The 72,089-nt window shown below is 44.0% G+C and overlaps 2 protein-coding genes and 1 pseudogene across 2 annotated transcripts; 1 reads left to right on the forward strand and 2 right to left on the reverse strand.

The window, feature by feature from the left end:
- Positions 1-21,817: 21,817 nt before the first annotated feature.
- On the forward strand, positions 21,818-23,711 carry LOC147978278 (uncharacterized). Its single transcript, XM_087516556.1, has 3 exons — positions 21,818-22,232; positions 22,513-22,662; positions 22,924-23,711. Exons 1-3 carry the CDS (start codon positions 22,158-22,160, stop codon positions 23,506-23,508), a joined length of 810 nt encoding a protein of 269 aa, XP_087372682.1. The 5' UTR covers positions 21,818-22,157; the 3' UTR covers positions 23,509-23,711.
- Positions 23,712-25,345: 1,634 nt separating this feature from the next.
- On the reverse strand, positions 25,346-28,208 carry LOC147978279 (uncharacterized; annotated as a pseudogene).
- A 12,301-nt stretch (positions 28,209-40,509) lies between these two features.
- LOC125547819 (germin-like protein 11-1) lies at positions 40,510-41,254 on the reverse strand. The gene has a single exon (XM_048711583.2). The coding sequence runs from the start codon at positions 41,249-41,251 to the stop codon at positions 40,583-40,585; it is 669 nt and encodes a 222-aa protein (XP_048567540.1). The 5' UTR covers positions 41,252-41,254; the 3' UTR covers positions 40,510-40,582.
- Positions 41,255-72,089: the final 30,835 nt, after the last annotated feature.

Below are 72,089 nucleotides of genomic sequence, written 5' to 3' on the forward strand. Positions count from 1 at the left end.
GCCGTTACTGCTATATGTTGCTGCTAATGCTCGGGCGCTCAGCGTGGCTATTATGGTGGAGCGAAAGGAGGCAGGTAAGGAGCATCCGGTTCAACGTCCGATCTATTATATCAGCGAGGTACTAATCGAGTCCAAGCAAAGGTATCCGCATTGGCAGAAGCTGGTGTATGGAGTTTTTATGGCGAGCCGGAAGCATAAACAATACTTCCAAGGGCACCCAATTACGGTGGTCAGTTCTTCTCCTTTGGGAGATATCATCCAGAACCGGGAAGCAATGGGCCGGATTGCCAAGTGGGCTATAGAGCTGGGGTCGCACGGTTTGAAGTATGTGCCTCGGACGGCGGTTAAGTCTCAAGCACCTGTTGATTTCATCAATGATTGGACGGAAATGCAAGCACCTGACGAAAAGCCGGATCACACGTATTGGACCATCCATTTTGACGGATCCAGGCAATTGGAAGGCTCGGCGGCTGGAGTCGTGTTAACTTCCCCACGAGGTGATAAGTTTTGTTATGTTCTCCGCTTAATGTTCCCTTGTACTAACAATGCAGCTGAGTATGAAGCCTTGCTCCATGGTCTCCGGACGGCTAAGGAGATGAATCTAAGTCGAGTTAAGTGCTTCGGTGACTCGGACCTTGTGGCTCAGCAAGTGTCTGGCACTTGGGACTCCATGGACCCACTCATGGCAGCATATCGTCGTGAAGTGGATATTGTTACAGGTCATTTCAAAGGCTACCAGGTGGACCACATGGACCGGCGGAAAAATGAAGCGGCGGACGCCTTAAGCCGGCCGGGCTCTCAGCGCAAACCGGTCCCACCCAATGTTTTTTTTGATGTGCTGTACAACCCGTCGGTCAAGATCCTTGGTGAAGCGGATTTGGCTGTTCCTGATCCCGAGGCTCAATTGGTGGCAGCTCTTCATGTTATCCCGGATTGGACGCTTCCTTACCTGGCGTACAGGAACCGGGGCGACTTACCAGAGGATGAGATTCTGGCCCGGCAGATAATCCGGCGATCCAAGTCCATGGCTATTATCAATGGCGAGTTGCATCATTGTAGTGTGTCAGGAGCATTTCAACGCTGCGTGTCTCCTGAAGAAGGCCGTGAAATTTTGCGTGAAATCCACGAAGGAGATTGTGGTCACCACGCCGGTTCAAAGTCTCTGGTGGCTAAAGCGTTTCGCCATGGCTTCTATTGGTTAACTGCTCATGCTGATGCGGAGGATCTGGTCAGACGATGTGATGGTTGCCAAAGGTTTTCAAGACGTGCTCATGTACCAGCTCAAGAATTGAGAATGATTCCAATTACTTGGCCGTTTGCGACTTGGGGGCTGGATATGGTTGGGCCTTTCAAAAGGTCCAAAGATAAGAAGACCCACCTCCTGATGGCGGTTGACAAGTTTACAAAGTGGGTGGAGGCAGAACCTGTTAGCAAGTGTGATGCGGCCACGGCGGTTCAGTTCATCAAAAAGGTGATTTTCCTGTTTGGCTTTCGCACAGTATCATCATAGATAATGGTACCAATTTGTCCAAAGGTGCCATGAAGGAGTTCTGCGAACGGGAGCACATACGGCTCGACGTTTCATCAGTGGCACACCCACAGTCCAATGGTCAAGAAGAAAGAGCTAATCAAGAGATCTTGAGAGGCATCAAGCCCCGGCTCATGGTTCCTTTGCAGAGAATGCCGGGTTGTTGGGTAGAAGAATTACCATCTGTGTTATGGAGCATCAATACAACACCCAACAGATCAACAGGATACACACCGTTCTTCATGGTTTATGGAGCGGAGGCGGTTCTCCCCAGTGATATCCGTCATGATTCACCTCGTGTGACAGCTTATATTGAAGCGGACAATGAGACACCACGGCAAGATGCTTTGGACCGGTTGGATGAAGAGCGTGACATCGCAGCCACCCGATCAGCGATTTACCAACAGGATCTTCGTCGTTATCACAGTCGCCGAGTCAGAACCAGAACCTTTCAGGAAGGAGATTTGGTGCTTCGGCTCATCCAAGATCAGACTGATATGCATAAGCTATCCCCACCTTGGGAGGGGCCTTTCATGGTCAGCAAGAATCTGCACAACGGGTCATATTATCTGATCAATATTCGAGAGCATAAGGACTCACGCACATCAGAGGAGGAGACCAACATGCCGTGGAACATAGCTCATCTCCGGCCTTACTATACCTGAGCCATTGGCTATAATTTTGTACATATTACGACGATGTATATATTATGATTAAATATAATAAACCGGAACCTCAGCTAAAGTGGGGTATCTGTTCTTTTACATCATGTGAGGTTACACGGAGTTGCTCTAAAGCGGCCTCCGGTTTACCCCTTGAGTTCGCTTTTTAAAAGCATCATGTTATATCACTTGGGGGTTTGGTCGTGTCCGAACCAATACCATACCTCTTGATAGGCGAGAGCCACCAGATCACTTGGGGACTTGGTCATGTCTGAACTAGTCATGCCTCTTGATCGGCCTAAGGCCACAGAATCACTTGGGGGCTTGGTCGAACCCGAACCATGACCATGCCACTTGGTCGGCATAAATGCCACGGTTTCATTTGGGGACCTGGCTGACTAGAACCATAGTTACACCTAATGGGAGCTTGGTCGTTTTCGGCCATTTTAACGCCATCTGATCAGCTCAAATAAACCTTTTTTTTGCAACGGTTTTGTCATTGCATTTGCTTTACACTTTTCTTTCAAGGGTTTTGCTTGCTTTTTATTGCGTTTTTCAAACCTACAAAGTTTTTCAACCAATCAATTGACGGAACACAGTTCACGTCAATCCGGAGACTATTTGCCCGGTTTGATCCTTGTTGTTAACATCCTCTTATGGAGTAACACGGTGTTTATTATAACCCGGCACGGTTTACATGGTAAACCAGCGTCATATATATATAGGAGTTGTTCTCCTCAAACAGTGTGGGTTTGTAAAACTCCGCTTCAAGATTGGCCAAGCCAACTTCACGCTCAACGATGGCAGGTATTATGTATCTCAAAAATTTGGTCATATACTTAAAAAAAATCGGATGTTTTGCTTTCATGTATGCAGACATCATATTACGCCTGACGGTACAACCGCGGTGGCACTTGGAGATTTTTTATTGCAGAAAGTACTTTAGAAAGTTCATCACCCAAAGGAAGAGCAAATTATGCACGAAGGCATATCAACATCAAAGGTATCAGCTAACTTATTACAAGGCAACACGGTGCCCACAATAAGATCATTGTCTTTTGCAAAGGATAAGCAGTTTTAAACCGGCTTCCAGTTCAAGCTTAGTCACCAGCCTGGCCTGATGGTTGTGGGTCATCCTGCGCCGCTTTAGCTTTAGTTTCTTTACCCAGCGGCTGGAAATCAACAGTTGTCCAGTCGATTCCCATTAATGCTTGAAAAACAGCTTCATCATGGATCAGCAATGACGGGTCAATATCAGGAGCGTAAGTGTGCTTATAGATTGGAGGGATAAGATTTTCCGACTCATGAATTGGTGCAGCTATTCGCTTGTTTTGATTGTCATATTGGGCTTGATAATGAGACAAGTCTGCTTCTTCAGCCAATTGACAAGCTAGCGGACGCACCTCCCGGTTTATGGCTCGCTGATCCGCTTCACTAAACTCTGACCCGTCTTCTTTCAAGCTGGGATAGCCCTGAGCCGCTTCAATAGGATCAAAATCCGGCACCCAGGCTTTTGCCCGGATTAAGGCATTGATTGCACCAGTTCGAGTAGTAGATTTCTTCAGCTCTTCAACCCGGGCAGGAAGCACCGACAGTTTCATCAGAGTATCTTGAATCAAAGTGGGCGCCGGTTTGTTGTGGGATGCGGTACAGATGATCCGCTGTGCACCAGTGTACAGCTGTTCGACCAATGTGTAGACGGCTTTCAATTTCTTCCGCACATCTGACCCCAAGTGACCAATGCGTGTCCCTGAAATATCATAAAGGGTTAAACCAGCAGCTCTGTAAGAAGGCCGAGTCAATTCAGAAGTCAAACTGGCTTACCAAAGATAGCAGTGGTCATAGTATGCACATGCCGCTTTATACTGGTCAGTTCATCCGCCACCGGTTTTAGTTCAGCCTCGGCATCCTCTGCTCGTTTGATTAAAGCATACTTTTCAGTGGCCCAATCCGTCCGCTTCTTCTTGAAGCTCTCTTTAAGCTGTTCCATGGCGCTTAAAGCGTTGGCTACTTCCTCTTTTGCTTTGGAGGTTTCAGCTTTTTGGGTTTTCAAGTTTTCTTTGAGATCGGCGACTTGGCTTTCTTTCGTCTTCAGCTCCGCCTGCATGCAGACAGTTATATGCTTCAACAAAATGGTACAAGGATTGAAGTACCAACCACATAACAAGTTATGCACTTAGCACTTGGGGGCTAATGCATATTCGATCTTCATCTTTCAATTGCTTACAAAGTCCCAAGATCAATACAGGTATTCAACTTGGCACTTGGGGGCTAATGGCTATTTGCTCGTATATATATTCTGATATGGTAATCTCAATTACTTAAAGTACCGGTTTAACTACACTAAGTTGAACCGGCCCTTTGGGGCTACACCGGCGAATTTCAAAGTATTAAGAGTTATATTAGTAAGTCCCGGTTTGAAAGAAGATTACAAACCGGCCCTTGGGGGCTAGGAGAGTCAGCAAGTATTGAAGCATACAAGCAGGAAAGAGCATATGGAAGTAACCTCGTATTTATCCTTCATCATATTAACCAGACTGGCTTCATAGTCACGGCTGGTATACAGCCGGTTCAGGTAGCCGGAATGGATATCTTGGGCGTTCAGAGCAGCGTAAGTTGCCAGATCAGCATTCCACTTGCCTTTACCAAAGGCAGCAAATTCTTCCTTGGCAAAATGTTTGGACAAAGTAATAGGATTGCTTGGCTCGGTATGGCCAGTGCCAGTAATCACAACCTCATCCTCCTGAGTATCGCCGGTTGGCACTGGGGCTATTGGCTTGTCAGTAGGTTTTGCTAGACCGGTGGATCTTTCAATTCGGATGGAGCTTGTGGGCTGATTGACAGGACCTAAGGCATCAGTAGGTCTCTCTTCAGCAATAACATCGTCGTCTTGCTGCGGTGGATCGTTGGGTATATCCTCAGGAATAGCCGCTTCAAGATCGGGTGTCTTGCCTGGCTGAAGAACGGCATCTTCTTCGGCCGCTTTGTCCAGGCGGGCCTTCTTTCTTGGCCTAGGTTTGGCCCTAAGAAGAATAACAAAATCAAATACAGCATATGTTCTAAGGCGATGTGCTGCAAATATCACAATAAGTATAGCTTACCCAAGCACCGTTTTGAGCGGTGGCAGCTGAGTAGCCGATGACTTGCCAGAAGATGAGTGGGAAGTAACCTGGTAATTGGAGTCAGATGGATTAAGAGGTTGACGAAAGCAGCCCGCTTTAGGACAATCACTGACAAGCAAATCAGAGACCTCTGAACGGCGTTTCCGAACCGGACTGTTCGGTAAACCGGCGGAGGTAACTACCTGGCCGCTGTGCCGGGTTGTGCGACGAGCTTCGTGTTGTTGGGTCTTCACAAGAAATTTGGGATCCAAATAAGCAAGAGGATGAGAAAATTTAACTTTCCGGTTTGCCTAATGGATTTTTAGCGAAGGCAAAGGTTCTGAATCGGAAGAGAGAATAATTACCTCTGCAGCATCCGCGTGGCTAGCTTCGGCATCATCCTGACAAATATCATCATCAATAGGACGCATGAAAAATAAACCAAGTGAGTCAAGCTCTACCTCAAGGTCCGGATTATCCACATCATCATCAGGGGCCAGATTAGAGGATGCAGTGGTTCTTTTCCTGTGGGCAGTCTTCTTCACAGCTTTAGTCTTTTGCCGAGTTGCTCTTTCCAGTTTGTCTGGTTTTTCTGGTTTATCCTGCGGCAGTTTCTTTCCCCAAAATGGATCATTGCCCTGATTACACAGACACTGATATTAATCAATGACCAGATATATCAATAACAGATTCAGCAAAAAGAAAAATCAAAGTCTTACAGCTGGCGGTTTGTTGGTGGCACAGAAGGGAAGCAGGCCGTTTCTAGCACAGACGTGTTCCGGTTCATTCAGCATCTTATTCACAGCCTCTATGATTTCTTCATCGGTGAGCTGGATTTTGGAATGTCGCAGTGGGTCATCAACACTGCCAGTATACTCACACATCAAACCGGAGCGCTGACTAAGGGGCAGTATGCTCCATGATATCCAACAACGAGCGAGATCACCCCTGTTAAACCGTTGGCCATAAAGGCTCTGAGCTTTGAGAGTTGAGGAGCATATTTGCTTCTCTCCTGGGCAGTCAATCTTTGCGGAAAAGGGTGTGTATTGCTGAGCCGCTCCGGACGAAAGCCAGGCAAGGGATTCTCACCAGCAGGGGAGGTGTCTTTGCAGTAGAACCATGTCTGATTCCACTCTTTGGGGTGGCTGTGTAGTTTGGCGTGAGGGTATGTGACCTCTTTCCTTTTTTGAATTGCCACGCCACCCAACTCTGTATTGGAGCTGTCAGTAAACTCAGTACGGCGGTTTAGATGGAAAAGATCTCTGAACAATTCCACTGTGGGCTCCTCTTGAAAGAACGCCTCACAGAGCACTTGGAAGTGACACATATTTGTAACAGAGTTGGGGCCAGTGTCTTGTGGATGGAGCTGGAAATCGGCTAAAACATCCCGGTAAAATTTAGAACCGGGCGGCTTAAAGCCCCGGGCTAAGTGATCTACGAAAACAACGACCTCTCCTTCTCGAGGTGTGGGAGGGCATTCTTTGCCAGGAGCCCTCCAATGGATGGTATCTTTGCTGCTTAAAGTGCCAATCAGGACTAAATCGTCCAGTTGAGCTTCTGTGACGCGAGAAGGAACCCGGTTGCACTCATATACTTGCTTGGCCATGATAGAATCTACAAGGTAGGAGATTCCGGTTCAAAAATGCATTGATCAAGGTACATTGGTATGTACAATGTTAAACCGGAGACAGATCTATCTGAACCGGAGTTTTATGAAGCAACAACATTTGGCGGTTCAACAAGGGGACTAATGGTATATACTGGTTGGCAAATTTTTCTACAAGGTTAAACCGCCTGATCTAAACATTGAAACAGCTGAGATTGCTGATGGATAAGTATGCAGAAACATGTTTCACAAGATTTCTCTACAGCATTGGATCTGAAGCAAGTTCAGAAAAAATATAAATACTTAGAGGTTTAAAAGGAGCAGTACCGAATCAATGAGCAAAACATTCATACAGATCTATGGTTTTGAGATGCGTAAGTAAAGGCGAAGATTAAAAAACTACCATTGCATAGAATAAAGATTTGCAGATTCATCTAAAGATCTATCGTATGAGCAAGAGGCAGAAGATGAATACTGAAGAACTGTGAAACCCTAAAACAGATCTGCGGGGGAAAGGATAGAAGGTTTACCAGAGCTGAGGAAGACGCGGAAGGTTGCTGCGATACTCTGGTGCGCCCAGGTTGATGCAGTGGCCAAGGTTGAGGCAGAGGTCGATGGTGGTGGCGGAGCTCTGAAGCTGGGCGACGCGAGGAAGACGAAGCAGAAGGGGACGAAGGGAAAGAGAAAGGAAATGACCCTTCGGTCCTATTTATAAGGCAAAAAGACATGTGTCAGGCGCGACAATCAAGGGGCCACAAAACGGAGCTGTCGCCTCGATTTCCGCAGATCTATTAAACAAAGATGCATAATGGATAGCTTCGTTATGTCATGTGACGTCACTCCGGTTTACAGCAATCAGAGAAGATGACATCCTGGCAGTTTACCAATTTATGAGAGGATGTTGAAGATGAAGCTTTTGTTAAAGGATTGACATGAACCCGTTCAAATCAATCTGGGGCCTAATGTTGGGGATATTACTACTGGGCGTAAACCGGCCTATCTGGGCCGGGTTGACTTCATCAGTAGTTAAGTATGTTAAAGCCCAAGAAGGCAGATGAGGGCTCAAGACCCATGGTCGGTTAAGGCCTATAGCCGTAAACCGGCGTTAGTAGTTAACTTGTATTGTAAGTTAGGAACAAGTAGAGACCAAACCGGACACATCTATGAGCCGGTATCGGGACTCTGTAAACCGATGGGAGTCACCCGTGTATATAAGGGGACGACCCGGCGGTGGTTCAAGGACAACAGACAACAAATCGAGACTTAGGCGAAGCTTGTTTGCTCCCTAGTCATCGAAACCCCATCAATTCCATCGCAACTAGACGTAGGCTTTTACCTTCATCGAAGGGGCCGAACTAGTATAACTCTCTTGCGTCCCTGTGTCCGCTTTAACCCCTTGAAGCTAACCCGTCGCGATGGCTCCACGACTAAGTCCTTTCTCTGGGACATCTGCCATGACAAAACCACGACACCCCTATTTGTCAATACAAGGGGCTCAACGCATGCAGACAAGTGGCAATTTTTTCTCATCTTGAATTATACATGGTTTCTTTAAAAACTATCTTTTTGCACGACAACTTTTTCACCTAAATTCCTCTCTTTTACAAACTACCATCGTGCTACACCCGTCCAGGATACGGCACAACGGAGACACAGGCGCAGACGTGCAGTAGGGACCCACTCCAAGGATTCTTTTTAGATTAAGACCCTGCGTAAACCTTTTTTACTGTCTCTTGTTGATACATATCCACCGTTGAGAAGGATGTTGACGTCTTGGCATGTGGCCACGCCAGAACAATGCACGTACCTGGACACAAGGGGCTTCTTACAAAGGCCATTATTTAGGCCTGGTTTATACCACAAAGACCGAATACCTTAGGGAGTGTTCGGCGTCGCGAGTTTGGCCCTATATGCATCAGCTACGAATCATTGTCTTTGGTCAAATGTTGGGTTTGCCCGGCTCCTGTGTTTTGGTGCCTTATGTTCCGCTTTACCGGCTAAGGTAGCACCAGGAGAACTACTGCGATTGTGCCCTGGTTCATCCGGACGAGCACCTTAGTAGAGAAAGCCGAAAACTGACTGTCATGATATAGCGTGAGACTGGTCAACCACTCGATGACCTGTTGGAATGTTAGAATTCCTCCGCCTTAACAAAGGGCCATTTTCCGGCCAAGCATGTACGCACCCCGGGATCGGGAGAGTGCGGAGCCACCAGGGGCTATCTAGTAGCCCCACTGTGAAACTCCTATGGCTAAGTGAAAGTGCTAAAGCATTATAGTCCGGTTGCCTCGCTCGCTCCGCTATCACCTCCTTAATAGGACCAAGACGTTGGGTTAAGTGTGAATGCGTGTTTTTTGCGAGCACCTCCGCATTATATGCGTGGGGGTTGAAGCCGACGGCTGCAATCTTTCAGGTTATACACATGTATACATAAACTGCCGCCCAGGAGGCATCATATTACTTTTAGGCAAAAGCATAAAAATAGCCTTATAAAAATTTATAAAAGCATTTCGCTTACAATGAGATTACATATCACTCAAACCTAATATTTTTTGAGCACTGGGTCTCTATCAAACGAGCACCCTCAAGAACTTCTTCAAACTAGTGTTCAACAGCCATTCGGCCTATGGCCGAATCCCGCGCTGCAATAGTGGTAGCATCCGTCTCTGCCCAGTATGCTTTAACACAGGCAAAGGCCATCCGTGAGCCCTTTATGCACACCGACCTCTTCATCGCATTAATGCGTGGAACCACGTCAAGGAACTGTTGCACCAAGCTGAAATAGCTATTCGGTTTTGGCCTTTCCGGCCATAGCTGATCCACAACAGACCTCATGGCGAGTCCGGACAACCTATTCAGTTCGGCCCATTCGGCTAATTGGTCAGTCAATGAAAGAGGACGCTCGGGAGAATGGAATTATGTCCAAAACAGCTGGAACACTTCACGGTCCGTCTGACCCTGGAAGTACTTGGCCGCATCGGCAGCTCTCGCCGCCAAATCCATATACACATCCTCCGAACTCCATAGCCGATCCAGAGGGGCATACCGTGGATCTCCGAACTTCCTCCGCAACATAAAGGATTTCCCAGCTACAATATCCCCAGCTTCCTGCAGCTCCTTCTTCTTCGCCCTCATAGCAGAGCGGATGTCTTTCCTCGTTGCAGCAGCCTTCTCAAGGTCCGATGCCTTCGCTAGGTTTTCCTTTTCAAGAACCCGGCAACGGTCGGCGGCGGCTTTTAATTCTATGGCCATCTTGGCCATCTTATCTCGGCTCTCACCATGCACGGCCTTCTCGGCTTTCAACTCTTCGTCCTCCTTCAAAGCAGCCGCATTACCAAACCTCGCTTGTTCCTTGGCTCGGGCAAGTTCTGCCCGCAAGGCTTCAACAGTGGCAGCTTCATCTGCAGTCACAACATATTAAAGATACTGGCATCGTGCTACTCTTACTATGTGGCGTTTACCAGATAATGACACTTACCCTGTGCCTCGTCAAGCCTTTTGTTAACAAGATCGATGTCGGCGTCTGCCGCATCCAACTGCCGTTTTAAATGGGCAAACTCGCTAGTCCGGCTAGCCACCAGAGCTTCCATCACCTGCACATAGAGGCAGTATGGTTATTACCTGGGAATATGATCCTCTATTCGTCGTCGTTTCCGACGACAATCAGAGTCTCATGGGCTACTATCTACACAGGGCACACCTAGCATGTGCAGGACTATCATACATTATTTTACGTACCTCAAAGCCTGTCAGTAGACTCATAAAAGCTTCATGCAATCCGCTTTCGGTGGACGAGATTCTCTCCATCACCGTATTCATCAGCATACGGTGTTCATCTGAGATGGCCGCTCGCCCCACCAACTCCCTCAGAACATCCGATCGCACACTAGACGGCGTCAGACTCTTTTGTCTGCTCTCTTCGGGAGCCGGACACTGGGAGCTTCGGAGGTCAATGGGATTATCTTCTGGCCTCACCGAACTCGTAGAGGCCCTCCGCGACGACACTTCGGGGTCGCCCGCTTCCGGAGCGGACGAGTCCGGAGGAGGCGTTTCGCTCTCCATCATCTCTGGAAGAAGATCCCCCGAAGACGAGCTCATTTGAGAGGGGCTAAGGCCCGAACTGCAAAGATATATGCGGTGGTTATTTTCTCAGAAGAAAAAGATGGCATACCTGTACTATTAAAGTATTTTGGGTCACTTACGACTCGCTGGAGAATTGATCCCCCCACGGACTTTGTGCGGCAAAGGCACCCCCCAAGGTAGGACCCTCTGTGGGAGACTTCTTCTCCCGTTTGGAAGCTTCGGCTTCCGAATCCCCGGGCGCAGTCCTTTTCCTCCTCCGGTCGTCTTCCTTCATGGAGACGCTCGCTCCCTCGGTTAGAATGGGCAGCGTTGGGGGCCCACGTCCGCCCGTATTATCCTCCCCAGTATCTTCCTTCAAGGGCTCCGGGCAAGGTGCGGCCTGGAGCATCTTTTCCAATACCGGATTGTCCAAACCCTCAGGGAGGGGGGCCGAACACCGAATCAACTTCGCCGTTGTTAGCCAGTCCTGGTCAAAAAGCGAACTCTCAGAAATAACTTCGTAACAAATGAGAGATAGTATGTTCGGCCGGAAGATTCCTTACCTTTTCGGCGGCGCGTTTACTGCTCAGGGCCACGTCCTCGGTGATTTCCAGACACTCTACCTGAGGTCCGAAGAATGACTTGTACATCTCCTCGTGCGTCAGGCTGAGTAAATTTTGAATGACACGCGGTCCCTTGGGATTGAACTCCCACAAGCGAAGGGGCCGGCGTTTGCAAGGCTGGACTTGACGAACCAGCATAACTTGTATTACCGCAACCAAACTAAAATCTCCATTGAAGAGATCTCGAATACGGCTTTGCAGTATAGGCACGTCCTTGGCTGGACCCCAGCTCAGACCTCTGCTGATCCATGACATCAGTTGTGGTGGAGGGCCCGAGCGGAAAACAGGGGCGGCCGCCCACTTGGCACTTCTAGGAGCCGTGATGTAGAACCACTCCTGTTTCCACAATTCAGACACCTCTGGAATGGAACCTTTGGGCCACGGAGCTCCCGTCATCTTGCATATTGAGGCACCTCCGCACGCTGCACGTTTCCCCTCGATCATCTTCGGCTTTACTTCAAAGGTCTTGAGCCACAGGCCAAAGTGAGGGGTAACCCAGAGGAAGGCCTCACACACGACAATAAATGTCATGATATGAAGAAAGGAATCCGGAGCTAGATCATGGAAATCTAGCCCATAATAAAACATCAGGCCCCTGACGAAAGGATCCAGAGCAAGGCCTAGACCTCGGAGGAAGTGGGAGATGAACATGACGTTCTCGTTGGGTTCGGGGGAGGGGACGGCCTGCCCTCAGGCAGGAAGCTGATGTGAAACCTCGGCGGTCAGATATCTGGCATCCCTCAACTTTTTGATGTCTTCTTCCGTGACGGAGGAAGACATCCATCGGCCTTGAAGGCTAGATCCGGACATGATTGAAGGTTCGGAGCACCTGACCTGAACTTTGGGTGTTTGAGCTTGAGGTGGGGGAAGGATTTGATTGAGCACGGGAGGGAAAAATAAAAGCCTTGTCCCTTTATAAAGAGGGTGAATATCAAGCGTCCTCTCCGTGGCCGTTTGGACTTGCCTATAGTCTAGGAGTCCTAGAAGCGGTTGGGTTACCCACGCCCGTATCGATGAGAATCCTGGAATAAGGGGACACGATCTCTGCTTCGACGAGATGTGCCAAGGAAACCGCCTCACATGACACACTGAGGTGGGGCAATAAAACGATTCAAATAAAGGCTTGGCCGTGGTGCGATGTCACACTACGAAATACGTCAGCAGATTAGATTTGTGTAAATATTATTCTCTCTATGGCAATATGTGGAAATTTATTTTGCAGAGCCAGACACTATTCTTTGTTTTCAAAATCTTCTATGAAGTACTTGGAGGAGGAACCCGCCTTGCAATGCCGAAGACAAACTGCGCGCCGGACTCGTCGTCATTGAAGCCTGGTTCAGGGGCTACTGAGGGAGTCCTGGATTAGGGGGTGTCCGGATGGCCGGACTACACCTTCAGCCAGACTCCTGGACTATGAAGATACAAGATTGAAGACTTCGTCCCGTGTCCGGGAGGGACTTTCCTTGGCGTGGAAGGCAAGCTTGGCGATACGGATATGTGGATCTCCTACCATTGTAACCGACTTTGTGTAACCCTAACCCTCTCCCGTGTCTATATAAACCGGAGGGTTTTAGTCCGTAGGACAACATACAGAACAACAATCATACCATAGGCTAGCTTCTAGGGTTTAGCCTCTCCGATCTCGTGCTAGATCTACTCTTGTACTACCCATATCATCAATATTAATCAAGCAGGACGTAGGGTTTTACCTCCATCAAGAGGGCCCGAACCTGGGTAAAACTTCGTGTCCCTTGCCTCCTGTTACCATCTGACCTAGACGCACAGTTCGGGACCCCCTACCCGAGATCCGCCAGTTTTGACACCGACAGGGGGCGCCCCCCAGATTTGTGGGCCCCTTGATGCCTCCTTAAACCCAATATTTGCTCTATAAATACCAAATATTCCCCGGATACTAGAGGGCACACCACAAATACTTTTCTGCCACTGCAAGTTTCTATCCTCGTGAGATCCCATCTGGAGACCTGTTCTGGTACTACGCCGGAGGAGGATTCGATCACGGAGGGCCTCTACATCAACCTTGCCGCCCTTCGGATGATGTGTGAGTAGTTTACCATAGACCTACAGGTCCATAGCTAGTAGCTAGATGGCTTCTTCCCTCTCTTTGGTCTTCAATACAATGTTCTCATCGTTGTTCTTGGAGATCTATTTGATGCAATCTTCTTTTGCGGTGCGTTTGTTGAGATCTGATGAATTGTGGATTTATGATCAGATTATCTATGAATATTATTTGAGTCTTTTCTGAACTCTTTTATACATGATTAAGATAGCTTTATATTTCTCTTCAATCTATTGATTTGGCTTGGCCAACTAGATTGATTTTTCTTGCCATGGGAGAGGTGCTTTGTAATGGGTTCAATCTTGCGGTGTCCTCACCCAGTGATAGAAGGGGTAGCGAGGAACGTATTTTTATTGTTGCCATTAAGGATAAAAGGTGGATTTATTCATATTGATTGGATCTATCCCTATACATCATGTCATCTTGCTTAAGGCATTACTCCGTTCTTTTTAACTTAATACACTAGATGCATGCTGTATAGCGGTCGATGTGTGGAGTAATAGTAGTAGATGCAGGCAGGAGTCAGTCTACTTGTCACGGAAGTGATGCCTATATTCATGATCATTGCCTCAGATATCGTCATAACTTTTTGCTTTTCTGTTAATTGCTCAACAGTAATTTGTTTACCCACCATATGCATTCTTACAAGAGAGAAGCCTCTAGTGAAAACTATGGCCCTGGGGTCAATGAAACAATGTGACTAGTACACACAATAAGATGCAAACAAGGCAAAGCTATGAACGGGTCGATGACCGGCTTGGCTTATATTGACACATCCATGCTCGGTGTTTTACCTTTGAGGCATCACTGAGAGCTTATTCCCACATTGAACTTAGGTGAAAACCCCAAGCCCTACTCATTGGAGACACCAACTTTGTGAAAGATGGCCTACTACTATTTTTTAGTGTGATCGTTAAACTGACAATGCCTTGTGTTCTTTTCAGTGACGGAATTTTCCACACAACCAAAACAATTATCACTAGATCTCTGAGGAAATATGTTTTCACAATGTATTTATTGGGTGCTGTAAATAATTTTTTATAAAGTTGGTAACACTTAAAACATTTTGTCTTAATACAAGACTAAGTGACTTTGTGCAAATGAGAGTAAAGTTTGTAAGATTTTATTTGGGATGGTGCAAGGAACCTTTTCTACATGAGATATCTCTTATCGTCAATTCACATCTTGTATCCTCCTTCATGTCTCTATAAGGGATATCAAATATTCGAGACTTCAGTGTAGGTTCTTGAAAAGATTCACATTTTTAGCAAGTTTGTCCTTTCCGGAAAAAATAATATTTCTAGAAATTTAGATTATTGAGGGACTATCAAGAAAAACTTGCATATGGTCTATTTAAGCCTGCCTAACCCTAAATCCCCACCCATGCCTCCCACTTCCCTCCTCCGCCTCCCCCGCCGGCCCTCTCACACAACCCTCAATTCTCTCTAGAGACTCTAATCACCATATGGTCTCTACTTCTTCGCTGATACCATACCTTGCCACCATTAGGTGCCATATCGATGGTCCGGCGACAACCTCGCAAGCTGACCGCCTCCTGCCGCCCATTGTCAATTTGTTGCAAGCTGTAAGCCTTGACCCATTCCTCCTAGTTTGATCTTTGAGCTTCACAAGAATCCATGGCACAAGCCACCAGATCTAGATAGATGGAAACACTCTCAAAACACATTGCTTCCCATCATGGTTGCTCTCTAGATCTAATATGGGCCTCGATGGATGCCCATGGTGTAGATCTCACGACAAAGATGGATCATGATACTCAACCGGATTCCCGCAGATCTGGGAGACCAGACACGACATATAAGGTACCTTCTTAACAAATCCAATAAGTGTTAGCAAAATCATCCATTGAGAAGATATCTCACAAGTTTAACAGGAGGTGATTGCTGTATAATCATTGCTCACTAGAGCTATGGTGGGCCTGAAGTGAATCCCATTGCATAAATATAACGATGGAAATGGATCATGACACCCAGCTGGATCAACTCAAGACCACAAGATCAAGCATGATAGATGAGGTATGTAATTGACGAGTCCTACAACATTCCCAAATCATGCATAGAAAAAAAATCGTCCTGGTCTTATGATGAGGCAATCACATGCCACTATATCTTTATATGGCAATGTCCTCAGTTTTCATTGTTGTGTAAATCTAACGATGACAATGGATCGTGATGCCGGACTAGATGTTCTAAAAAATACGAAATAGGTAATGATAGATCATGTGTGTAGCTACTTATTACTCCCTCCATCCTATAATATAAGATGTTACTACATGCAATGTACTCATATATTGGTTGTAATAACATCTTATATTATGGGACTAAGAGAGTAGATCATAGATGCATTCGAAAAATCATGCCTTTTGAAACATAAAAGAAATGATATTGCTCAGCAGTTTGATTATCGGGGATAAATTATGTCATTTACAGGTCAGATCTGCGGGAGTAGCCAAGGGTAGAGCACCTTCAGCCAAGATTAGGAAAGTCAGGTATTGGCTTTTTTTCCGATGAACACACATCTAAAATATTTATATTAACGTGTCTGATTACTTTATGCTGAGTAAGTATAGATCACTCTCCTTTTTCTTAGAGATTACTCACTCATCATTACAACTTTTCAAAGCATTTTATATGGATATGATGTGAGTTGTTAGGAGATGGTTAAGGTAGGTCATGCCTCTTTTATATCTTACTAGCTAATTGCTCGTCGTGTTACAATTGAAGACATACATATTCTAATGGTTCAACACTAGTCGTGTCTGATATATACCATTCTAGATTTTAGTAAGATTTAATTTGAGTATGTGTCTGGGAATGCAAGAAAAGTTTTGATTTAATTAGTTGAGATTTTAGTAAGGTTTGACTTGATTTGGGTATGACTAGGGGAAGGCAAGGGAAGTTTTATTTAGTTAAGATTTTGGTAAGATTTGATTTGATTTCATTTCATTGAGTTAATGCATGACATAGTTTTGATAAGATTTGATTGAGTTAATGTAAGACATGGTTTCCAGTAAAAACAAGGAAACAAAAGTATTGATTGCATTTAGATTATTTCAAACCAAGGAAGGAGGGTGTGGAGAGATAAAAGCCAACATAGGAGGGAGGGGTGTGAGGAGAACGTATCAACTCTCCTTTAATAGTAGAGGATACTACTACTACTACTAATAATAATAATAATAATAATAATAATAATGATAATAATAATAATAATGTTATTATTATTAATATTGATAATGATGATGATAATAGTAGCGACTAGTGTTTTGTGATTTGTGAAGTTTGTACTATGATCCTTATGATATAAATGAGACACGTATTAGCATGCAAAAACAAGTTACTTTGGGCCATCTCCTCAGTCCTCACCAAAACCTTTTTAAATCCCTACAGAAAGACATTACAAGAAATCAATATTATTAATAACATATATACTCCTTTGTTAGCATACCCTGCGACGGTAGCTAGTTCAATCAAATGAACTGAAGAATTTGATGACTATTCATAGACACATATCGTACCATGTGAACCTGTCTCTACATATACTCCTAGGTAGCAATGGAATAGTCAGCTTGCGTAGGATTAGATAGGTTTTTTTCATAGTTTGTTAAACAAAACAATCTTCTGGGCACTCTTGCTTGTTTTTGACAGCCAAAACACTTCAAGTGGGACCAAGTTGTTTCAGGTAACCAATTATTTTGGGCAAATCTTCATACTTTTCTGATAGAACTGTAGAGATTATAGGTTATTTTCATAAATTTACCTTTCAACCATATAGAGTAAAAATTCTTACCATGATTCACTAGTTACAGGGTCCTCCCAAAAGGACAATACTGTACGAAGCATCCTCACTAGTTACGGGGTCCTCACAAGGGGAAAATTCACGGTAAGCTTTTTTCATTCCATGGATTTGAATGATAAAATCAAGCAGAAATATATAAGATCAGTATTTCTTCGAGACAAAAAGATTACGGCAGATTTACCCAGAACAACAAATCATCTCAAGGAACTTAGCCAACCCGAATCCACAAATCCATAATTGCATCACAGAAAAATAACCAAGATCCATTAATACATAATCACATCACATTAAAAATTAGCCCTAGAATCCATTAACACAGAATTGTATCATAGAAGATAAAGCCCATACATCTTTTCTACCAACAGAATTGTACAAGCGAGAATTCAATAGAGGATTATTATACTCCGATCCGGGATGGTCTCCAGAGCGGGCCGCTGGGGCCTCTTGCAGGACCGTACTGAATAGTCAGAGGGTGAGTCCATGCACTGCACCTTCTCCTTCCCATTGCTCCCCATGTGTGGCCATCTTCCTTTACAACCCCAACCGAAATTGGAGTACTACTATCAACTATGTACTACCCAAACCACCCATTAAAGACAAAACAGATTGGCAATCTGAGAAGAACGCTTCCACGAGAACCAGAAACAGAACAACTCGAGCAGAGGAGAGGAGGGCTGACGAGAATCTGGGAATGTATGGTTAGGAACTTACTACCTGGCACCTCCATTTAAATGTCCCAAAAGACTCATGTTTCTATCCTTGCCTCTGAGAATTCATGCATCACTGGCTAGATACATTTTCTTCTAAATTCGTTCTCATCCAAGTTTCTTTTTTCCATATAGATTAGCACAAATCTTGTAAACCACACATGTGTTAGGATTACATTTATGGTAAATTTTAATTTCTTGGCAGGAATTACCAATGGCTAGCTACCTCTACAAAATATCCTGATCCATGATGTGGACTGTAATAACAAGTTGTCTATCTATGGTATAAGTACCCATTATGCATAAGTATCCATTGCTTAGAGAATTGGATACATGTACCTAGCAAAGATAATTTGTCCACGTGACGAATCAAGGTGTTTTGTAGAAGTAGCCGTTGATAATTCCAGCCAAGAAATAAAAGCTTACTGGAAGTTACAATACTGCTAATCTATACGAAAAAGAATCACACAATCGCAAGTAAATTTAGAACAAAATACATCTTGCTCTAGCGGTGATGAATTCATAGTCAAGAACAGAAATACAAGAATTCCGGGACTTTAAAAGGAGTTTCTAGGTGGCAAGTTTCTCACCGGGCATTGCCTAAGTTGTTGTCTTCCGGGGGGGGCAGAATCGACGCTTTTTTTCCAGGTTGCCATTTTGTCTCCTCTTTTTGTTTGGTTGGGCAGTGGATACTAGTAGCAGTAGTAACAAGTTTGGTTGGAGTTGATGCAGAATCCTCGTTTCTTGGTCGAAACTCTGGTAGATGGCTGCCTAGCAGAACAAGGGGAAGGAGAAGATGCACTGCTGGGATTCACTGTTCGTGGATTCAGTATGATCCTACAAGAGGCCCCGGCAGCATGCTCCAGAGCAGGTATAAGTATAATACTATATTAGGTTGTGGTTGTAGGACTCTGGTGGTAGATAAGCTGTATGGGATTTATCTTCTTCGATGCAGTTCCGTGTTAATGGATTTTAGAGATAGTTTTCCTATGATATGATTGCATATTAATGGATTATCATAGGACCTGTCTCTGTGATGCGATTCTACACCAATGCATTAGAGTTGGGCTAAATTTCTTGTGAGGATGATCTGTTGTTCATAGTAAATCTGGCTAAATTTCTTTCTTTGGACTACAAATCTTACATATTTATGCTAGTTATGATTCAGCTTCGTGGAATGCAAAAAAGGATTACCATGAATCGTCATCTATTTCCTAAACATGTTAACATTTTTAAGGGAAATAATTAGCAGAAAAATAGATAAAAATCTTGTGTTGTATGCATTTCATACTTTGGCTCCAACTCTACCCTTTTCTTTCAAGTTATCATGGCCTTGCTATTTCGAATATGTAATGCAAAAATATGACAGACCTCACCTATACAACTATCTAACACTCTTCAGTTTTGCAGAATGCACATGGTTCCTTGAAAATTAGGGATAGGATAGGATGGGAACATGGTTCATGATTGACGGAAGCAGATGATGGAGGTGTAGGTACTGCTACATGATTGGGTGTAGCGGTGGTGTCACCAGCCTCAAGCACCATGTTGTCGGTGGCAGTAGCAGTCTAAGGGCATGCCCGTCTCCTTCCAAAGATGTTTCCAATGAGATGAAACATTTGTTAGACAGTACGAGGAACCACGTATGCAGACCAGACAAAAAGGGGCTGTTGTGCAGCCGGCTATGGCCACAACCTCTAAGTCCAAGAACTCTGTACCCTTGACCACAGGTGTACTATGTTCAAGGGTACAGAGTTCTTGGACTCAGAGGTTGTGTTCATAGCCGGTTGCACAACAGCCCCTTTTCGTGTGGTCCGCTTTCATGGTTTCTGCCTCGTACTATCCGACAAACATTTCATCTCATTGTAGACATCTTTGGGAGAAGATGGGCACGCCCTTAACCTGCCACTGCCACTAGCAACATGGTGCTTGAGGCTGGTGACACCACCGCTGCGCCCAATCATTTAGTAGTACCTACATTTTCCACCATCTGCTTCCGTCAATCATGATACCATGTTCCCATCCCGTTCTATCCCTAATTTTCAAGGAACCATGTGCATTCTGCAAAACTGAAGAGTCTTAGATAGTTGTACAGGTGAGGTCTATCATTTTTCTTGCATGACATATTCGAAATAGCAAGGCCATCATAACTTGAAAGAAAAGGGCAGAGTTGGAGCCAAAGTATGAAATGCATGTATACAACACAAGATTTTTATCTATTTTTTCTGCTAATTATTTTCCTTCAAAATGTTAACAAGTTCAGGAAATAGATGACAATTCATGGTAAGCCTTTTTTGCATTCCACGTAGCTGAATCATAAAATTAAATATGTAAGATTTGTAGTGCAGAGAAAGAAATTAAGGAAGATTTACCAAGAATAACAGATAATCCTCACTAGAAATTTAGCCCAACTGGAAGGCATTGATGTAGAATCGCATCACAGAGACAACCTAGTCCTATATTAATCCATTAATTCACAATCATATCAAAGAAAAACTAACCCTAGAATCCATTAACACGGAACTGCATCGAAGAAGATAAATCCCATATAGCTTATCTTTAAGCAGAATCTTACAACCACAATCTGATACAGCATTATACTTATACCTGCTCTGGAGCTGGCTGCAGGGGCCTCATGTAGGACCGTACTAAATCATCGAACAGCGAATCCGTGCAGCGCATCTTCTACTTTCCTTGTTCTACTGGGCAGCCATCTACTAGAGTTTCGACCAAGAAACGAGGATCCTGCATCAACTCCAACCGAACTTGTTACTACTACTACTACTATGCACTGCCAAAGCAAACAAAAAGAGGAGACAAAATGGCAACCTGAACAGAAAGCGTAGGTTCTGCCCCACAGAAGACAACAACTTGGGCAAAGGAGAGGAAGGCTAACCAGGATAATCCGGCAATGCCCAGTGAGAAACTTGCCGCCTAGCATCTCCTTTTAAAGTCCCATAATTCCCATCTTTCTATTCTTGACTATGAATTCATCACCGCTAGAGTGAGATGTATTTCCTTCCAAATTTACTTTCATGTGTGTGTCTCATTTTCGTATAGATTAGTAGTGTTGTAACTTCTAGTAAGCTTTTATTTCTTGCCTGGATTTATCAATAGCTACTTCTACACAACACCCTGATTTGTGACGTGGACAAAATATCTTTACTAGGTACATGTATCCAATTATCTAAAGAACGTATACTTCTAAGTAATGAATACTTCTACCATATATAGCCAACTTGTTATTACAGTCCAAGTCATGGATCGGGCTATTTTGTGGAGGTAGCTAGCCATTGATAATTCCAGCCAAGAAATTAAAATCTACCATAAATGTAATCCTAACGCATGTGTGTTTTACAAGATTTGTGCTAATCTATATGCAAAAAAGAAACACGGATGAGAACAAATTTAGAAGAAAATGTATCTAGCTGGCGGTGAAGCATGAATTCCAAGAGGCAAGGATAGAAACACGAGTCTTTTGGGACTTTTAAAAGGAGGTGCTAGGCAGTAAGTTCCCTACCAGACATTCCCAGATTCTCGTCAGCCCTCCTCTCCTCTGCTCGAGTTGTTCTCTTTCTTGTTCTCGTGAGTAAATAGCATAAAACTACTAGTTTACAGGCTAGGGTTCCAAAAAACTACCACTTTTTAATTTTTCTCAGAAAGCTATCAGTCGTGCGGTTCGCTGTTTCAAAAAGCATAAAACGCCCGTGTCTAGCGATTGAACCATTTTTCTGACCGCCGGACCCACATGTCAGGCCACCTGGCCAAGTGCGCTCACGGCGCGGCCGTTAACGGCCGTTAGCCGACTGGCCCGGTCGGAACTGGGGTAAATAAACCCCCTCGGTCGATCGGGCACACCTGCTCGCTCACTCTCTCCCTGCTCGCTCACTCCCCTGCTCTCACTCCCCTGCTCCAGTACGAGCTCGCCGCCGCTCGCCGTCTTTGAGGTGGGTCGCCGTTGACCTCCTTGCCGCCATGCCTTCCTGGAACGACGAGGAAACTAGCTCAGAGGAGGAGTGCGAGGTCGTCAGCATGGACATGGGACTTATGGTAAGTTCTTTGCCACCTAGGGTTAGGGTTAGGTGCTAGTAGGCCTAGGCTACCGCCATGGATCTTGCTAAGTGTGGTGTTGTTGTTGTAGGATTCTTGTTCAATAGTGAGGCTAGGGTTTGATTGTAGGATTGATGTAAGCTAGGGTTCATCTCAGTACAGTGTTAGGGTTCATGCTGAGGTGGGGATTTTTTTAGTGTTCATGTTTAATGAAGCGTGCAAGTATATTCTGGGGTTGAGTGCAGATTGAAACTAGTGTTTGCTGTTATTTTGGTTGCAGGATGAACCAGACACCACTGTGGAGCCCCTTTTCTGTGGCCAACTTGAGCTTGCTCATCCCAAGTGCATTCTGCATCAAATGAGGCCTATTAAGCGTGTTGCTTTTGAAGGGCCTTTAACAGGAAGGCATTTCTATGGATACCCAGTCCAGGTTAGATGCCAATAAACTTTTCTGCTATGTATGGTCACTGATGATTGATATGATGCAGCACTTTGTTTGATATGATGCCAATAAACATTTTTCTGCTTGTATTTTTGTTACTTTGGAAACTAAATCATGGCATTGTAATAACTTATCATATCTCATTTATGTTATTCATTGTTAGAAATTATCAAGTCTATACAAGTTAATCATGGAACTAAAATAAGCTCATAGTCCATTTGTAATAACTTATCACATTTATAAATGCAGGAAAATGGTGTGAATTGTGGTGTTGTAGATTGGGTTGATGGGCCTTGGCCAACTGTTCTTCAGAGATGTTTGTGCAAGCTATGCGAGATGTTCCATGAGCAGAACTTTGGAAGGGTACAGGACAAGGAGAAGTTTGAGAAGGAGTTGGCCAGGCTTAAGAGTGAACATGAAAGGGAGTTGGCCAAGCTTAGGACTGAAAATGACAAGCTTTGCATTGAGTACACCAAGCTTGTTGATGATGTATCCAAGATGTTTGATTGGCAGGATGGTAGGGTGGACAAGAAGGTGCACCAGAAACAAGTGGAGGAGGAAGAACTTGAGAAGAAGAAGAAGGAGCTAGAGGAGAAAGCTATGTTGGAGGTGCAGATGGAAAAGCTCAAACTTGCAAAAGAGCAGAGGTGCATTTTGCAGAGCCAAGCTGATATCATCAAGAACACCGGGAAGGCTATGAAGGATGTTCAAGTGGACAGAGATGTTCTTAAGAAGGAGAAGGCAAAGCTTGAGCTTGTTGTTGCTGAGCTACTAAAAGAAGGGTATGGCAGCAAGGAGAAGTTAGAGCAAATCAAGGCCATCCTTGAGTCTTGAAGTGGCTTTGATATGTTGGTGAAGTAAGTACATCCAAAGGCCTTTATATAAGGATGTGGCCTAGCATGACTGCAAGTGATTATGGGTGCACATTTTGGGGGAATGTGAAGTTTAACCTAATGTAAGAACCTTATTTACTATGTTGTTAAGTTGTAATGGATCACCTATGCTATTAAGTGTTGTAATGGATCTCCTATGCTATTAAGTAGTGGAAAATGGATCTCTTATGCTACTAAGTTGTGGAAATGGATCTTGTATGCTATTAAGTGTTCAACTTGATCTTCTATCTTTTAGATGTTATTTGTTAGCCTACATATATTATTTCTGTGGGTAATTGGGCTTAGTGGCCCACTATTCTCTGACCAAATGCAACCCTAGGCCTACTAAACCCAACCCCATCCATCTATCAATATAAACCCCTCCCCACCCCCACCATTTCCCAGTCACTCCACCAGCCGCCACCCAAAAGAAACCCTACAGATGGATCCTGACATGGGAGATGTCACAGAGGAGGAGGGGGAGGCTGTGGAGGTTAGGACAGCAGCAGCAGTACAAAGGAGGAGGAGGCGCAAGCAGAGGGCACTAGAGGCGGCCCAGGATGAGCAGCAAGAGGAGTTCAACCGCCGACTCTCCGACAAGGTACTGGAGAAGTGCAATGATGAAGAACTGGAGCTGGTTTTCACTGGTGCCAGGGGAAGGTCATTCATGGAGATCATTAGGTGGGCAAGGATGAGGGCAGTCATGGCTCCTCATCCAGCAACTAGGGCCAAGTGGGTCCGTTTCTTCGAGCGCTATGACTGATATGTCAATCTCATCTATATACCTATCTATCTATCTTTCTATGTTGGTGTACTATGTAAGATCTACTCTATTATATGTAATAATTGGTGTTTGATACTACTCTGAACCAGTGTATCTATGTATTGATGCTACTCTCAATGAATTTATGCTACTCTCAATGAAATGTACTGACTGAATTCACTGACAGAAGATACACTCACTGAAATGTACTGACTGAATTCACTGACAGAAGATACACTCACTGAAATGTACTGATTGAATCAAAACAGGAATCTTTGTCTGAATGAACATACTGCATAGTAGTTATTTCAAACCATGGTAGTTCAACTGACTGAATATCTCTGAAACAAAATAAAGTTACAAACCATAGTAGTTATTACAGACCATAGTAGTTATTACAGACCATAGTAGACCCAAATCCATCCAAGTGCTCAAGTTACAAACCATGGTAGTTCAACAAACAGAACCATGCCAAATGAACTCAAGTTACCCAAATCCAAGAGCTAGTTACCACTTGCATAAAAATAGTCTTTCAGCCTCCCACTTGGCTTCCTAATCCTCTTTGACCCCTCCTGGACAACAGTTGAATTTGATTGCCTTGGTGCAATGAAAGTTCTTCTCTAGGCACTTGAAGATCTGGTGTTCTTTGCTGGAGAAGATGTAGATGATCTGGTGTTCTTAGCAGGAGAAGAAGTGTTAGTCCTGCTCCTCTTAGCTGGTTGTGCTTGTGCTGTAGCTGCTGGAATAGTTGAAGCAGCCCTTTTTCTTGCCCTAGAAGTAGCAACTGGAGCTGGTGAAGGTGCAGAAGGTGTAGCTCTTGCTGTGGCTGGTCTTGCTTCAGGTGCAGTAGCAGCAGGTACTCTTGGAGGCCTCTGAGCATTTGTAGCCATAGAAGAACTAGCTTGAGAGTAATTTTCTCTATTTTCCTATACAATTAAGAAACATTGTAAGAAAATGAACAATGAAAAGAGACAATGAAATTATACATGGCCTCAAATGACCTGGTGCTTGTTCATCCTCATCTGAAACTTAGGCTTCAAAGGGTCACCACAGTTGCTGAACCTATGCCCTTGCTTCTTGCAGTTGCTACATGTGACAGTACCAATTCTTGAGGTATCATTTTTTGCTGGCACCTCAAATACACCTTTCCTCCTGGCAGTTTGCTTTTTCCCTTCTTTTCTTTGAACACTGGTGGAGATATGTCATGTCTAGGTGTATGAGGCCAGTGGTCAGGTCCTGGAACTGGGAAAATTATATGCTTGTATGTTTCATAGTACATGGGCTTTTTGAAGAAGTCATTGACAATGTCTTCAGGATGTAGCTTCACTTTCTGCATTGCAGCAATGGAATGACTGCAAGGCACAGCAGTCATGTCCCACCTCCTACAGTCACATGTATGGTTGTTCAAGTTAACACAATATGTGTTCTCAGAGCTACTAGTCACCTGCCAGATGCCTGGACCTGCCATGTATGCATCACAATACTTAGCCCACTTCTTGCCTTCTTCTAAAATTTCTGAGTAGGTTGGTGTGATCTCCCATCTACATGACTTTGTTTTCTCTCCGGTTTTCTGAAACTTGATCATCAACTTTGTTCTTATGCCCTCCAGCATAGTCCTGATTGGCTTGTTCCTAACATCCAATATCATTCTGTTGAAGACTTCACTGAGGTTGTTAACAACCAGGTCAGTTTTGCAAACAGTATCCATTTTATATCTTTCCCATGTATGGTCTGGTATCTGTGACAACCACTGCCAAGCTTCAAAACTTTCTTTCTTCAAATTTCCATCCCTTTTTCATGACCACTCTTAGTGAAGGAATAGGCAGCCTGATCTAAGTGTTTCTTGAGTTCCTCCCCTCTAAAACCAGCAGATTGAAAGTTGGCATATATATGTCTAAGACAGAACCTCTGTGGGGAGTCAGGGAATACATCATTGATTGCATTCAACAATCCCTGTTAATTATGAATTAATGATGGCTTAGAATGATGGATAAGTACGATGGTAAGTTTAAAGTGTGGTTGTCATGAGTACTGGAGCACATACCTTTTGCCTGTCAGACATAATTGTGTACTTGCCAAACTTGTTCCCACTTCCAATAACAGTTCTCAGCTGTATGAGAAACCATGTCCAGCTGTCTGTGTCTTCCTTGTCAACAACACCAAATGCAATGGGGAAGATGTTGTTGTTCCCATCCCTGCCAGTAGCTGCCAATATTTGCTGTCCAGTGCTGAGCTTGATGAAGCAACCATCTAAACCTGAAAATATGATCACATTAGTTGTAAATAATATGAATGCAACCATCTTAGATATATGTGTAAGGATCATGTACCTATAAATGGCCTGCATCCATTGAGAAAGCCCTCTTTGCATGCAAAAAGGCAGTAGAACATGTAGTGGAACCTGGGGGTAGGAGCTGGATTTTCTAGGTCCTCTTTGGTTGTCAGTATGCATCTACTGCCTGGATTAGTATCTAACACACACTGTAGATAGTCCCTTAGTCTGTGATATTGGAGTCTGTGATCTCCTTGCACAACTTCAACTGCTTGCCTCCTTGCCCTATATGCCAAGCTTTTAGGCACATGAACACCAAATGTTTTCTTTGTGTATGACATAATTGTCTCAACACCAGCTCTGGGGTATGATCTTATGGTATCCTCAGAAACCTTGGCAACCCAGTTTACTGTAACTTTGGTGCTCTCTCCATTTGCTCCAAGGTGTGATCCAAATTCATCTTCTTGATGCTGAAAGTAGACTCATTTGCTATTCTAGAGGCCACTATATAAAACTGACAACCTTGCTTTCTATTAGAGCACCAAGCAATACCCCTAGTTGGTTCATTTCTGTGATACTCAAAATTCCTAAGTGTCCTGACTTGGAAATTTCTTAGTGCTTCTCTGAACTCCACAACATTTAGGAAGCACAGATGCAATGAAAACTGCTCATGTGCATCAGGGACTGATGGATCATACCACCTCCTCTCCTTCCTCTTCTTCAACCTTCTCTTCCTACCAGAAGGAAACCTTGGAACTTCTTCTTCATCACTAAGACCAAAATCACCTGGAAAGCAGTATTCATCAGGTTCAGGCACCCAATCTTCAAATTTGGTGTGTTCAGGCTCACTGTGTGACTTGCTAGTTGGGCCTGGATTTCTGACAGGATTAAGCTTCTTTGCTCCTTTCTCTGGTACAACTGAGGGTTCTTCATGTTCAGAAAGGATTTGGTCTTCCTCCCAAAACTTAGAAGTTTCTGAGTTTTCTCCACAATAGTGATCTGCAGGTTCTTCCTCTCCCCTAGTCTTATGGCTTGTCCCCGTGCCTGCCTCATCTTCACCCCTACACCAAGCCTTGTATGATATATTCTAACCTTTGTAATCACCCCTAAAAAACTCAAAATCTGAAGAGGATTTGTCCATCTCATATTCATCTTCATCTTCATCATGTTCTACTTCTACATCTTCTTCTTCTTCCACAACATTTTTCCCCTTGTTGAAATTACAACTCTGTTGTGTGTTAAGATAGGGCTCCTCAGGGATTGCTGGTGCCAAAGTTGCATTAGGGAGTGGATACAGGACACCTTGTTGGGAAACACTATAAACAACAGGTTCACCAACATGATCAATGGGGATCTGCTCCTCAAGCATGATGTGATCCATGTTAACATCTGCTGGGCTTGGATCAGTAGGCTTTCTGACAATGATGTTCAGGATATTCTTATCAACAAACCAGTCAAGCATGTCCTCTAATGCCTCCTCACTATCCAGGACCTCCACCCCCTCCAAGCCCTTTCCCTCTTCCTTTACATAAGTCAGACAACCATCCATTCCATAACCCTCCAACTCAGCCAATGCTAATATGGTTAGATAACTAATGTCTAAAGAAACTGAATACTTTCTCTCCATGTTATCTGTTCCTTGAAAATGTAGCCTCATTTCCAAAATCTCATCATCTAAGCTGTAGGATTAAATTGACAAACAATTAATTTTTAACTCACTAGAACTTTAAACAATGACCAAATGTACTGAACATTACTGAACTTTCTTCTAATTAAAGTGAATGCACTGACCAAATGAACTAACCAAATGCACTTTCTTCTGAACTGACTTAACCAATAAAACAATGTACCATGCCAAGAACAAACAATTACTAACCCTAGTTCTAAACTGAACTAAAGGACCCAAAAATTTGTAATTTGAACTAACGGTATGAAGTGCCAGAAATTTCTTACCTCACTCCACCAAAGGATGAAGCCCAAGTGTGGCCGCCTTCTGGATCCGCGTGGATGGACTTCGCCACTGCCCTAGCCGCGCGGATTGCCGGATCTGAGCACGCCAGATTGACCGCAGCCGCGGGCGGTGATGGCTGCTACAACCGCTGCGCCGGGAAGCTCGAGCTACCTCGCCCTGGGGCCACCTCTGGATGTCCACCGCCCTCCTGGCCGGTGACGCCTTGGCTCAATAGCTCGCCGTCGACGGCATTTGGCTGCGCCGCCGCCATCGCCAACCTAGGTCACATCGGGGGAGAGGGGAGAGGAGGGGGAGACTGAGAGAGAGTGCGGCCCGACCAGCTCCTTTCGTTCCGACCGGACCACATGGGCTAACGGCCGTCAACGGCCCCGCTGTGAGCGCGCGTGGCCAGGTGGCCTGACATGTGGGTCCGGGCGGTCAGAAAAACGGTTCAATCGCTAGTCACGGGCGTTTTGGGCTTTTTGAAACAGCGAACCGCGCGACTGGTAGCTTTTTGAGAAAAATTAAAAAGTGGTAGTTTTTTGAAACCCTAGCCTGTAAACTAGTAGTTTTATGCTATTTACTCTATTCTCGTGGAAGCTTTTTGCTCAGATTGACAATCTGTATTGTCTTTAATGGTTGGTTTGGGTAGTACGTATTAGATAGTAGTACTGACATTTTGGTTGGGGTTGTAGAGGAAGATGGCGACGCAGGGGAGCAACGGGAAGGAGAAGGTGCACGACATTTACTCATCCTCTGATGATTCAGTACGGTCCAACAAGAGGCCCCGATGGCCCGCTCCGGAGACCATCCCAGACCCAAAGCAGCAGGTATAATAATCCTTTATTGAATTATCGCTTGTACAATTTTGCTGGTAGAAAAGATGTATGAGCTTTATCTTCAGCGATGCAATTCTATGTTAATGGATTCTAGGGCTAATGTTATGTGATGTGATTATGTATTAATGGATCTAGGTTATTTGTCTGTGATGCAATTATGTACCTGTGGATTCGGGTTGGCTAAGTTCCTTGAGATGATTTGTTGTCCTGGGTAAATCTGCCTTAATTTTTTTGTCTCGAAAGAAATACGGATCTTACAGATTTCTGCTGGATTTTATCATTCGAATATGTGGAATGAAAAACGCTTACCATGAATTTTTATCCAATCCCTGAACTAGTTAACATATGAGGGAAAACAATTCACAAAACTAATACACCAAAAATCTCGTTTCAGTCTTTGGGTCCATGATTGACAGAAATACACTGGAAGTGCATGTATTGCCTCATGATTGGGCGCAGCGGTGGTGTCACCATCCTCAAGCGCTATGTTGCTGAAGCGGCTGAAATAACTTTTTTGACCCTTTTGACAACCTTTAGCATGATCTGACCATGGTTTCAAAAACATTCATGATCTAACCTTTTTCCTACCGACATCATCCTTGGCGGTAGGGTATAACTGCCTGCTACCAGGAACCTTGGCGGTAGGATGCTGGTCAACGTAGACGGTGTCATTAGGCCGTGCTGACGTGGATGAGTGCCTACTGCCAAACTCCCTAGCGGTAGGCAATTATACCCTACCGCCAGGATCGATGTTGGTAAGCCTTCGAGAGTTAAGTGGCTGACGCGACGGCTTGTGGGTCACTCACCCACCAATTCACTCGAGTTCATCTTGTTTGTTCGTCCCGAAATAGAGAGGATACTCCTCCCTCTCCCCCTCCACTGCCCCCTTGGATCTCCTCCGTTTGGGCACCGTTTTTCCGGACTTGGATTTAAAACAAAGAGGAAGGTAGGCCTTTCAATCCCTCCAAATAGTTTTTGTCAAATCATATAGTTTAGATGCATTATTTGGCACTAGGTGGACCCTAGTTCATCAAGTTGTTTGAATTTTTTTATTTTAAATTTGTTTAGAACAGATATAAAGTAGTAATAGAGGAGTGTGAATCAATGTATGGGTAGATTTTATGGATATCACTAGTAGAAAATGGAGCTTTATTACCGGTTCGTAAGGGCCTTTAGTGCCGGTTCTGCAACCGGCACTAAAGAGTGGAGACTAAAGCCCCCCCCCCCTTTAGTATTGGTTTGGCACGAACCGCCACTAAAGGCCCACCATGTGGCGTGAGCTCGCGCCATGGTATGGGGACCTTTAGTACCGGTTGGTAACACCAACCGGTACTAAAGGTTTTTTTTTGAAAATTTTGGGAAAAATTGTTTTTTTATTTTCAATTTTCTGAATTGTTTGATGATTTAGTCTCTAATCACCCCTCTTAACTGCTCAAGTGTGGATTACTCATTCCAAATCAGCTAACTTCCCGGCCGGTCACCCATCCTGAGCACGCTTAACTTCGGAGTTCTATTCCCCCTACTTTCCAAGTCTGCACTTGTTGTTTTCATGACAAATGTAAGCTGTCAATCCTATTAACCCTCAGGAGTTTAGCTTGAGCATTAGTTGTTTTCATGACAAATGTAAGCTGTCAATCCTATTAACCCTCAGGAGTTTAGCTTGAGTATTAGGTCACACGTTTCACCGTTTGAGTTTGAAACTATTATTCTAAAAAACAGTAATTATTTACTAACACTAATATTTCTTGAATAAGTAGTTTGACCATAGTTTGACCATAGTGTGACCAGATTTGACCAAAATTCAAAAAACTGAAATAATTATTTAGTAACACTAATATTCTTGAATAATTATTTAGTAACACTAATATTTCTTGAATAAGTAGTTTGACCACAGTTTGACCAAAATTCAAAAAAACTGAAATTTGAGCATATCTTTTTTTCCTTTTAGAATTTGAGGATTCTAAAAATTTGCAAGCAGGCCATAGGCAGTCAAAATCGGATGCGGATTTTTGTGCTGAACATTTTGATATATTATACGTTTTTTTCCGACATCGTATGCAAAAGTTATAGCCGTTTTACTTTTTCATAGCACTTTTTCTGCAAAACATGTCCAAATTTAAGTTTTTTAATTTTCCTAACTAGTAGATGTAGTAATATAACTACATCTCGAAGAATTTTATTTTTTGAATTTTCTATCATTTTCTTTTGTTTTTTAACTGAAATGGTGATACACCGGGGGGGGGGGGGGGGGTAGAGTTTGAAAATTGCCCTATAGTCCCGGTTTGTGTATCCAACCCGAACTACAGGTCAGACCCCTTTAGTCCCGGTTCATGGCACGAACCGGTACTAAAGGTTAGCCCTTTAGTACCGGTTTGTGCCACGAACCGGGACTAAAGGGGCTCGTGGGGCCCCGGCCTGACGCCAGCCTGCCACCACCCCTTTAGTACCGGTTCGTGGCACGAACCGGTACTAAAGGTTCAACATGATCTGGCATTAATGCATAGTCATTCGAACCGGGACTAATGGTACCATTAGTACCGGGCCAAAATTGAACCAAGACTAATGTGTCTCAGATTAGGTCATTTTTCTACTAGTGTATGTTGTAGTAGTTAATTATTTCCCTTTCTATGGATGAACAAATTGTGTGGATACGTTGGATTTGGTTATTGTTTTTCAATGTGTATGGATAGATGCATATTGAATTTAGTGGATGAATGGATACCTATTGATGAACAAGTTTTTTTGTTGTATATGTATAGATATATGGAAATTTGGTGAATGGATGTATGTGTATGTATGGATATATGGATATGATATTTATGCATAATATGTTGTGAATTGATACATATAGGTTGTAATTTTTTTCCAATATTTCCAATGTATATGGGCATATATTCCAATTCATATGTATGAATGATGTTGTCAAATATGGATGTTGTGAAATAATTCATTATATATGTCATTTGTGTTAGGATGGGTGAGGCTGCGGACGGTGGTCGTTCGTATGTTTGGCTTGACCCTGCTTTCGACAAAGGGTATCGTGGGTGTTTTATCGAGAATGGACAGGAAACAAGCTTTGGCATCATCGTATTCATGTTATTGTATTTTTTAAAGTTGAAGGTTCTGACATATTTGTGCCATTATGACACATGCTGCCAATAGTGTGAATGAGGGGTCACACCAAGACATGCGAGTTGGCATACGACGAGCGGTTTGAGCCTTATTTCGAGAGAGCTAGCCTCCTACCGTTTGTTCTGCAGTTCAAGTGTGTACCACCGGTGATGAACCATACTGCTCTCACAGCCCGCTGGATCGTTGGCGGACAGAGATACACATTTTCCACTTTCCTTGTGGGGAGATGACAGTCACCCTGGAGGACTTTGCGATGATTATTGGTCTTCCGCTCCACAACGAGCCTCTCATTGGACGAGTGTGCAACAAGTTCTGGCGTGAGAGGGTTACCGGTCTCATTGGTGATTGCTCCCCCTCTCTTACCGCCAGGGGGAAGATGGACAACCGGACATCCGGTGTCCCTTTCAAGTGGCTCCGTGAGAACAGGTCGGGATGCCCACAAGGTGTGGACAACGAGACGGTGGAGCAATACGCGCGGGCGTACCTGTGGTATCTCCTATCCCAGGTACTTTTTGTAGACTGCTATGGTGACGTTGCGTCCTGGATGTATCTTAACTTCCTGGTCGACTATGACCAGAAGTACAGCTGGGGTTCGCTGGTCTCGCCTACTTGTACTGTCAGGTAACAAGTTACTGCAATAATTCTTTATGGACGTATTTATGTTTTTAGGAATTGTTCGAAGCTAATGATGAACTGGTTCTTGTTGGCAGCTCGATGAGGCGTGTATGAAAACCAGCGACAAACCCGCTATGGGCGGATGTACTTGGGACCTCTCGGTATAGATGTGGGAGCGGTTGCCGGTTGGACGCTCCTGAAAAAATAGACGCCAGGTGGCCTTTGGAAGGCCTTGAGGAAGAAGAAGCCAATTTTTTGACTACCCACTCCGGCTTTCGCTTGGGACAGAGTCCAAATGTTCGGAGGCAAGCAAGAGGCCTTGTACAAGAGCTTCATCAATGAGATGGACAATCTCAAATACAACCAAGTATAGCATTTTGTAACTTTTTTTATAACCACTTTCCCGGAAGGCGTCGAAACATGGAACCAACTCTTATGCAGGTTCACTGGACGCCATATTGGATAGTTAGGGATTTTCGACTGAATGCTATGTGTACGAGGGACAAAAATATTTGGTGGATTAGGTGCCACCCTCATATGCATCGAGTGACACCTACCACATTGTGTGGCATTGCAATTCAATAAGAGGCAACGCACCCCACAGGAGGAAGCATGGAGCTTCATCGGTGAGCAACCTAACATGTACTATATATGCTTTGTTGCTCTCGTGCCATGCAGCCAGAACCGGCAGATTTTCCCAAGTGTAACAACTTAAACTTAGTTACCGTACCTTTGCTAGATAGACAAACTTATAGCTATATTGCATATTCAATATATTTGTCTTCATGCTGTTGGTCAGCATGTACATCATTCAACACTTGTTCCCTCACTAAGGGCATCTCTAAGGGCATGCATCAACTCGGACACACCAAATGTCCGCAGACGCGTCCACAAACATCGATAAAAGAGCCGTACAACCAATTGCATGCATCAATTGTCCGTAACATTTCAAATCGAAATTGGACAAAAACAAACATAATTCATACAAACTGGACAATATTTATTACATTCTGAAATATGGTATAATCTAAAGGATGAAATTTAACAAAGTTCAACTAAACCAAACGAAAAATCAAACTAAACTAAACTACGAGAGGTGCCGGACGATGACCTTGTACACATGACTGTCATCATCGTCGGCGTCATCGTTACATCATGGCGTGGAACTCCTCGTTGGTCTGCGGCGCCTCGGCGAGGGAGGGGTGGTGACTGCCGCAGGTCGTCGGAGGAGGAGGAGAGCAGCACCTCCTCCTTCACCGACGAGGCGGTGAAGGACAGCGGCCCTGAAGACCACGGGCGGCGGCGCCACGATCCAGAGCTCCCTCCAACTCCAGTGGTGGACACCGAGAACCAGCCGCTGCCGCCAGACTTGGACTTGCCCATTGCTCGGTGACGGTGTGCGGAGAGAAGAGTAGATGAGTGGATCAGCGACAGTGTGTGTATAGGAGAGAAGAGACGGGGATGGGGTTGGCCAGCGGTGCCTCCCTGCTTAAATAGCCGGGGCAGGCAGACTGATGCCGATTTTTTTTTTGAATTTTCAAGGGGGGGAGAGGATCCCCCACCTGAATATATTGATCATTGTGGGCTAAAACTCCCAGATAGTTACAAACACCAACTTTACATGAGGGGCGAGGAGAACATCACGTAGGCAATGCCGAGAACGCACGCACCCTCCCTACAGCAGCAGAGCAGGCGAGCAAGGAACGGCGGCAAGCGCTGGAAAACAACCGCATTCCGGTGTTTCCAAAGCTGCCAGCAGCACAGCATGGCGAACTTGACCTCCGACTCAACGCTTGCCGCCACCGCAGCAACAAGGACGCCGAGCTTGCAGACCGTAGCACCATCGACGATGACCCGAACATGCCTCCAGAACGCCCCCGCGAACGGGTAGGAGAAGAGCATGTGGTCAGCAGTTTCCAGAGCAGCAGAGCAGAGTGGACAGCCGGCATCATCAGCATCAACAATGTGCTTTCGGAGCAGGACGTCCCTCGTGTGGACTCGTCGTTGCACCAGCAGCCAGCAGAAAAACTTCACCGGCGAGGGCGCACATGCCTCCCAGATCATGGACGCGAAGCCCGCGGTCACCCCGCCAAACCGCGGCAGCCTGTACGCGGAGCTGGACGACAGGGCGCCTTTGGGCGCAGCGGCGTGCAGGAGATGCCTCTCATCCCCCCCGGCCCTTGCAGGCAGCGCAGCCAGGAGCGCCGCAACCACTGCGAGCTCGCGCTCACCCACCCTTGTCAGCCGAGGCACCAGGCAGTGGGCGAGCCCGCGTGCACGCACCTGCCCGACCGTCGCCTCTGAGTCCAGGGCGTGGGAGAAGAGGGCCGGGTACGCCACCACGACAGCCCCGCAAGGCAGCCAGCGATCCCACCAGAAGGAGCATGTGTTCCCGTCCCCGACGTCGACAACGGAGATGGCGCGGTAGAGAGGTAGCAGTTTCACGACCGCGGCCCGGTGCTCACCAAGGGCCAGTTCGCCGCGAGCAAGGAGGGAGCGTCCACCAGCCCCGCCCCATATCCAGGCTGCCCACCTAGAGCCGGGGGTCGTGTGAAGGCGATGTAGCATCTTGAGGAACAGGCATAAGTTTTGAGTTGCCAGGTCGCGTATTCCCAGCCCGCCTTCGCTCTTCGCCCGGCAAACGCGCTCCAAAGCAACAAGGCATTGGGCGCCCGAGGCTCGTTCGGCGACGTTCCATAGGAAGGCGCGGCGCAACCCGTCCAATGCGCGCACCACGGCAGGCGGCAGCAGCAACGCAGCCATGGCATATGTAGGGAGCGCGTCCAGGACGGCGTCAATGAGCACCAGTCGCCCCGAAGGGGAGAGAAGGCGAGCCGCCCAGCCGGCGAGATATCTGTCCACCTTCGCAATCAGCGGAAGGAAATCCGCGAATCGCAGTTTCTCCCATGAGAGAGGGAGGCCGAGGTACTTCTGCGGGAACGACCCCGTGGCGCAGCCCAGAGCGGCCACCACGCACGCCAGAGCCTCCCCCTCCACATGCACCGGCACCAGGGTGCTTTTGGTGAAGTTGATAGTCAGCCCCGTGGTGGCGGCGAACTGGTCGAGAATTTGCCGGAGACGGGCCGCGCCGTCCTCGTCCGCCCGCGCGATGATCAACGTGTCATCGGCGTACTGCAGCACCACCGCAGGCGCACTCGGAAGGAGAGGGTGGCGAAGCACATCATCCTGGCGGATCAGCCGTTGGAGCACGTCGGCGACGATGAGGAAGAGGTAGGGGGAGATGGGGTCCCCCTGCCTGAGGCCGCAGCGCACCCGGAACCACCGCCCTGGCACCCCGTTCAACAGGACCGCCGAGCTCGAGGAGTGGAACAGGGCATCCATCCAGTCGCACCAGAGCGACGGGAACCCCCTGGCCTCCATAACAGCGCGCAAGCTTGCCCAGTTGATGGAGTCGAACGCCTTGGCGAAGTCAAGCTTGAGGACCATCGTAGGAGCCCGGCGACGATGGCAGCACTGCACCATCTCCGTGGCATAGATGAAGTTTTCGGAGATGCTCCGCCCCCGCACAAAGCCGGACTGATCTTCGTCGATCAGGAAAGGAATTTGCCGCTGAAGACGCGAGGTAAGCCCACGGCACAAGATCTTGATATCGCCGTTTTGGAACGAGACGGGGCGGAAGGAGGCAGGGGATGGCACACCGCTCCCTTTGGGCAGCAGAGCGATGTAGGCCCGATTGATGCTGATTTGATGCGGCGTAGCGGCCGGAGTAGGCTTCTCAGTGGTCGCGTGAGCATTGAAGCGTCAGCACCCTCCCGTGCGGTCACATCCGTCTGACCGCCATTCACGCTGTATAGTCACCTAAGCAGCAAGGCGGCATGAATGCACGAAGATGGTTTTTGAGCTGAATCGCACAGGGAGAACTATGGTAGGACCTGGCAGTTGGACGCCTACCTGGCGGAGGTCGGGATGTCCGCAAACTACTAGCTCCAGCCGTGAATTTGACATGCAGATCTATCTGCGGATGTTTGATGGATTGTGTTGGAGGGCACAAAAGGTCCAGGCCACGTGGTCTGGACGTATAGCAGTGCATATGAGGGCAAATACTTGATATAATCCATAGTTCTCGTGTCTTGGGACATAATGTTGCAAAATATTTACAAAATGCTACTCAAGGGGTTGAACATGATGGTACAATATACAGTGACAGAAATTCACAAAAACATGATTGACCATATACACTTGAAGGGTTGAACAGGCCTGTACGATCACGAAGGAGGAATCATCATACCGTGTTATCAGAAATTCACATAAAAAGAATCTGTAAAATATATTCACAACATCAAACTTCAATGCAATATACCATGTTTCAAATCTGAATTCGATCAACACATCGCTGAATTTGAAATATTATCTTCCATGGCAGATACATCTTGTACCCAATATGATGTCAAAAGGTTTCAAGAAAATTCCTGACTTTTCGATAGGCCAGTCAACAAGGCGTCCAAGCATCCAGCTGGCAGCTGTGACCATCCAGATGTGCCTGTGGCAGCAAAGAGTGTATCAGGAACGAACAGAGCTAGTAGTCTAGCGGCAAATGTTACAATGAAAGCTATCACAATAAACAACATTGGACGGACGGGTGTGCAAGTCGAACAGATTCCACTGTTCTAACACACAGTTTCTGGCAGTCACACAGTTTTTGGCTACAGATCATAATATTCACGACATCAAAAGAATCTGTAGAAAGCAAGTCCATCTCTCACACAATTTTTGGCTACAATACATCCCTGTGGAAGGAGGATTTGGGTCTGTTTTCAAGAGACAAGCTAGGGGAAGGAGGATTTGGGTCTGTTTTCAAGGGACAGCTTGGTGAGCAAACAATTGCAGTAAAACGTTTGGATCGAGGCATCGAGCAGGTCAGGGAAAAGGAGAATTTTTGACATAGGTTCAGACAATCAACAGCATCCATCATATAAATCTGGTCAGGCTGATTGGTTTCTGTGCAGAGAAAACCCATAGGCTCTTGGTTTATGAGTATATGCCAAACGGATCCTTGGACAAGTGGATATATCGTCGACATGACAATAGTGCTCCTCTGTCAGAATGGAGGGTTGTGGTCATCGAAATCATCAGCGGAAAAAAGAATCTCGACACTTACCGTTCTGAAAAGAGCCTGCATCTTATTACCATGTCGGGAGAAAACGTTAAGACTGATCGGTTGGTAGATTTGATTGACAAAGAATAGTAACAACATTCAAACACATGAGCGAGAGGTAATTCAGATGATAAAGATGGCAATGTGGAGTACACAGATTGATTGCAAGACAAGAATGCCTCAAATGTCTGAGGTTGTCAAAGTCTTGGAAGGAACCAAGAATCCAGAGACCAACATAGAGCACAACTTTGTTGTTAAAAATCCAGTTGATTTTGCTATTACTGTGAATGTGAGCTCCTCGGTTGCACCTCTACCCTGGGATGTATGAGGTCCTAGGTGAACTGATAATCCTGACAAGATATATCTAGATTGTGGCAGGAAAAAAATTCAGTGTGTTTTTATTACACAAGTACTGTTGTGCTTAGGAAAGCGTATTGTATATGACATTTAAATTTCAGCCTTTAAGATGTACTCCCTCCGTCCGGAATTACTCGTCGCTTGTCTAGATACATCCGTTTGAGTGACAAGTAATTCCCGACGGAGGAAGTATGAGGTAAGATGTATGACTGAGACACAAGTCACATAACACAGCTAGCATATTGTATGAGAAGCCAGACATGAATAACTCTCCTGCTCACAGAAAGACCAACAATGCCTAGAGGGTGTCAGGTCTGACTGAACCATCTCTGCTACTGCTGTGACCATGTAATGCTCCCTATTATCAGGGTATATGACATCAGATTTCGCAACATTTTTGCAAATCTAGTCAGATAGAAGTTATGCTGCTTACAATGCCACTGGTGTGAATTCAGGGCGCAGTTGAGTAGCCATTCGTTCCCTCTGGATTATTCTTCAGACCTCGGTAAGCTCAACCTGTTCACCTCGCTGCCGAGTGCTCAGAATCCTATGCACGAGTAGCTAGTTGATTGGCAGGATAATCCTTGCACAAATCTGTAAGTGGCATCATAGGTATATACCTATATGAATTTTTTTTAGAGGAAAAGGGCTCTTGCACCGGCTCCATTTGTATTACCAAATGAAACCCTAGAACAACCAGCATCTCTGTTACAAGCACGCGGGAGGGATATACAGCACACACACTGCCCCAGCAAATAGAGTTGTCCAAGCCTCAACAGGCAGAACGCCAAAAACTTAACTACTAAAAGAGAAAAAAGCTAGTCTCAGAGGTACTACCAACCAGCAAAGAAAGGGAAACGGGAGCCACGACGAAGGAGTGGGCCAAGATAACTCGATGGACCACCCCAGATCTCGGTCAGCGTCACGGTTCGTGCAGCACCCCCGAGCACTGCGGAAGGCCTAGCCAGGGTCTGGCCACATCAGGAGGGGAGGGGGGTGGGGGGGGGGGGGGGGGCTCGCGCTTCCTGCTCCAGCTTTCTCACCAAGTGCGTCACCCTTTCTTTGACAGGGCCAGAGCATCGAACCATCCAACTGCCTAGTGTATAAGCAGTTTTCCTCCACAGAACCTTCATCCCAAGCCAGGGGACATGATTGAAACATATGTCATTACGATATTTCCATAGAGTCCAAAGGACAACAGAATGTAGCAAACAGTCCGTTGGGTGATTTTTGTTATTCAACCACCAAGCTAGCATGTCATCAATGGACATTCCAGCGTGCTTATTGGATATATCAAAAATCACTCTCCATAGTTCTATCGCAACGACACAGTTAAAAAATAAATGTTCAATAGATTCAGATTTGCTGAAAGTTTGATTCATATATATATAAAAATAAGCTTCACTTTCAAAAGAAGGCAGGGAAAAGAAAGGGACCTCCTCAACTGCAAGGAGCAAAAGATAACAATACTAAAAGAACGGTATAGAATTCCACTGAGTAAAGCAAAAGGAAAAGCAATGCTACAATACATACAGTCCAGAGGATGCCAACCTTGGTGATGCTGAACCAAAGAGACTGGCTTGCTGTCGCTTGACAAAAATCTCATGTCACAGCTTACATAAGGTTGCAAATTTTGGTTGTGCTTGTGCGACACTAATGAGATAGAAACAACACCATGGAGAGATAATGCATAGCGTCCAGGATCATTATTATTATCATGACAGGGTTCAGGCTAAACAACCAACCTGTAAGGTAAACAGATAGAAGGCTATGGTCCCAATCTATGCGTCGCGATTCTGATCTTTATATAATTCCTAGTTTCCTACAGATATTAATCAGCTACATCACATGGTATTTACATCATTGAGTATAGAACATTACTAGACTGAGATTCTGTCCAAATACATGACAAGATTGAAACGTGGAAATCATCATCTGCGGGTAAATTTCATAATAATTAGATCCACTATCTTGATTAGTTACATAACTAATCAGGAAGTCCATGGAAAATCAGTAGTCTTGTTGTCGGAGATTTCCATCTCTCTGAACTTCATCATTCTGGCCACCAGCCCCTCAACTACATCTGAATCTGGCGCGAACATTGCATGGGTGATGCCAACTACACCAGGGTTCTGACTGTTAAGCACCGAGAACGTCGTTGCAAGACGGAAACCATAGTTCATGATGAAATGAACCAAACCACGGGGAAAGATGAACACATCCCCCTTACATAGTCTCTTCTGAAACAGCTTGCCGGTTGTGTCAAAGAAACCAGCCAGCACCCTGCCATCATGGACAAACATCATCTCAGACGCCCTTGGGTGAGAGTGGGGAAGCACTAGCCCATACGGGTCGATGTCGGTCCGTGCCATGGACATGCCAAGGGTGTTGAGGCCAGGGAACTCGGCAGCGGTGACGATGTTCGCCGATGACCGGACCACGTTGTCTAGTTTCCTGGCATGGTTGAGAAGCAAAGTCTTGAAATCAGAAGCCAGTATGGTGCTAGGGTGCTTGCAGAGGTAGCCGTTCATGAACAGCTTCCTTTCACCCTGAGGCGCCATAGGGCACATATCTTGAAGAGGTGGACTGTCTGACAGGCTTGGTGGTGTATAGAGGCCAAGGAGGAGGAGGTAGGAAAACATGACGGTGAGGAGCTTCATCTCTTGGACACAGAGAGGGAGTAGAGAATCATGGGTTTAAATAATGTGATGGAAAAGGAGTGAAACCAAAGCCAAGTCTGTGCAACCTGTATCAGATTTCTTGGAGTTCACTACAGAATTTGCTTCGGATTGTGGCCAAGGTAACAATCTCTGAATTGTGGCAAAAGGGTGAAGGTGTTACTATGAAGCTTTTAGATTCTAACGATGGCCCTAGGTCGCCATTTGTTTCATCTCCAGGCTACCCGAGGCTGCAAATCTAGAAAAAACATTACGCTGATTCTGAAAAGAGATAATATCATTGGTAGTCACTAAACTTGCGTCGGATGTGCACTTTGGTGCTAGATCTTTTAAAATACGGTCTTTTGGTCATCAAACTTGTCATTTGGTGCAAATACGGTCACTCCGTTCGGGCTCGTGCGTATCCGGCACTGCGTGACATGCACGGGTCCATTGTCAGCGACGTACAACGTTTGAGGGTGACACGCATGCTGCCTTTTTCGCATGGAACCCCTGGAATTAGTTTCTTTGCGCTGACCGAACTAAAGATAACTGAACTCGCTGAACACACAAATCTTACTGAAATTGTTGAACACGGGCGTCCTCCTCTTCAACCTCACAATGATCCCACGAGAGCTTGGACGCAGTGGGCTCGATGTATGAGAATCTCACCCTCGAAGACAAGCCGGACACTCGTGTCGATGAACCTGAGCCGCGGCAGGAGGACCTTGGCGTGCATGTACCGGAACTAGATCCGGACGTGCTTGTCCTTGAGCCGCCCACACCGGTGCTTGACCTGCCCGTGCCTGTCCTTGAGCCGCCAACGCCGGGCGGCGGCGCAGCCATGCCACCGTGGCAACGCCCTCCAGTGGACATCGAACTAGTGATAGAAATGGAAATACAAAAGAGGTGGATGGAGAGGAATGAGCTCATGTCCATGTAACTCAGGATAATATCACTCGCACAGAAGAAACCCCGGTGATAGATCTCAACACTTAAAAGACCATCAAAATCCCCTGCATTGTCAAACGGAAGTCAAATCAGTGAACAAAAATTTAGTTCACAAAAATTCAGTATACAAGTATAAAACATTAAGGGCACAAACTCACTTAAATTTTACTAAACATTCAGCTGACAAACGAGCTAGCAAATTTAGTACAGAAATTCAGAAAACATGTTCAGTGCAGAAATTCAGTTAACATTTTCTACACACAAATTCAGTTCGTAGGTTAAGTGCCCAAACTCAGTTAACACTGCAGCACATAACAAATCCAGTTAAGTAATCTGTTAAGTCCCAATAAAACATAAAACTATCACTTGCCAGTACAGCACATAACATGTTTAGTCAACAATTTCAGTCACATAATGTGCAACATATTCAGTCAACTTAATTTGCAAACAAATTCAGTGTATCAATCTCACAAAAATTCAGTAAACATCTGTATCCCAACCTTACTGAGCAAATTGATCAACCGCCGTCTTAACGAATCTGTGCCTAAAATGATGGATTAGTTGTTTTGATCTTAATTTTCAGGCATAAAAGCTGCATGATTCTTAACCGCCAGCAAAACCCTAGCTTGAATTGCGAAACAGGGGAACTAGACCCTACAAATCTAATGCGTACGGCAAAGGAGAGAAACGAGACAAAAGGGGAGAAGAGACCCTACTTCACAATGCATACGTGAATGAATCAAGAGGCCTCATGAGGCAATCGTGATCACACCACAATACAAGAGCCCTACCTCGGCTTGTCTTGCCACAGAAAAGACAGCGGGGTGTAGAGGAGAGAAACCAGACAATGGGGAGAATAGACTGATCGTATGACGGCGCTGATTCACCCCGACATCGACGATGCAGATCGTCCATCTCCTCCTCCGACGGCCGCCATGACAAACCGCTCCTCCGCCTCCGCCTCTGAACGATCGGCAGAAAAAGCAGTGGGGAGTAGACCTGAATTGTTGTAGGAACTTTTTTGTGCAAATAAAATTAATTGTAGGGGGTCTGTGCAAAAATGCAGCGCGCGTGTCGCCCTGAAACGTTGTACGTCGCTGACAGTGGACCCGCACATGCGACGCTAGTGCCGGATACGTACGAGTTCGAACGGAGTGACCGTATTTGCACCAAATGACAAGTTTGATGACCAAAAAACCGTATTCTGAAAGATCTAGCACCAAAGTGTACATCCGATGCAAGTTTAGTGACTACCAGTGATATTACCTCTTCTGAAGATGCTTCAGACTTGGCATATGCTGCAGTGATGCCTATTGTATATGGTGCTCAATTAGTGTTCCCGTGGTAAAGAGATAGTTGGCAAGCTGTAGTTAGTACTGGTATCCGAGGAGACGCTCATCACTCACTTATACTGGTAAAAAATGGTGTGTTTCAGAAACTGATGCTCATGAAGAGATCAACCAAAGTCTGGCTGAACATGCAATGCTATAACGAAGGCATATCATCAGATTTCATAGCAGCTGGCGAGTCGGCAACAATCACGGTGCAGAAGAGTTCGCTTGCTACAATTTACGCATCGACTAGCCGCCATCACCGGAAGGAGGAGAAATAAATTCACCTTCTGGAATCTGGATGCGGAGGTGCCCAAGGTCGAAGGCGGCAGTGAGGTACCATCGGGGCAGCAGCCACTGCGGTGGCAAATGCGCAAGTAGGGGAGAGCGGTGGCGTGCGAACGGAAGGTTTCGGAGAGGGTCGACATCGCCGCCGCCGCAGGATGCACCGGAGCTCCCGGCGGTGGTGGTGGGGAGGCCACTCGCAATCGGAAAGTAAGCCCAACACCACAGCCTACCAAACCACTCGTCACGGGCTTGTAGTGGGCCCCCAGTGCAGGATTAGCTGCCCGGTACAGTCCCGCAATGGGCCACAGCTCGCCGTAGAATGAGCGAGAGGATCCGTAATACAAAAAACAAAATCCTGTTTTAAAAACCCAGCAAATATCCCTAAAAGGATAAAAAACATAGCATAAACGTCAAATAATCCCCTGCGACGCGAAGCAATATTATTATTAAAAAACAAACATGAGATGCAAAATTTGGAGCTAGAGAAACTTTGAAAATTTTTGATGTAACCTCTCATAATGGAGCCCATGTCTTTTTCAATTTACTTGATCTAGTATATTTTTCTTGAAATTTCATCATCTTGCTACAAAATACATTCACTCAAAAAATTCAAATGGTATTATTATCATTTAGAATTAAAAATTCTATCAGTATTACTCCCCCCGTTTCAAAATACAATGTGCATTACTTTCTCAAAAGTCAAGCTTCATAAACTTTGACAAAGTTTATAGAGAAAACTATCTATATCTACAACACCCGATACATAATATATGAAAATTATCTCATGATGAATATGTTGGCATTTATTTTGTATTTTAGATGTTGATAAAATTATATAAAATCGGTTAAATATGACTCTGAAAAAACCCGATATGCAGCTAAATATGAATGCGTTGCAATGGATGAGAATAGACTGGATGCTATAATTAAATAGTAGAAAACTCACTGGTACATATTATTTACTAGAATATACCCCGCACATTGACGAGAGAATCGATTGTGATATATTTCAATGATTTGATGTATGAAACATGCATAGTTTAATTAATAATTATGAACAAAATCTAAAATTATAAGTTAAATATTGTATTTTGATTATTATCTAGTGGGAAATATTTTGAATATAACTAACATAATATAATGGAAACCTTTTCTCATGCATGTTGAGTGGACCTTTAATGAGGTGGCATGTGTGGTGACACTAGTAGAAAAGGGGTCAAATGTGAAGCACATTAGTGCCGGTTCGTAAAAAAACCAGCACTAATGTGATCAATAGTACCGGTTCGTGGCGGCGATCAATAGTACCGGTTCGTGGCGAACCTTTAGTACCGGTTCATGCCATGAATCGGTACTAAAGAGGCTGTGGCAGCCTGCGATCAGGCTATGGCCCCACCATCACCATTTAGTGCCAGTTCGTACCACGAACCGGTACTAATGAGGTTGTGGCAAGCTGTTTTTAGTCCCACCTTGCTCCCCTAACAAGGCTTTTACCAACTTAAATATATTTATTCTCAAACTATCACAAGCACTTGGTCTTCATTGAACTCTATGTGTAGAATTTGTGGCCGTAATATGAGTCTTCACCGGTTTATAAATCGTTGAGGACTCATATTGAGAATTCAGATTGTACACAAAAATATCATTGATGATCAAAGTATTTTGGATGTATAAGATCATATTGACAATTCAGACTGTAAAGAAATATAAGATCATGATCTAAATGCTCTTATATTTTTTGCGTTCAGTATGCACCATTCAAAGCGACGCCATCAACTTTCAACCATTTCTGCCTTCATTTGCTATTTTTCATGCATTTAATGATTTGTTTTGAGAACTAAATGACCTGGAAATTGAAAAGCACTACAAATAAACTCTGAAAAAGTTGAAACTTGGCATGGTATCATCATTTCACCCACATAGATTGTTCAAAAAAGTAGAAAGGGTTACGGAAAAAACTGGATGCACTTTGTTTACAAACTGGACAATCTCTTTCGAAGTATTCGGGTTTCTGACGAAACTAAACTCATCTGTTACGAAGGCATTTCATTTTTTTAAACTTATTACAACTCCAGACTTTTTGTGCATTCAGTATGCACCATTTAAAGTGACGCCATCAACTTTCAACCATTTCTGCCTTCATTTGATATTTTTCATGCATTTAATGATTTGTTTTGAGCTAAATGGCACTAAACTTTGTGCAGGCAGCGCACCACCTTTAGTACCGGTTGGTGGCTCCAACTGGTACTAAAGGGTGACCAGTACTACAGTTTCTTAGTAAGCTGTTTTTTAGTCCCACCTCGCCAAGAGAGAGGGACTAGGAGCGGTTTATAAGCCCTGAGTGCAGAGACGATGAAGAAGAGGCTCAATGCTCACGTTGCTTAGCTTCAAGCCTTGAGGAATATGGTAGACTACACGGAGCTATGTGCAGTGCAGTTTACACTATTTCGAAAGGCTTAAAGCTAATTAACGAGCATTGCACCTCTTTTTTATTTTTAATAGCTTATTACAACTCCGGACTTCTTCTGTTATGACAAAAACTAGATGCACTTCGTGTATAAACTGGACAATCTCTTTCAAAGTATCAGGGCCGGTTTCAGACGAAAACTCATCTGTTACACCGAAAGGCATGGTATATAAAAATAAATGAATAGAAGAAAATAAATAAAGCAGAAAAGAAAAAAACTATAGTAGAAAAGAAAAAACTATATAAAAAACTACTCAGAAATAAATAGAAGAAAATAAATATAGCAGAAAAGAAAAAAAAACTACTCAGAAATAAATAGAAGAAAAAATAAAGCAGAAAAGAAAAAAACTATATCAAAAAATTTGGGGCGCTGCCCTGTGGGCCTGCTAGACCACGGGCGTGCAATTTCAGTTCCACAAGGCCCAGCAGACTCACAGGGCAGCGCGCCGTAGTTAGGCCCAGAAGCCTGCTTATAGAGGAGCTCGAAAGGGCAGCCGCGGCTGGGTTTATAAATCAGTGCGGCTGCCCTTCGCCCGGCGAGGTGGGACTAAACTTTGTGCAGGCAGCGCACCACCTTTAGTACCGGTTGGTGGCTCCAACCGGTACTAAAGGCCTCTCCTATATATACAACACTTATGAAAAATTTCAGTTAGTTCCTGTTCTGTCTTCGTCGCCGCGCGCCCCGTCCCCGTCGCCGTCGTCGCGCCCCGGCCGTCCCCGGCATCGCGCGCGCCCCGGCCATCCCCGCCCCCGTCGTCGCGCACGCCCCGGCCGTCCCCGCCCCCGTTGCGCCGTCCCCGTCGTCACCCCCGTCGCGCCGCCGCCCGTACACCGCCGTCCCCGTCGTCGCCCTCATCGCGCCGCCGCCCGTACGCCGCTGCCCCCGCTCGTACGTACACACACACACACATACACACACACAATTTTTTTACTTAGTTTCTGTTTTCTGTTTTTTAGATTAATGCATGTCAAATTGTTAATTAGATGAATGTCAAATGTTAGATATGAATTAGATAGAAAAATTAAATATTAATTAGGTATATGAGATTTGAACTAGTTGAATTAATATAACTAGTTTATTTTTAGTAAATACTTAGTTGAATTAATTAATAGAACTTGTTGAATTAATAGAACTAGTTGAATTAGTTGAAATAATAGAACTAGTAATGTTTCATCTATATATAGAACTTAACTAGTTTTTTTTTCTGTTTTTTTAATTTTTGGTATATATTTTTAGTTTATATAAATGTTAGATTAATGTCAAATGTTAGATGAATTAGATAGAAATATATGTTAGATATTAATGTCAAATGTTAGATGAATATTAGAATTAGTTAGATATTAATTAATGTTAGATAGTAAGTGTTTAATGTTTCACCTATATGAACATAGGAGATGTCGTCTGACGATGAAAAAGATTTTATTATGTGCGAACACTGTGAAGACCAACGCGGCCTGTGCGACAGAAATTTCCTTGTTGATAATAGACGCTTCAGCATCAAGCTGGATGAGACATTCAAAATGGATACAGTAAGTCACAGCGGCAAGTATTTTTTCGTAATAAAGCATGACTTATGCTTCATTTGCTTGACTTATAATTTTATATTTTCACTATTCTACTAGCGCATCCCCTGCCATGCTCGAATTTTTGTCTTGGATAAGATAGGTTTCAGTGCGATGAATGATATGGAGGTAAAGAAAGTTTACTTGAAGACCGAGCATGGGTATACTTTCAACGTCAAATTATACAATGCAGACACATACACCCATTTTGAATGCAAAACTTGGCAAGCACTATGCAAGGCTTATGCATTTGAGCCTGATATGGTTATCACCTTTGATATTCGTCCGGAAGATGATATTGAAGGTAATAGACACATCTGGGTCGATGTGCAGACGCCTCCAGTTCTACCATTATGTGAGTTTTTCTCAACCATGTTTATGTCTTTGATATTGTTTATTCAAAAATAGTTGACAACTAATTTCTATTGTCAGCTTATTTCGGTTCAAGCAAACATGTCCGGCGCTCGGTAGACAGGACCTACTATTGTCCCGGGGCTAAACTAAACTGCGAGGAGATAAGTCATTATGTTTCATGGCTTGAGGATCTTCATACTGTCAAGACAAATTTTCTTCCTGCACTTAGAAATGTTAGTACTCAAAACATGCGACCAATAGTGATCGTATTGAACTACGGTCACATCTATAATGGAAAGATGGTAAGATTTTTACTATTTGTCCTTAGTGCATCTTTTGCATACATTTTTTTGAAGCTAAAATTTCATTGCTAAGTATATTAATTATTATACGATGTTCTTCAACAGGGACTCCCGATGACAGTTGTGCCTCAGTGGATCGAGACAAAAGGTCGCATGTCAATGGTTAGCTTACGAGCAAGATATCCTACATTGCACATGAGTGCATTCAGGATTTCTGAAAGCGATGAATGCTTAACAGTGAAAGATTGGAGCAAAATTGTTAACGATCGCAGAGAAGTACTAGGGGGCAGCAAGGAGAAGCGCAACCCACGATTAGGAGATAGATTCATCTGCATGCTCAAGTATGATGAATCAGGAGAGCTATACATGTTCTATGCTATTTTACTTGAGAGGGAGCATCAGGAGTGATTTAGCTAGTTCATGCTCTTAGTACCACTACAAGAAATATGTCAACTTATGACCACCACCATTGGTCACTGAATGGTCACAAATTTCCATTTATGACCTTTTTGTGACCAAAAACATAAGGTCAAAAGCTGGGCGTCGTAAACTGACTATAGCGACCTTTAACAAAAGGTCGTTGATCCTATGACCTTCTGTTTTGGTCGCTAGCTCTCTCCCCAGGCCATGTCGGATCCGACGTGGCAATCTGACGTGGCAAAATTGCGACCAATTGAAAAGGTCAAAAATTAGAATCGGCCCGGTCCATTTCGGTGCTTTAGATGGGCCGAGCCCATTAATTCAGCCTTTTAAATATATATATATATATTGTTAATTTTCGCTAAGTACATGGGCCTGGCCCAACAATTTGGCCTTTTTTTGTTTTCTGAGCTTCTTCCATTTTTCTGGGCCTCGGCCTTTCTGCGGTCCATTTAATTTTTTAAATTTTTTAAGATGTTTTTCCTTTCATTTTTTTGTCCAATATTGTTTGGGCTAAGGCCTCTTCTAGCCCATCAATATTTTCAGCCCACTAATTCAAAGGACCGGACAACAGAGAAACAATTCAGTTTTTTTTCAATTTTGCTATCAAAGCAACATTTGGTATACAATCATACATCATTTCTTGCAGTTACATCATTTGAAGCAGCAACTAAAAGATTGTCATCTATAACAAACGACAGCCAGTCAAAAGAAAGATCACCATCACAGCTCCAGCGACTACTTATACACTACAAGTTCCACTTATGTGCAAACCTACAAGAAGGCCATGCTTCCGATTAGATTTGGTTGCATCACTTCCAGTTTGCTAACGGCATGTCTCCAGCAGCACATCTCATTCCATCAAAGCAGCAGCAACCTGTAGAAAAAACAGATACACACAAGTTTAATTTGCTGCATAATCATGGACAAGTCACACAAAATTTCAGTAAACTGTAGATGCTCAAAATTTCAGTGAACTTTGCATAATTTTGCATAAATATTACTACTGTAGCAGCAATTTGTATAATTTTGCAAACTTACAACACTGACCCAATAAAATGAATTCCTAATTCTAGTTTAGTTCAAAAAAGAAAAAGAACAGACACTTCCAGTTTGTATAATCTGAAATTGAACACTGAAATTTAAGAATGAAAAGATGATTGAACACTGAAAGAGGTTAGCAAGTTGCTTGTTGGTTTCATCACAAGTACCAGGAGTATTTTTAAACCTACGCAAGTCATTTTTTTAAACCTACGCAAGTACCAGGAGTATTTCACTCCTTTCCAGTGCAAGTACGCAAAATTTGTTTGAGTAGCAAATCTAGGAGTACTGGAGAACTCCAAGTTAAATGTACTCAAAGCAACCACCAAAATATCACTATACCGGTCGTTAACTAGACACGTTATATAGACAATTAGGATGCATGCAATAAACATACAGAAGTTATATAGAGCAGCAACAATGGCATCACAGTTGAGTTGCCAGACCAAAACAAAGCCATGTATGTATGTAACAAAATCAGCCAAACTGAATATGCATCATCAGCTGATTAAAAGTAGTGGATAATAGTATAGTTCATCAACTGATATGGGCAGCTAGCCAAGTTTCCCAATGGGAGTACCAACATAGCAGCAATAAAAATAACAAAAAATTAAAATATAAGTGTGGCAGCGCATAGAACATTTGCTAGAAAAAACATGATTCCACCTTGTTTTAACAGAACTTTTAAACTTAATAGTAATGTGCTTATCCATGGCATCATCAGTCTTAACCAAACAGAGCAAGTAAAGGAGCTAATAGTCCTAATTCAGGTCATGTTATCATATCAGGTATTGCATAAAGACATCTTGGGACATATATAAAGCATCCTCAAATAATCAGCATACACCTCCAGAGATGGGGAAGCCATTCTCTCCAATGTTGAGGGCAAGGTTCTGCCCAATGACGGCGAGGCCAGCAAGACCAATTCTGGTGAGAGCCATCTCTTACCTGAAAAGAGATGCATCAAACACGTCATGTACCGAACATCGTCAGGTAATTTATGCATGTCTGACTCGAAAGGTTAAAAGGCTGCCTTCACAAAAAATGACCATGCATATGAACTAGATAGAAGAACAATCTTCATCCTAATGAGAAAAGTGACAGGTGAATAACTGAGAACTGGGATATATGCGACAGGGCAGACAGCACAACATGCACTTGGGTGACAAATTAAATCCACAATCAAGTTGCAGCTAATCGACAATCAAGACATGGGATATGTGCCTGAGTGTAGACATGTGCCTGAGTGTAGAAAACCTATTCGATCTGTGTTTATCTAGTGCATTCCATTTGCCTCAATCTTAAATCGCGGTTTTGTAATGCAGATGCTTTGCAGCTTGGTCATAGCAAATAGTGTTGTGCATTACTGAAACACAGGCTGGAGTTGGGCATAAAGACCGAAACACAAGCCCATTTTCCGGTATTTTTTGGAATAGGTCATTCATGGTTTCTAGTTTATACGTATGTAGGTGCCATCTCCACTAAAGATGGTTCGAACTACTACTCCAGTACATACTAATAAAACTTGACACATGCTAGTTCAAACTACATACTAATAAAACTAGATCAAGTTGGTGACAGACATCAGATGCTTCTAAACAAGCAAGGGGCATCGCTTCCTACTCCTAAAATGAAGAGAACACACATGTGGCGCTATGATTGATGTAGCAAAAATAAAGCATCGGTGCAGTCTGTTTCATCCTACTGATTGTGCCGCAAGAGGACACATAAAAACCAAATTGGTCAAGTGAGCTGTCGATGACATTACTGTAGGTGTGTCCACTTATGTAGGTGTGTCCAAATTGGTCAAGTGGACACACCTACAATCCATCGGTGCAGTCTGTTTCATCCTACATCATCTTTTCCAAATATATTAAGCTGGCGATGTCAAGTGAGCTGCAAGAGGACACAACACCGTTAAGCACAGTTGGTCAGACCATATTGACACGAATCACAAATGTTGGCATCCAGTGTATACTATGTAAGTGCTGGTATATTTTTACTACGAAAACCATCACTAATGTGCATGCGTGCTTGGTTTATAAGCTTCATCCATATGGTTGGCACCATCACTACATATTGTTGCTACCGATGTACACAAGTGTGCACATACACAACATGCTGCATGCATACGCGCGCATGCCAGTATAAGCTGCATCTCGATGCTTTTCATTGATGATCAAGAGATTATAATATTTTAATAATCCATATAGCTACTCCTACCTAGGTAGCTATACATAGGTGTACTAGCAGCCAGCCCAAAGGCGAGTTGATCAGTAATAAAACATACACTAGGTAGCCAGCTATGTCCTATCCTAGCAGCAACAATGACTTTTGTTTGTCATGCATGTAAAGAAATGCATGCATTTCTAGTAAATATAATGTATGCATGCTGCCATTGGCCTAGACCACACTAGAAGAAAAATGCTGCAGCGACCATTGGCCTAGACCACAAGGGCAAACATGATATTGCATCCCATGAGGCATGGAGGAGGATCTCTTACCATGACCATAGCAGCACTTCATCTTCACCTTGTCATCCTCACCGTTTTTGCGTAGACTTCTCCTGGAGCCGCTCAAAGGCGTTTCCAGCTTCCCGCTCGTCGACTTGCCGTGCTTGCGCCGGATCAGCTGCTCCTTGATTGAGTTCCACAGCTTCTCCACCGCCTCCCGGTCTGTAGATTAGCCAAAGTGAGATGGGTATGAGGTTACAACAGTAACATGATGACAGACATTTTAGGTTACAGTACTTCCCTCACATCTCATAGCTAATATATGACCATCACCGACGACCATAAACAGTGGTTTTAGCCCCAAGCCACCAGCTCACCAAAAACAGCAAGACAAGATGGCTTGGGGCTAAAACCTGTAATCAATCGTCTACACGTATATATCTAGTCAATAAAATATCTACTACACAAGTGCATACAGTACTCAACACCTACTACAAGTGCATACAGTACTCAACATTCACTCAAAGTATGTTGTGCATGATCACACCATTCCATTTTCAATCAAAGTACAATAGTACATCACATTTTTGGATGATCACCAAAGGCAAAACTACTCCTGACTATGATCATCAACATCTACTACTGCTAACTACTCCATGTGCAATCCTACTTTGCACTAAAACTTCCTCACCCTCCATTCACCCTGTTCAAGCAGTACTGTAGTAAAACTACTCCTAATGCTACAGCAGTTAACAGCAAGTTAAATTACTGTGATGTGCAAAATTTACAGTAAATACTCCACTGAATATTACTGAAACTTAACATAAGTTCACTAAGCTTTTTCAATTTCAGAATATACAAGTCAGAAAATAAGCTTGCAAGCAAGTTTATGTAAGTAATGCACACTGGAGTACAATACTTCTATGGATTTCTTCAAATAATTCATGATTTCTGCTTGCTCCCTTGGTCCGGCTCCTTGCTGTGCGGGATGACTGAGACTCGGATGCAGAGCGAGCTCCCTGCAAATGACATATTGTATCAATGCTTTGCAGCAACAAAAGGAACTCACATACAATAGAACTTGCGCAATAGTGTATCAACACCCCAAAGGAGGCATTACAAAATTCTCAAAGAATGTTTCCGAAGGGATATAAGTGGAAGCAGAAGAATATAATGAGATGTCACCATATGTATGTGCATAATAATTGTACGTATATAATCTGACTTGATTTCTTTCTTAAAAAAACATGACATGCTACAATATCAATACGCATGTGAGAAATTTTGACCTTTGCAAGGAGTAACAAAACTGACAATACAGAAACATGACATGTCATGAAGATGCGTGTTGGGTCGAATTCCATATTGACATGTCATGATTAGTTAAGTTCCAGCAATTATCAATTTGCAAATCAGCGTTCTAATACTTAAAAATAATAATGAACAACGGATCACCTTTTGTACAGACGTAACCATAAAATTACAAGCAATTGGGGTTGGGGGCGCTGTCGGGGCTTCGGCCTTGGCTAGCAGCAGCGGCGACAGTGCTAGCAAGCAGCAGGCTACAGAGAGCAAAAGCAAGCATCTAAAGAGCAGTAGGCGCGGCCAGGGGAAGGGGCTGTTGCACACAGGTGGCTGTAGGGGCGTGGCCAGGTCATGCGCAGGATGCAGGGGAGGGGCCGGGACGAGGGCGACCATGGGCGTGAGCGGACGGGCGACGGCGGGCGAGCAGCAGCGATGGCATGACGGCACCAGCAGGCGCGGTCGTGGCGGCAGGGTCGGGTCGCGGACAAGCCCGAGCACACGCGCGTGAGGGCGCGGGCAGGGTGCGGCCTCAGCGAGGCAGGGCGTGGGTGGCGCACGGCCACGCGAGGGGCGGCTGGCGCGGTGAGCACGAGCCCGCAGGGAAGTGGTGGGCGGCGCAAACGGTGACTAAACAAGGGGGAAAGCGAGGGAATCGGTGGATTCGCTCACCAGGATGACGGCGATGATGGCGATGCAGCCCGCCATGATGCTGAGATGCAAGCACAGCTCCTTGTACGCCGCCTCCTTGCTTGGCTTCCGGATGCGGGGAGGGGCTGGGGAGGGAGGTCGCTGTGGAGGTGGGGGCGGTGTTGGGTGTCGGCGGTGGGATTGTTGCGGTGGAGGTGGGGGTGGGGAGAGGAGGAGCTTGAGTGGATCTGCAGCCAGGGAGGAGAGGGGAGAGGAGCGGAGGTGGTGGCTAAGGCGAGGGGAAGGAAGGGGAGGACGGGTCGTCGGCTGCGGGATCTAGGGGAGGACGGGTCGTTGGCGGGATAGAGGATGTATCTGAGGTTGGGGCGGAGAGGGAGGAGGTGGCGGCGGCGAGGAGCTGAGGGAGAAGGAGTGCGGGTGCGGGTTAGGGTTTGGGTGGTTGGGCTGCGGTTGGGTGAGGGGGTGGGGGCTGCCGTTGGATCCAGAAGCATCCGACGGTGGTTGATGCATGATCCGCGTGATATGCCTATGGACCAATCAGAGCGCACCAACATTTTGAAGATTTTTTGACCATATAAATTGGTCATGATTGATTACATACAAATTTTTCATTTCATTTTTCAATGCTAAAAATGAGTTTTTTTGTAAAAGACCTATCAAATATTTGTTCAAATGATGTCATATTTTGCACAAGTTTACATCGTAGATTGGCAAACAACATTGACAAAGGGAGTTTTTATTTCTTTTGCATGAAAAACAATTTTCCATTTTTTGAGTGCCCAAAAATAAGTTTTTTTTAAGGACTTACCATATATTTGTTGCAAAATTGTACCAAATCAATTTTCTAAAATACTAGGCCATATATAATGCACAATTGATCAAATGGTTAGGTGTCAAAAGTTTCGATGCACCTCTCGTGGAAAAGACAAATTTTCACGATTCAGTAGAAAGCGGGTAAAATTTGTACTGTAGCTGCCTCATAGTTTGCTTTTTATTTTTTTCCAAAAATCATTTCCCAGTACAAAACTATCTATTTAATCAGAGAAACATAGAAAGGTTTCCAAGATTCAACCACTAGCTAAGAACGGTCATTCCCGCCGTTTTGACCGTATTTTGAAACGGGCATAAAAAATTCAAAAAAAAATCAAAAAATTGGGAAACCTTCGCATTGTGTCATTATATGTGGCCAAGTTCCCAGGAAAAATAATAAACTTGTAATGCGGCAATTATTTTTAAAAAGTGTTCTCAGAAACGAGCTATCACGTGTGGAGATCAATGGCTTTCAAGCCAAATGATCAATCTTATGGCCACATTCATGGCATAGTTTGTTCAAATAATCTCATATTACGCACAAGGGTTCATATTGGAATGGCAAACAATGTTGCCTAAGGAGGTTTTATTTTTCTTTGGACGAAAGAACCATTTTCCATTTTTCGAGTGCCCAAAAGGAGGTTTTTTTGTGAAGGACCTCCCAAATAATTGTTGCAAAATTGGACCAAATCATTTTTATAAAATACTAGGACATATATAATGCACAATTGACCAAATGGTTGGGTGAAAAAAGTTTTGATCCACCTCTGGTGAAAAAGACAAATTGTCATCGATTCAGTTGGAAACGGGTCAAATTTGAACTGTAGCTGCCTCATAGTTTGCTCTTTATTTTTTACAAAAATCATTTCTAGGTACATAAGCATCTATTTAATCAGAGAAACACCAAAAAAATTCCAAGATTCAACCACTAGCTAGGAACGGTCATGCCCGCCGTTTTGACCGCATTTTGAAACGGGCATGAAAAATTCAAAAAAAAATCAAAAAATGGAAAACCTTCGCATTGTGTCATTATATGTGACCAAGTTTCCAGGAAAAATAATAAACTTGTAATACGGTAATTATTTTAAAAAAGTGTTCTCAGAAATGAGCTATCATGTGTGAACATTCATGTATTTCAACCCAAACGATCAATTTTATGGCCACATTCATGGCATAGTTTGTTCAAATGATCTCATATTATGCACAAGGGTGCATCTTGGAATTCCAAACAATGTTGCCAAAGGGATATTTCATTTTCTTTGCACGGAAAATTCATTTTCCATTTTTTGAGTGCCCGAAAGGAGGTTTTTTTGTGAAGGAACTACCAAATAATTGTTGCAAAATTGGACCAAATCATTTTTCTAAAATTCTAGGCCATATTTAATGCACAATTGACAAAATGGTTGGGTGTCAAAAGTTTTGATCCACCTCTGGTGAAAAAGACAAATTCCCATCGATTCAGTTGGAAGCGGGTCAAATTTGAACTGCAGCTGCCTCATAGTTTGCTATTTATTTTTTCCAAAAATCATTTATAGGTACATAAGGACATATTTAATCAGAGAAACACCAAAAAATTCCAAGATTCAACCACTAGCTAGGAACGGTCATTCCCGCCGTTTTGACCGCATTTTGAAACGGGCATAAAAAATTCAAGAAAAATCAAAAAATTGGGAAACCTTCGCATTGTGTCATCATATGTGGCCAAGTTCCCAGGAAAAATAACAAACTTGTAATACGGTAATTAATTTAAAAAAGTGTTTTCAGAAACGAGCTATCATGTGTGGAGATCAATGGCTTTCAAGCCAAATGATCAATCTTATGGCCACATTCATGGCATAGTTTGTTCAAATGATCTCATATTGTGCACAAGAGTGCATATTGTAATGGCAAACAATGTTGTCTAAGGAAGTTTTCATTTTCGTTGGACGAAAAAACCATTTTCCATTTTTCGAGTGCCCGAAAGGAGGTTTTTTTGTGAAGGAACTACCAAATAATTGTTGCAAAATTGGACCAAATCATTTTTATAAAATACTAGGCCATATTTAATGCACAATTGACAAAATGGTTGGGTGTAAATTTTTTTGATCCACCTCTCGTGAAAAAGACAAATTTCCGTCGATTCAGGTGGAAGCGGATCAAATTTGAACTACAGCTGCCTCATAGTTTGCTATTTATTTTTTCCAAAAATCATTTCTAGTTACATAAGGACCTATTTAATCATAAATACATGGTTTGGTGGCGATACGTCGAGGTTTGGGCGGTGGCCGAGGGCCCCAACTCTAGAGCGCGTAAACTCGCATGCCCGTCGCGTGGTCACCGCGTGACCGTAATGTTGCCATGTGTTCTGGGCGGACTAGGCATGTCTAGTGGGTTGGGCACTCCCCAGGTTGGTGCCAGGAAGAAAATTACAACATAAGATTCTCACGAGGAGACCGATCGATCCTCAAACATGAATTAGCAGCCAATTGTTTGATTAGCGGTACGGAAAATGTACATGGCCAATGGGCGTGAGTTTTGGCTGAGGATTATCATCTACTAAGGAGAATGTCTTCACAATTTTTTAGCTCAAAAGGAGGATCCTAGGTGGTACTTGCTTTGCAAAGGACCACGCTGGACAAAAATATGAATGTTGAAGCTGGGCTCAAAATAATGAATGGAGTAAGCTGAAATTTTGTGGAGGATGGTTATTTGGGCATAGGTAAGCATTGTAGAAAATTCATACCATTTGGACATGCCAAAGTAGTACTTCCTTCACAATGCTCTTCTATGGACAGAAACTTGGGAAAACTAGTGAGAGAGATTGGATGAATGAAATGAGCTCAAAATTGGTGTAGGTAAGTTACTTAGGTCATGCGCTGGTAAATTTTCAGATCATTTGGGTAAGCCTAGCTAGTACTTACTTCACAAAGCTTCTCTAGAGGTAGAAACTTTGGAAATTTCCCGAGAAAGATTTACTAGGAAAATTGAGCTGAATATTACCATGTGGCAATGATTTGGGTATGGAAGAGTGCCCGAAAAGTTTGAGGGTAATAGGAGGGGTCTATATAACACTTGCTTTGCAACGAGCCAATTTGGCCATAAAATATAAATTGAACTTGGGCTCACATAGATGATTTGACTGAGCTGCAATTTGGAGGAGGGTGATAATTTGGGCATATGAAGGAACTGTATAAATTTCATGTCATCTAGAGATATAAAAAAGGTACTTCCTTCACAATGCTTCTAGGTGGACAAAAACTTTGGAAATTTCCCGAGGAAGATTTGCTAGGCAAATGGAGCTGAATTTTGTCATGCGGTAATGATTTGGATAGGAAAGAGTGCCCAAAAATTCCGAGGGCAATCAAGAATATATAAATAGCACTTCCTTCATAAAGTGTTGTTGTGAATAGAATAGGAAAATGAATATTGTTGAATTAGTTTTGAACTAGGCAAGGAAGGATTTTTACATATTTGATGAAGATATGCCCCAAATAATTTATGAGATTTTTTTGGGAATTTTGGGAATGATAGAAATATAGGTTGCTTCACAACCTAGGGCAAAAACTGCCACATGGACATGACACATAGGCAAAACTGATGAGATGGCGCCTAGTCATCACAACCCACCACAATCTACAAGGCTATGACCATCTATATTGGTCATTAACAACTAGAAATAAGGCAGCGGACTAGCACTGTTTGCTTTGTGACCATTTCGTGTAAGGAAATTACGACCTTTCTGACCAAAATGGTCGCAATGGTTTAGGGTTTGGAGCCCCCTGAACAGCTTTTGACCAATTGGTTTAAAATGGTCATAAATTTATGACCAATTCTTCGAGGGTCACTGACAGAAGGTCATAAGTTGACATATTTCTTGTAGTGTACTTGTCCTCTCATGTTCGTATTCTCGTCCTGGACTTAATTAATCTCAAATAGTGATTTGCTTGTGAACGCTTACAATATCATGACCATGTTGAACTCGATGATATCTTTGCTTCTGTTACAAGTGAATGTTTCTTCTTTAAGCTAGTGTTGGTGGTGATTAGATAGCGGTAATGACTATGATGATAAATAGTGGTAATGACGACTACGATGATTTTTAGCTAGCTACTATATATATATACTGTTGTTGGTGATGATATGATGCAAGAGTTTATTTCTATATTAATATGTGATGATGATGAATTATTATATATATCATTTATGAAAGAAACCGCAAATTAGTTTGAACTAGATGGATCCTAGCTAAGTGATCAAGTATATATATATATGCCATATCCATATCCATATCAAGTATAACAACTCATTATAACGTAAAACAATCCTAAATTAAATTGATAACACAAATTTAAAGGAAAAATAAAAAATAAAACCAAAACCCACAAACATTTAGTACCGGTTGGTGTTACCAACCGGTACTAATGATCTACCGCACCCGTGGCCTGGCTCGTGCCACGTGGTTGCCCTTTAGCACCGGTTCGTGCTGAACCGGTACTAAAGGGGGGGGGGGCTTTAGTGCCCACACTTTAGTGCCGGTTACCGAACCGGCACTAAAGGGCCTTACGAACTTGTGCTATTGCCCGGTTCTGCACTAGTGTGAGATGGGATGTGTGCATGAATCAACTAATGAGGAAAATTCTTTCTTGTGCATGTGGTGGCATGTGTGCATGTTAAGATAATAGAGATAGTGGGGGTGAACTATTTAGGTTTATAGGGTTTTGTGTGATTTTTATCACAGCGTTGGTGGTGGCAAGTATGACCACACTCACAGTTGTTTGCAATATGGTTAAATCAAATCATTGTAGTAGGATCTTCAACCCAAATTCCAACAAAATTCCAGTTATAGAATACTAGGTTTTGGTTACTATATAAGCACCCACTCAATGTGAACAGCGCATGTCAAGTGAGGATAAGAGAAGTGAAGCATACTTTGACAACCCGAGGAACATAGAGGAAAGACACCGGAAAGGGGGAGGGTTCACTGTGCAATGTGTGGTAGACCAAGTTTCAGAACACAAATCATCTCAACCTGTGCATACCCAAACCAGATGGGTTTGAGTGTCATGAGGTTCGAGCACGGGGCATCTATCTATAGTACAAGTTCTTAGCCCACCTCAGAGGATATCAAGGAAAGAATGTCAAGCTTGTCGCGGGTGTTCAGGATGTTGGGCACATCTAGTAGGAGGTGGACACAAATAAGAATACGAAGACATAGATGATACTCCACCCATCGCTTGTGTATATTCTTCGGAGACTGGTGTATGGGGCGATATCGTCTCAGCAACAAATCAATGTGAGCTTAATTGGGGTCCTCATCGGTCATGTCCTTTACTAGTCATCAAAGAGTGCGAGTCCCGACATAGACTTTGTGAATTTGGATCAGCTCACAGATGACATAATTGCGTTCGATTTAGATAGCTGTGATCAAGAGGCCTCGACATCTTAATCATTCTTTTAGGCATCAAATAATCCGAGCAGAGGATGGTGCTGTTGGTCTTGCAATACTGTCTCGCGGTACACTTGAAATGTGGCAGAGGAAGGTCAGTTGTCATGATGGTGCCACATGGTTGCTGCAAAAGATCGTTGAGATGTATACATTTTGATATATTATACGTTTTTGATATATTATACCTATTGATATATTATACGTTTTTCCCGACATTTTGATATGCATACGTTGAGATGCATACATTTTGATATATTATACGTTTTTTTCGACATCGTATGCAAACGTTTTAGCCGTTTTACATTTTCCCTACACTTTTTGCAAAACATGTCCAAATTTAAGTTTATAAATTTTCTTGACTAGTAGATGTAGTAACATAACTACAGCTCGGAGATTTTTATTTTTGAAGTTTTTATCATTTTCTTTTGCTTTTTACAAAACTGAAAAGGTGATCCATGGGGGGGGGTAGAGTTTGATAATGGGACCTTTAGTCTCGGTTTGTGACACGAACCGGGACTAAAGGGATTGCACCCTTTAGTCCTGGTTCGTGTCTCAAACCGGGACTAAAGGTCTAATCTTTAGTCCCAGTTTGAGATACGAACCGGGACTAAAGGGAATCACACCCTTTAGTCTCGGTTCGTGTCTCAAACCGGGATTAAAGGGCTCATTTGAACCGGGGCTAATGCCTTTAGCCGCACGAACCGGGACCAATGCTCACATTAGTCTCGGTTCGTGACTGAACCGGGACTAATGGGCTTATCTGGCCCGAACGAAAGCCCTGTTTTCTACTAGTGGTCTGTCCCTTTTGGGTCGTAAAGATTTCTAGATGTTGCATATGGTGTTGTGTTGCTGTTGATATTACCTGCTTGTGCCTACTTGGCCATGCCTAGAGTTCTCCCTAGCTTGTTTTGGTTGCTTAAGAGTTGACATGCTGAAAGCAAGACATTAGTAGCATTCAACTATCACTACAAAAAAATACACTTCCGTGAGGATACGTGTTTGTCACAGTAGGTCGCGTTTTTTGTCATGCATGTACATCCATGACAAATTTATGACAGAATCAAGATAGTCATACCTATGCTGTCGTAGAAGTGTTCCATGACATTACCAAAATTATCATCACGGAAGTGTCCACTTCCATGACGATAAATCACGCGTCACCAAAGTGCTTTCGTCAAGGGTGACCGACACGTGGCATCCACCGTAACAGAACGCCGTTAAGCTATCGGGTTGGGTTTTGGATCCGATAACCCGTTAACAGCCCCGACCAATGGGAAATTTCCACGTGTAAAATTTTTATTGGCCGGACGAAACATGTGTCAGCTCGTTAGTGGGTCAGATAGGCGCCTATGATATGTCGACACGTGGCACGGCCCAACAGTGGCCCATTTAGCTTACAAAGCCGGCCCGTTTGACTTGGTCAAAAGTTAACGAGCTGGCCCATGAAAAGCCTGTTAACGGTCTCTTCGCAAATAGCCCATTTTACGGCCCGTTAACTCACGGCCCGTTAGGCCCTAAAGGAAATCGGCCCAACAACGTCATGTGGGCCGTCGAATATAATACCAGCCCATTTCACTTTCGGCCCATGTATGGCCCACGACGTCTTTCAGCCCATATGAGGCCTTCGTATCTTTCGGCCCTTTACAGGCCCACGGTGACTCTAGCCCATAATGAACAGTAATTTTCTTTATACCCGTTAACGGCCCGTGATTTACATGGGCCATTTCCATCCCGTGTTAGCTTTCGGCCTATTGACGGCCCATACGTTCTTGGGCTCCTTTTCGGCCCTCGATTACTTCCGGCCCGTTACTGGCCTGTTCCCCTAATGGGCCAAATTCGGCCCATGGCAAGAGTCGGCCCGTTACTAGCCTGTTACCCTAATGGGCCAAATTCGGCCCATGGCAAGAGTCAGCCCGCTACTGGCCTGTTACCCTAATGGGCCAAATTCGGCCCATGGCAAGAGTCGGCCCATTTCTGTCCTGTTAACCCGTTGCGCCGTTTCCAGCCCGTCATATATTCTGGCCCATTAACGACCCATTATGCCTGTGACAGAATTAAGCCTTTGCTGTCCTACGGCCTGTTAACGGCTTGTTACCGTGCTGGGCCGATACCAATTACGCCCGATTACGACCCATGTAGACCCATTTATCCGACGGCCCGAGGCCCACCGATTACAGGCCCATTTATCGATGGCCCATAGGAGACCCATGGATCCTACGGCCCGTATATGGCCCATGGTAGTTGCGGCCACTAGCAAACTAGGGAAAAAGAAGACTAGGAAATAAATAAGGCCGAAACTAACGCTAGGCTATTAAGGCGATTGCACAGATTACATACACTCGGCATCAAAGATCGCCACCAGTGCAAATATAGGGAACACCCTACACTATACAAAAATGGCTTGCTGTTTTCTTCAGCCGATGGCTGCACATTAAGAATAAATTTTGTATCGCACCAAAACAAATTACAATTATATAAAAAAAGGAAGGTTGGCATAAAACTTAACAGTCTAGCATATAAATGCACCACCAGAAGTTCAGAAGCTCAGTTCATTTGACCTGACTGTTACGTTTTCATGCTGTATTGTCCGATGGAGCACCATAACCCTCGCCTTCATTTCCCCTAGGCTCCTGAACAACATAGCAAATGTCTGATAGTCTGGTTTCAAAACCATGCATATCTTGACGACATTGAGCAATGTTTCTCCTTGTTTCACAAAGGGTCTCTGTTAGGGAATGGACTTGTGTCTGGAGCGCAGATACAACATTGCTTTGAGCTTGCATATCTTGATCATGAGGCAGTTTGGACGATATTGCCTTAACAACCAACCCAGTATTACGCAGGAACGTGCTTTTGGCACTGTTAGTGGACAGGTACTGACCCACTGCAGCAAGAGCTGACATTGCGGTTATAGTTGCCTCGCCACCTTCAGAAGGTGGCGGTTCCACCATTTTTTCCATAGCTCGCTGAAAAGTTGAGGTTTTACATTAGTAGTACCAGAATAGAAGATATTAAGGAGGCAGCAAAACCAAATAAAATAGCTTTCGTCTATATACAGAACTTATTCTGGTGAACCCATGTAAAATATTAGTTGTATTTTATTGCAAAGTACATAATAAAACCAGGTTCCAAACATATGACCATGTACCATCGCTAATGTATTGTCTATTTCTTCACATTGTATTGAGGGCTAAGGATAAAGAGACGAAGTTTATAATACGGTAAGCATAGTATGACATCATTTATATCACAAAACAACTAAGAACAGACAAACAGGCAATTGTAATGTCGTGTGGGCAAGTCCAGCATGGAACTAGATTACGGGTCAAGATCAAAGGAACATCACTCCTCTCTTTTAAACCTTGTAAGGTGCAATGATACGCTAAGACAATTGTGTATAAAATTGAAAAGAGTAATAGACATTGGCTGCAAACCATGCAGTTCAAGGCAGAAGTCAGAGTAAGTAGTAGTTAAAAGGCATGAGGATTAAGGACTTACAACAGCGGCTTTGACTGGTGTAGTCATGCCCTTCTTCTTGCTGGTGTGACATTCCTTGAAGATTTCCACAGCATTTGGTTCAGGTACTTTTTGGTCCTTGCGGGTTTCCTCTGCATTTGGAACAAGTCAATATAGATCTGATAATATGGTACAGCGAAAAGAGTGAAACAGCAGCTAATTACAAGAGCCTCGCAGTGTGCAATATAGCTACAAGATCCTGTCGTCTGTTGGAATTTCACTTTCGTATGGTTGGCCTTGTTCTTTGAACAGTTCACCTACAAGAAGATAGATTTGTGTGGCACATGCGTAAATAGGACTTCAACATGTGATCTGATGACATATATATATATATAATGTACCTGATACTTCGGATCAGACCAGTGTTTAATGAGGCCTCGCCAGTCTTCATCAGATATATTTTCCACTGGAGATGTTTGGGCAAGTTCACTGTTAGCCTTGCCTTCAAAGTGAGTTTTCCTCAAGTTATATCGATACTGTCGCAGAGTAGACTTGAAAACATAGGTGCAAGCTTGTCTGGTTGCATCATCTTGGCTATCCAACTTGAACCTCATATGTTGAAAATTACGGGAGTCTCATTATCAGCAACCTAGAAACTATTGGACAGAGCAAGACGATATTACTAGTTTCCATACATAACCATACTTACAGATAAATGGTCGAGGAAGGTGTTGAACTGGGTTTCGTCTTTGTCATTCCTGTACTGAATCCATGTTGGGAGGATACGTACATGACACCTAACAGCAACCGCTGCCTCTGATACTAACTTGGCTGACTCTGTAGCATCACGTGGCCTTTTTAAACCTGCCTCAAAACGGATCTCCATTCTTCCTCCTCTAGATTTCGTTAACCTATCGAGCATTATCCCTGATATTTGTTTCCTCTTGCGCCTAGGTGCTAGTCCAACAACAAACATAGGAAGTGTTAGTGTACATCAAACTGTGAGACTACATATAAAGAAGCATGCAACTATAACTTGACTCCAACAACTACCTTCTTGCTGTTGAAGCTCACAAGGTTCATCTGATATTGCCAACTCGTCTTGTGTCAAGAGTGCTTTGGAAGTAGTGTCAGGTGGTGCTAAGTCTTGAGCTTGCATTGAATTTCCCCGAAGAGGAGAGGATGATGCAGCAGAGTAGCGTAAGTATTTCCCTCAGTTTTTGAGAACCAAGGTATCAATCCAGTAGGAGGCCACGCGCAAGTCCCTCGTACCTACACAAAAGCAATAGCTCCTCGCAACCAACGCGATTAGGGGTTGTCAATCCCTTCACGGTCACTTACGAGAGTGAGATCTGATAGATAATATTTTTGGTATTTTTTATATAGAGAAGCAAAGCAAAAAGTAAAAGGCAAAGTAAAAAAGCAAAGCAAGATTAAAGTGATGGAGATTGATATGATGAGAATAGACCCTGGGGCCATAGGTTTCACTAGTGGCTTCTCTCAAGAGCATAAGTATTCTATGGTGGGTGAACAAATTACTGTTGAGCAATTGGCAGAATTGAGCATAGTTATGAGAATATCTAGGTATGATCATGTATATAGGCATCACGTACGAGACAAGTAGATCGACTCCTGCCTGCATCTACTACTATTACTCCACTCATCGACCCTATCCAGCATGCATCTAGAGTATTAAGTTAGAAACAGAGTAACGCCTTAATCAAGATGACATGATGTAGAGAGATAAATTCATGCAATATGAAATAAACCCCATCTTGTTATCCTCGATGGCAACGATGCAATACGTGCCTTGCTGCCCCTTCTGTCACTGGGAAAGGACACTGCAAGATCGAACCCAAAGCTAAGCACTTCTCCCATGGCAAGAAAAACCAATCATACATAAAATAATTCAGAGAAGATTCAAATATTATTCATAGATAGACTTGATCATAAACCCACAATTCATCTGTCTCAACAAACACACCGCAAAAAGAAGATTACATCGAATAGATCTCCACAAGAGAGGGGGAGAACATTGTATTGAGATCCAAAAAGAGAGAAGAAGCCATCTAGCTACTAACTATGGACCCGAAGGTCTGAGGTAAACTACTCACACTTCATCGGAGAGGCTATGATGATGTAGAAGCCCTCCGTGATGACGGCCATATCCGGCGGAGCTCCGGAACAGGCCCCAAGATGGGATCTCGTGGATACAGAAAGTTGCGGTGGTGGAATTAGGTTTTTGGCTCCGTATCTGATCGTTTGGGGGTACGTAGGTATATATAGGAGGAAGAAGTATGTCGGTGGAGCTTGGGTGGGCCCACGAGGTTGGGGGCGCGCCTGGGGGGTAGGGCACGCCCCCTACCTCGTGCCCACCTTGAAGCTTCCTTGGCGTAGGGTCCAAGTCTCCTGGGTCATATTCGGTGAGAAAATCACATTCCCGAAGGTTTCATTCCGTTTGGACTCCGTTTGGTATTCCGTTTCTTCGAAACACTGAAATAGGCAAAAAACAACAATTCTGGGCTGGGCCTCCGGTTAATAGGTTAGTCCCAAAAATAATATAAAAGTGGAAAATAAAGCCCAATATAGTCCAAAACAGTAGATAATATAGCATGGAGCAATCAAAAATTACAGATACGTTGGAGACGTATCAGGTGGCAAGGGAGCTTGGGAACGTGCTGCTAGCTCAGTTGACGCACGAGTACGTTGTGCAGCTGGTAGTACTGTGGTAGGTGTTGCAAGAACTAGGGCTGTCTCTGCTTGTTTGGTGGCAGCTATTTGTTTCTATTTGTCTTTTTTTGCAACTTGTGTAGCATGGGATGCTGTGTTTGTAGAATTTTCCGCTGGACTTTGACCTTCTATTGCACCATCAGTACCAGCAGAATCTGCAGGATTCATCCGCTTCTCATTCCCTGCCAATCTGTGTTTCTTCCTCTTTCTCTGTGCCATGTTAAGTCAAGCCGACAAGAAAAACGAATAACAATTTAGTTCTTCCGAACAAACTGATGCATCATGCAGACGAACAGAACATTGATGTTAGACAACCACATGATAGGAGGATGTAATATGTATGAAAAACATGACGGAAGAGATAACCAGAACTATGATGTGTAAACTAAGAAGAAGGCATTTCACCAAATTAGAAGCAATGCAATGGAAGGTAGACACCATATGAAAGATGCTACAAATATCGCTCTGCCAAGTTAACCGTGTATCATCATAAATGGCGTTTAAACAAATGTGAAGCAGTACAAGAAATAAATCATATGCAGGATGCAAACAACATCACACTACCATGTTAGAGGTCTCTCGTCAGTAGTGCCATTGCATATTCACAGCATTGCATATTCACAGCTTATGATGTCTAAACTAAGGAGAAGGCATTTCAACAAATTAGAAGCAATGAAAGCTAGACACCATATGAAAGATGCAACGAATATCACTCTACCAAGTTAAAACTGTATAGTCATAAGTGCCATTTCAACAAATTAGTAGTATAAGCTAGAAAAGAATGTGAGATGTAACCTATATCACACTCCGAAGTCAAACATGTCTTATGATAAGTGATTGTTGCAGGTTACACAACAGTAGTAATTTGATGTAAGAACATGGTGTGATAGACAGATATTGTATGTTCTAGAAACAGGAACACGTGTCTTATTCAAGTATAATGTGTAAAGTAAGTAGATGGAATTCAAAAAAATTAGAAGCAATACAAGCTAGACATCAGACATAACATGCAACCACATATAATAGTGCCATGTTAGAGGGAGCATCGGTGATGCTGCACTTGACGTGCTCATCATAAACACAGGTTTGTTGAGTGTCTATGCATGTGTTGTCTTGGAAATCATCTTGGGGGTGTGGAGGAGTAGAAACTGTAGAGGCCCTCCATTCGGAAGGAGCACCTTTATCCGCTGCCTTGCTAACTTCCTTCCGCTTTATTGATTTTGAATTGTCAAGTAAAACCGATAAGAAAAAGCAATAAAATTCTCTCTTCAAAACTCATTCATGCATGATACTGACAATCACTACTTTGATGTAAGGCATACACATGATATCAGGATGGAATATGTACGAAAAACAGGACGGCATGGCATGTTCACAACTGTTTGTGTAAACTAAGCAGAAACCATTCAACAAATAAGAAGCAATGCAAGCTAGACACCACATGAAAGATGCAACCAATATGACTCTGCCAAGTTAAAAGCATCCCATCATAAATGGAATTTCAAGAAATTAGAAGCAGCGCATGCTATAAATCATATGAAAGATGCAACTAATATCACACTGCAAATACTAAAGGTGTCTCGTCATGTTGATTGATGCATGATACAAAAAAACAATAGTTTTATGTAAGGACATGCTTAATAGACAGATGTACTATGTACTAAATACAGGAAGGCATGTCACATTAACATGTATAATGTATAAGCTAAGCAGACTAGCGCATGAAGTTTAACCAGATTGGAAGAATTACAATCTAAACACCATATGCAACATGCAACCACATATCACGCTGCCAAGTTAGAGAAAGCACCTGCGATGCTAGTGTAGGGGAAATGCTGTAATCAACTACAAAGCTACATTCACTATCTTCATCTAGCATTTCTGTTTCTTGAGAATCATGTCGGGAGGCTGACGCTGCATTCTTTAAATGAGGAGTAGTCCCCTTGCCTGCCTGCCTCGTCATAAGTGATTGATGAGGGATACACAAGAACATTAGTTTGATGAAAGAAAATGGTTAATACACAGATGTACTAGTATGTACCAAAAACAGAAAGGCATGTCATATTCAAAGGTATAATGTGTAAGCTAAGCAGATGCAATTTAACCAAATTGGAAGCAATACAAGCTAGACATCCGGCTAGAGTGGTGAGCATGATCATCTAGGACCTGAGAGCCTGGTGGGAGGCGGGCTGCTTCGCCACCATCGTAGCTTTTCAGTTGGCTTCCAGGTGATGCCTATCTTTGCTGGGCTTGTCACTGGCTCGGCCAGTGCCCTGACTAGCTATTTGTCTTCTGGTGCTCACGGGATGGTGGTTCACGTAAAAAAAATATCTTTCCTTATCGTATCGACTTCGGCCTTTCGAATAGAAGCTAGACACCATATGGAACATGCAACCACATATGACACCGCGAAGTTAAAGCAAGCACCTGGGATGGTGGTTCATTGCGAGCGAGGTCATCAACTCCAGAGCTACGTTCCCCGTCTCCATCTGCTGACACTGCACCCTTTATAGCGTTGTAACGTGTCTTGCCTACCAGCATATGAAGCTGGAGCGACTTCTCTCTTTTCTTTTTGGCTTCTCTCATGGCAGCAGAGTCTGAAATACCCTTGCATAAAAACACAACAGTGAGAGTAAGGGTGAAGTGTGTGCAGAACTAGTGCACTGTAAAAGTAGCAGATAGCAGGTGGCTGGAAAATAAATGACAGGAGACATATGATAGCTCTACAACATTGCATGGCAAACAAAATTAGATTCTACTCCATATGATTTTGTAATATATGAGCACAGGAAATGCAGGTACTCCTCCAGCACACCACCACATGTGGTCATATCTAAGATAATAGTCGACTGAAAATAAATAGGTCAGTCGATTTTTTAATGAACCGTCTGATCTATAAGGAACGGGCAGATGGCCTTCGTCTACCTCCCGCCAGTCACTGTTGACGATCTTTCTCGAACCGCCAGCGACCACCGGCCCAGACCCCTGCCTCCGCCGCCCCGCCCTCCCATCGACCTCACACCACCGCCGTGCTTGGCAGCGCCCCTAGGCCATCCCTTTAATCCCGGCCGACCTCCAGATCGGGCGCCAGTAGCTCTAGGCTGCACACGCCCCTAAGATAAACACCAAGGCGCTGCTTCCCCGGCGTAATATGCGTACTAGCGCCTGTTACGCCGGGGAATGCTTCCATTAATTGGGAATCAACTGGCCAGAAATTGAAATTCAGGGGGGCGACGGACCTCTAGCTAAGGTGTAATAGTATATGAGGAGAAACCTTGTGCATCGCGAGTTACTAGGAACATCTAGTATCAAGAAGAAGCGGTCAACTAGTGTCTTCTGTGGGATGAATACCGTGCAAGCAGAGACGTAAGATTTGCACGAATAAGGGAAGAGGAGTACCTTTTTTGGTTGCCGGTGTGGTCACCTCCACATGTCGCGCCGATTTTCTTCTTTTTACTGGGGAAACCGATGTTCTCTCCACATGTCGCGCCGATTTTCTTGTTTTTACCGGGGCTGATGTTCTGGAAGGTGCAGGCTTGGACGAACCCATGGCCAAATTGTTGACTGTGTTGCCGTGGCCGTATGTCGGCGGAGGGGAAGCAGATCCGAGGCGGTGAAGGACGGCGTAGCAGGAACAGCTCCGGTGCGGTGGAGGTGGCGAAGTTGGAGCGGTAGCGGTGAGGCGCAGGACGGCGTGGTTGAACTGGTTCGGGTACGGACGGCTTGGCCTCGGCTTCAACTACTAGCCGGAGGGCGTTGTAGTGAGGTTGCGGTGGACGACGACGTCGGGGTATCGGCTCCGGCGTGATGGAGGAGGGCCGCTGTTGATGGGTGGGATGGGGTGGCGGACGGAGGACGCCAGGGTTTCGTGGTTGGTGGAGAGGTAGTTTTGGCGCCCACGGAGTACGAATGGGGAATCGGACGGGTGGGGGGAACCATGTTTCGGTCTAGGACGCGCTTGTTTTTGGCTTTTTTGAACAGAAGATGGGACGCGCTTGTTTGAAATTTGGGAAAAGTACAAACTTTTCCCCCCTCTTAAATTTCGGACCTACTGTGGGTCGGGGGTAGGATGGTAATCCCAGGTGTCCCAAATAGTGGGCGGGAGCGATTTCGGCCGCCCGCTTGTGTGCTTAGGCGGCCATTGTGTATGAATATTTTTCGGATGCGGTTGCATGGCGTCTAGATGAAGCTACAAACCTACCCCGGTTTAGACCTTTGGATGTCGGGCCGGTAGGTTTCACGGGTCGGAGTTATTAGAAAATTAATTTCCTTGTACTACCAAATATTGGTCTCACGCGGTTTTGGGCGAGTAGAGGCTCTTTTGGCGCTTCGTTCGAAATTTTGAAACACACGCATTCATGTTTAGAGTACTCTTGAACTATGAGGATTGACCTAAATATACAACGTTATATTTGACCTTGTATGTTTGAAAACCTCATTAAATTATCCGCTTCTTTTTGAAATTTTGACACTTGAAAATCCTATAACTACGATTATTTTGGAATGGAGGAGCTAAATTTGAATCTATTTTGTACACGACTACATATGCTATTATGTACAAAATCAGAGCAAAGATTGGTGCCCCCATAATTTAGGTATGGTTTACAAATGCCATGATATCAAATTCAAATAATTGAATGGACTTCATGTTGAATTCGATTTTTTAAACCAACTTAAGTTGAATTCAAATGTATGCTAGTTCATAGGTAGTAGCTATTTATAATGTCCATTGTGTAACTTTCGTATGTATAATGTGCTTTACACACACAACATGAACTATCACTACTAGGGAAAAGCCTAGCAGCAGCGCGGGTTTTAGGCCTCTCAGTAGCGCGGGGGCCGGCGCTACTAATAAGGCGCTACAACTAACTTATAGCAGTAGCGCCTGTTGTCCCACGCTACTGCTATACATGAATAGCTGTAGCGCTCTTTAGGAAAGGGCGCCGCTGATATTATCTGCAGCGCTTTTTACAAGGAGGCGCTACTGGTAAGGCGGCGCTACTACTAAATTTCCCCCCCTCGCTACTACTAGTTTTATTAGTTTTTTTCCCTACATATTTGTTTTGTATTTGAATAGGCTTTATACAATAATCTTTAGCATATCATACACATACAAATGTAATCATAGCATATACATACAATTAGTCTCATCAAATCATGTCATGCATCATCATAATCATCATCCAACACAAAGTGGTCTCTCGTCATCATCTCGAAAATAGCAATACAAGTCTCGGTTACTTGCAAATACATCGTCATCCATCTAAACAATGATATACACGAGAAGAGCTATCACTTTG

Source organism: Triticum urartu, chromosome 3A (assembly GCF_056163025.1).
Source record: "Triticum urartu cultivar PI428250 chromosome 3A, HENAU_Tu73, whole genome shotgun sequence".
NCBI lineage: Eukaryota > Viridiplantae > Streptophyta > Magnoliopsida > Poales > Poaceae > Triticum > Triticum urartu.

Bases quoted from the DNA above. Each gene is read 5' to 3' on its own strand.
- LOC147978278 (XM_087516556.1), top strand. From the start codon at position 22,158: ATGCCTTCCTGGAACGACGAGGAAACTAGCTCAGAGGAGGAGTGCGAG. The intron at 22,233-22,512 runs GTAAGTTCTTTG...TTTTGGTTGCAG, and splicing joins GCATGGACATGGGACTTATG to GATGAACCAGACACCACTGT. The intron at 22,663-22,923 runs GTTAGATGCCAA...TTATAAATGCAG, and splicing joins TCTATGGATACCCAGTCCAG to GAAAATGGTGTGAATTGTGG.
- LOC125547819 (XM_048711583.2), bottom strand. From the start codon at position 41,251: ATGAAGCTCCTCACCGTCATGTTTTCCTACCTCCTCCTCCTTGGCCTC.